Source organism: Lolium perenne, chromosome 3, assembly GCF_019359855.2.
Source record: "Lolium perenne isolate Kyuss_39 chromosome 3, Kyuss_2.0, whole genome shotgun sequence".
NCBI lineage: Eukaryota > Viridiplantae > Streptophyta > Magnoliopsida > Poales > Poaceae > Lolium > Lolium perenne.
Window position 1 is genome coordinate 215,748,903 of NC_067246.2, and position 72,089 is coordinate 215,820,991.

General features: G+C 45.1%; 1 protein-coding gene across 2 annotated transcripts; it reads left to right on the forward strand.

Annotated features, from left to right (window-relative positions):
- Nucleotides 1–9,749: 9,749 nt before the first annotated feature.
- Nucleotides 9,750–24,895, forward strand: LOC127343336 (uncharacterized). 2 transcript variants are annotated; one of them, XR_007877174.2, is made up of 15 exons: nt 9,750–9,911; nt 9,998–10,142; nt 10,254–10,369; nt 10,893–10,980; nt 11,137–11,279; nt 12,391–12,528; nt 12,802–12,912; nt 14,560–14,659; nt 15,365–15,505; nt 21,035–21,072; nt 21,168–21,257; nt 21,459–21,545; nt 22,623–22,772; nt 23,258–23,624; nt 23,828–24,895. XR_007877174.2 is itself a non-coding variant. In XM_051369452.2 (14 exons), the coding sequence occupies exons 1-14, from the start codon at nt 9,843–9,845 to the stop codon at nt 23,354–23,356; spliced, it is 1,515 nt and encodes a 504-aa protein (XP_051225412.1). In that variant the 5' UTR covers nt 9,750–9,842; the 3' UTR covers nt 23,357–24,895. The 2 variants fall into 2 exon arrangements, 1 of the variants encoding a protein (XP_051225412.1); XM_051369452.2 differs by having other exon boundaries at nt 23,258–24,895.
- Nucleotides 24,896–72,089: the final 47,194 nt, after the last annotated feature.

Genomic DNA, 72,089 nt, shown 5'->3' on the forward strand with positions numbered 1-72,089 from the left:
ACGCAGCGATCAACTGAGGAGATTTGAGATCTAGGATCCCTTGGCGGTGCAAAACCTACAATCGTGTTGGTTGCTAAGGCTGCCAAGATTTGATCGATCTGATAGAAAGGAAAACGAATCACGGCTTATATGCATTGGCGACAGAGTAGTTGTTGAGATTTAAGTGGATCTGTGGCTGTTCTAATTTTGTTTTGGAGCCGTGGCTGTTTGTAGACGTGCGTGAGAAGAAAAACAAAATAATCTTTGGCCGTTGTTTTGGTTTCATTATGTCTAAGCTAATCTACACCATTGGTTGTTTGTTGTTTTAATAATATAATAGATTTTATACTGAACCATGGGGTTAGATTGCGACCAATTGAACTTAAAATCCCGCACAACAGACATAGGCAATTTTGCATATTGGCATGGTTCTCCGTCAACAAAATCATTCAACCCTGCACGAGAAATTAGATTCTGAACATCTCCCAAGATTTCTGCACTTCTCATGAAATCTGTGCACGGGTAGTAAGAGGGGTATACTCCCTCTTCGCGGTTCACTCTCATGACTTGTTGCACCTCCAATTCTTGTTGGTTTAGTTGATGTCTATTCCACTCCATTTTCTGAAATTTTCAACAAACATTATAAAATTTGATTTGGTGACATATAATTGAGGGGAACTACCATAGGAACTTGCTAGAGTACTAATCATGCATCAAAACTAGTTTATACAACTTAGAACAAGCATGCAAGCTCACTAAACATGTTACCTACAGCAGCAAAATATTCAAGATATACTCAACCAAACAAAATTCTACTTGGATAATCGGAGGAGTCACATACCGGAGAGCAAATGTGCCAAATTTCAGACAGAAATCTGGGCTGAGCAAAGAGATCGAGAAATCTTGAGCTCTTGAGCAGAAACACGAGTGAGAGAAAGCTGGTGTTGATTTTTTCGGGAGAGAGAAGAGTGTGGGAGGAAGAGATGCTAAAGTGGGGCTAGGGGGAGCCCACACACCAGGGTGGCGCGCCCCCCTTCCAGGCCGCGCCGGCCTGTGGGGTGCCACCCTGGGGTGCCCCACTAGTCATCCCCAGGTGCTCCCAGATGCATTTTCGAAAAATAGGACCAACGGTATAATTTTTGTGAATTTTTTAAAACTTTGAAAAACGCACATTTCTGGGTATTAAGTTTATTATTACTGGCCAAGAAATTTTTTGAAATCTCTAATTAACTAATGAACTTTGCAAAACAAAAGTGCTACAGCAAGTAGAACAAGTGGAGGAAGAAAGAAATGTTGTTTACCTCCTCTATGCATATAAAAAGTATTTGTTAACAAGGTTGATCAAGTCTTGCCACCAAATAAATTTTACATAGCATAAGAAGAAATAAACCTCAAATCAATCATGTTACCTTGAATTATATTGATATGGATCCAATCATAAGATTTTGATAACCTTCTTTAGGCTCATATATAGGATAATCAATTGTTCCAACTTTGATAGTTCTCACATTAGAAATGGTATTAACTCCACATACTTTATCAATCCTCTTGGGGAAATAGACGGTATGCTCCTTGTCATCAACATTGAAAGTAATATTTCCTTTATTGCAATCAATAACAGCCCCTGCGGTGTTAAGAAAAGGTCTCCCAAGAATAATAGACATATTATCATCTTCAGGCATTTCCAACACAACAAAATCAGTTAATATCAAGCAGTTATTAGTAACTTGAACAGGAACATCCTCACATATACCAACAGGAATAGCAGTAGATTTATCAGCCATTTGCAAAGATATATCAGTAGGTATTAACTTATCTAGATAAAGTCTCTTATAAAGAGAAAAAGGCATAACACTAACACCGGCTCCCAAATCACATAGAGCAGTTCTAACATAATTATTCTTAATAGAACAAGGAATAGTAGGTATACCTGGGTCGCCCAACTTCTTTGGAACTTTGCCATTGAAAGAGTAATTAGCAAGCATAGTGGAAATCTCCTCATTAGGGATTTTCCTTTTGTTAGTGACAATATCTTTCATATACTTTGAATAAGGAGGCAATTTAATAGCATCAGTCAAAGGGATTTGCAAGAATAAAGGTTTCATCCAATCACAAAATTTATTATAGTGTTCTTCTTCCTTTGATTTTAGTTTCTTAGCAGGAAAAGGCATTTGCTTTTGCACCCAAGGTTCCCTTTCATTACCATGTTTCTTAGCAACAAAATCTTCTTTAGTATACTTTTTATTTTTAGCATGCTTTTCAGGTTCATCTTCAACCTCTTCTTTATCAGAAGCATCATTCTTATCCTTATCATTATCATTATCATGTTCATTACCACTTTCAGTTTCAGCGTCAGAAATAGAAATACTATTAGGATCATTAACAGGTTCAGAGGATTCTACAACATTTTTATGTTTCTTCTTCTTTTTCTTAGAAGGAGCACTAGGTTCAATTCGTTGAGAATCTTGTTCAACTCTTTTGGGATGCCCTTCAGGATATAGAGGATCCTGGGTAGAGACACCGCCTCTAGTTGTTACTTCATAAGCATGTTTCTCTTTAGAATTATTTTTTAACAAGTCATTTTGCACTTTAGTGAGTTGATCAATTTGAGTTTGAACCATTTGAAAATGTTTAACAAGCATCTTAACATCATTGGAGGTTCTCTCCACAATATCATGCAAATTGCTAATAGCTTGAGAATTTTCCATTAGATGATTCTCTACTCTCATATTAAAATTTTCTTGCTTAACAACATAATTATCAAACTCATCTAAGCATTGAGCAGGAGGTTTAGAATACGGAATATCTTCCCTAGTAAAGCGTTGAAGGGAGTTTACCTCAATCATGGATGATGTGGGAATTATCTCACATATATCTTCTATGGGAGGTAGATTCTTCACATCTTCGGATTTAATACCTTTCTCCTTGAGAGACTTCTTGGCTTCCCTCATATCTTCATCATTCAATTTAATTAAACCCCTCTTCTTCAATATTGGCGTTGGAGTTGGTTCAGATGTAGTCCAATCATCATGATTCCGGCCTATTTTAGCCAATAATTCTTCAGCTTCATCTGGAGTTCTTTTCCTGAAAACACAACCATCACAACTATCCAAACATGCTCTAGACTCAACGGTTAGTCCACTATAGAATATATCAAGTAAATCATGCTTTTCCAAATCATGTCTAGGTCGAGCTCTGATAAGAGAGCAAAATCTTGCCCATGCTTCAGGCAATTTCTCTCCATCTTCCTGGTCAAAGCTATAAATTTTCTGTAAAGCAGCATGTTGAGCACTAGCGGGAAAGTATTTCCGAAAGAAAACATCAAGCAAATCACCTGGACTTTTAATAGAACCAGGAGGCAAATTATTATACCAAGTTTTAGCATCATCCTTTAATGAGAAAGGAAAAAATTTAGCAACGAAATAAGTACGCATCTTGACATCATCAGAAAACAAGCTACTCATAGAAGAAAGTTCATTCATGTGTTCTACAACACTTTCTTTTTCAGTACCACAAAAGGGTGTTTTCTCAACAATAGCTATATGAGATAGATCAAGAGAAAAATCATAATCTTTATCCTTAATGCATATAGGAGATGTGGCAAATTTAGGATCAGGAGATAGCTTATGTCTAACAGTATATTGTGCGAGAAACTTTTTAATTTTTCTTGCATCAGCAGTAGCATTGCATCTATTGATAAAATCATCATTAAGCTCCACATAATCATCATCAGGATCATCACTAGAATAATGAAGTTCAGGTTAATTAACAGGTGTAGCAGCATTAGGAGTTTCAGTATTTTCAATTTGTCTAGACCTAGCAATTGTAGCATCTAGAAAGGATCCCAATGAACCACTATCATCAAGCACAGCAGAAACATTATCAATATTATGAGAGTTTTCAGATTCAGTGAAGTACCGACAAGTGAAGCTTGCGGCGGTGAAACAAGTTGACTTATCACGAGATGGTGAATCAAGAGTAGCAGAGGTACTCAGAGTTGTACCTTTTCTTGTAGTGGATGGTAATATGGCGACTTTAGGATCGCGAGATTTACCCATGATGGAGAATTTGCAGCGAACAATATCAATCCAAGTGAACTTCCAAATAAAGCTATGCTCCCCGGCAACGGCGCCAGAAAACAGTCTTGATGACCCACAAGTATAGGAGATCGCAACAGTCTTCGCGGGAAGTAAAACCCAATTTATTGATTCGACACAAGGGGAGACAAAGAATACTTGAAAGCCTTAACAGCGGAGTTGTCAATTCAGCTGCACCTGGAAACAGACTTGCTCGCAAGAGTTTATCGGTAATAACAGCTTTATAGCGATAGTGAAATAACGACGATGTAACGAGAGACGGTAGTAGTAATTATAGTAAACAGCAGGATTAAAATACTGTAGGCACAGGGATGGATGACGGGCGTTGCATGGATGAGAGAAACTCATGTAACAATCAAAGCAGGGCATTTGCAGATAATAATAAAACGGTGTCCAAGTACAAAGAAATCCATATGCATGTGTTCCATATATAGTCGTACGTGCTCGCAATGAGAAACTTGCACAACATCTTTTGTCCTACCAGCCGGTGGCAGCCGGGCCTCTAGGGAATCTACTGGATATTAAGGTACTCCTTTTAATAGAGTACCGGAGCAAAGCATTAACACTCCATGAACACATGTGATCCTCACATCACTGCTATCCCCTCCGGTTGTCCCGATTTCTGTCACTTCGGGGCCTTTGGTTCCGGACAGCGACATGTGTATACAACTTGCAGGTAAGATCATAAAACAATGCATATCATGATGAAATAATAACATGTTCAGATCTGAGATCATGGCACTCGGGCCCTAGTGACAAGCATTAAGCATAACAAGTTGCAACAATATCATCAAAGTACCAATTACGGACACTAGGCACTATGCCCTAACAATCTTATGCTATTACATGACCAATCTCATCCAATCCCTACCATCCCCTTTAGCCTACAGCGAGGGAATTACTCACACATGGATGGGGGAAACATTGCTGGTCGATGGAGAGGCGTCGGTGGTGATGATGGCGATGATCTCCTCCAATTCCCCGTCCCGGCGGAGTGCCAGAACAGTGACTTCTGGCCCCCGAGACGGAGTTTCGCGATGTGGCGGCGTACTGGAGGGTTTCTGGCGACTTCGACTTCTTTTTTGCGATTTTTAGATCGAACCCCTTAAGTAGTCCAGAGGGGGGCGTCGGAGGCCAGCCGAGGGGGCCACACACTAGGGCGGCGCGCCCCCCCTGGGCCGCGCCAGCTTGGTGTGTGGGGCCCTCGGGCCTCCACCTGGCTTGCCCTTCTAGCTCCCTGAGTCTTCTGGTAAAATAGGCCCATTGATATAAATTCCGAGGATTTTCCCGAAAGTTGAATTTCTGCACAAAAACAAGACACCAGAGCAATTCTGCTGAAAACAACGTTAGTCCGTGTTAGTTGTATCCAAAATACACAAATTAGAGGCAAAACAATAGCAAAAGTGTTCGGGAAAGTAGATACGTTTTGGACGTATCAATGATGGCGATGATCTCCTCCAATTCCCCGTCCCGGCGGAGTGCCAGAACGGAGTTTCTGGTCCCGAGACGGAGTTTCGCGATGGTGGCGGCGTTCTGGATGGTTTCTGGCGACTTCGACTTCCCGTCTCGCGTTTTTAGATCGAAACCCTTAAATAGTCCAGAGGGGGGCGTCAGAGGCTGGCCGAGGCGGCCTCACAGTAGGGCGGCGTGCCCCCCCTCCAGGCCGCGCCGGCCTAGTGTGTGGGGGCCCTGGGCCTCCCCCAGGCCTGCCCTTCTGGCTCCGTGAATCTTCTGGAACAATAAGCCCGTCAACATAAATTCCGGGGATTTTCCTGAAAGTTGAATTTCTGCACAAAAACAAGACACCAGAGAAATTCTGCTGAAAACAGCGTTAGTCCGTGTTAGTTGTATCTAAAATACACAAATTAGAGGCAAAACAATAGCAAAAGTGTTCGGGAAAGTAGATACGTTTTGGACGTATCAGGTACGACGCCCGGTTGTCGCCGGGGTGGATCCGGTCTGGGGCCCGGTCTGACCGGCCCTGGGACCCGGTTGGTCGGCCTCTGGGTCGGCTGGGCCTCTTCCTCCTGCCTCTTCTTCCTCTTCCTTCTTCCTCTTCTTTCCTTCATCTTCTTCTCTCTTCCTTGCACCATGGGAGTTCCTTCTCTCTTGGTCCTTGTCGATGTCGGCACCTATAGACACCATGATGATAGGCATGAGGTAGCATACCATTCAAGTTGGTGTTGAGGTCGACCATAGAGAGGAAGGAGTTCACCTTGACATATATGGCGGGGGTTTGTGTTGTTAGTCCACTTGGGGAACTCCTTGGCCACGGTGTAGCGTCGACGATAGGCGGGGCTACATCAGTTAATAGTGTGACATAAACCTCACGCTAGCTTGGACGATAACATAGAGAACGTGATCGCATGTGCCAATGATTTAATCAAAACCTCCTTACCCGTAAAGCAAGAATAAGTTCCAATCACCCTTGGGCATGTTTCCTTATCCAATATTTGAGATGCTTAAAAGAACCATTCTTGGATCTGCCAACATTAGAAGGCATGTCAACATATTTCTTATTCAATGTTCGCTAGGGAAATGTAGTATAATCTTCAGATGTCGTCTTTGTAACTTGTGGAAAACCCTTTCTGAAGAGAATAGACGACTCGCCAATATTAATTCGCTGACCTGAAGCATTAGAGTATGTCAGCAACAAATTAGAAACTTACTAGCTCCATCTATAGCTTTATGTCGGCAACTTATTGAGACGCACAAGACTCCATCACTTGGAACCTCACTTCAAATGGGGAGTACACGACGACATCTGCTTACAAGGTGGAATTCTTGTGAGCCACATTAACAAATATGAACAAGATGGTGTGGAAGGTTTGGGCCCTCCAAAGATCAAGTTCTTCGCTTGGTTGGCCATCCGCAATAGAATTTGGACGACGAATCATCCTGGGAGAAGGGGTTGGGACAATTGTAGGCTTTGCCCGCTTTGCATGCAAAGTCAAGAGACGACGTCACATCTTTTCTCTCAATGCCTCTACCAAGAGGCTTTGGGATATGGTTAAGAGTTGGCTTGGGATTCCCTCCGTCCGCACTCATGAGTGGGCGGGTGATGCGTCCCTTAGGGAGTGGTGGAAGATAATGTTGTGCAATGCAATGGAGAACCGAAAAGCCATGTCTTTCATAACCATGCTTGTCACTTGGACAATATGGAAGGAGCGTAATGCAAGAGTTTTCAACAATACGTCCACGCCCCCAATCATCTTACTTCAAATCATTAAGGACGAAGCTAAAATTTGAAGCCCCGCGGGTGCAAAGCATTTGAGTTTTGTAATAACGGGAGAGTAATCAGTTTGGAACTTTTGTTTTTCTTTCTTACTTTGTCTTGTCAAGACTCTCCTACTTATTTAATGAATGGAGGCAAATCTTTTACCCCCTTTCAAAGAAAAAAAAACAATCAAAGAAGCATGCTATCATCAACAAAATGGAGGTGGTTCACTTAGGGTCAGTTTGGTTGCAGACCAAAAGAGGGATAGAATGGGATGGTTCTAATTTTGCATGCATTTGGTTGTAAATTAGGAGGGATGGTACCATCCACCTAACGCAATATACCCTAAAGATGCCGAATCAAGTGATACTCCAAATTGACCGGACCTCCTCATCCACGTTTTTCTAATTCGTGGACCGCTTCCTAATCTCTTTTCCTGGCACTAATCCTGAACACCCATCAGAGCTCACCGCCAATGCGCATCCTCATCTCTCAGAGCCGCCCCGTCGATGCCGCCGGCGTGGGAAGGCCGCCGGCGAGGCCAGCCACCTCGTGCGTCGTGGCAGCGTGGGGATGCCGCCGGCGAGGCCAGCCACCTCGTGCATCGTGGCGGTGTGGGGAGGCATGCACTTGATGTCGCCCATGTCGATCCATCCCATCCACCAAATCTGATCCATTCCATCCCATATATGTTTGTCCATCAACCAAACAAACCCTTATGGTGCTGGACCATCTCGCTGTACAAAACGCGGAACACCACTTCGGTGATTCGCGAGTCAGCAAACGGTGGAGCAGCTCAAAATTACACAAATATGCCACCGCCGAGTGAAACACGGTTCGTCCTTTTCTCCCTCGCTCTCTATTTTCTCATCCCCGACTTCCAATCGACCACGTCGCCCCCGAGAACCCCATGCCACCGCCACCGACTGGCCGACCGCCACGAGCCTCTCCTCTAGCCACCGTCCTCACGCGTGTTCTAGCCACCACCAGCCTGACATCTTCCAGTTGCATATTCGTACGACGGCAACACCCCTGTACCGACGACGAACGACTCTGCTTCCACTCTTGCCAAGCTGCACTAGTGGCGACCGTTGCCGACAGCCTCCTCGACCCAGCCCTCAAGCAGCTGCAGCTGCAGCCGGAATCCCCCATCCCCGACCAGCCAACGAAAAAAAAAGCGACCAGGCGGCCTAAGGGCATGAGCAATGGAGGCAGCTATCCAACTAGGTATGGATAAAACTTTTGACATATGCATACCAATGTTATGGTTCCATTAATATGTCTTTCTCTCAAAAGCTGATTTGGTTATTCTCTTTCTCTCACACATTTTCACTCAGTTTTCACTTTATGGCTGAAGAGGCTACCTCCTGATAAAGAGGTTGCCTCCTTATCCGAATCTAATTTGGATCACCCAAACCAAGATAAAGCTACGAGGCAACACGCCATGCCCTAACTAGGCCACATGACCGGCCACGCTGTAATATGGCATGCCACCCAGGCAAATCCTATATGCCAAGAAGTGAGCCTAGCTCATTCGGTTAGGGAAGTGGATGTACAACCCAGCCACCCAGGTTCAAGTCCCCACAGACGCAGAATTGGGTTCTTATTATAAAAAAAATACACTGTAGGGGCTTCCCCTACCGTATTCCTTTCAAAAAAAAATCCTATATGCCGACCAGGTCGGTGGCTACCGCGCGCCGCACACCCCCGCGCGCGCGGTATGGGCCGGCCTGGTCGGCCCAGTTCGTGTTATTTTCTGTTTTCTGTTTTATTTATGTTTTCTGTTTCTTTTTTTCTGTTTTTTTCTTTTTCGTTTTTTCTTTTCTTAAGATTTAATTTTTTAAATTTAAATATATTTAAATGTAAAATTTTCTATCTCAAATATTCGAAAAGAATTCAAATTCGAAAATTGTTCAAGTATAAAAATTGTTTAAATACGAAAATTGTTCAAGTACAAAAATTGTTCAAATTCAAAAATTGTTCAAGTATAAAAATTGTTCAAATGCGAAAATTGTTCAAGTAAAAAAATTGTTCAAATTCGAAAATTGTTCAAGTATAAAAATTGTTCAAATACAAAAAAATTAAATATAAATTTTTTTCAAATTCAAAATTGTTCAAATTCGAATTTTTTTTCAAGTTTGAAAATTTCTTCAGAAATTGTTTTTATATAAAAAATAATAAATTTTGAAAATTTGTTCCATTTAAAATTAGTTTGCAATTTAAAATTTGTTCCAATTTAAAAATAGTTCAAATCTAAAAAATAAAAAAGCTGTTTAGATTTGAAACCGCGGTCATGGGCCGGGCCCAACAACGACCGGGGGTGTGCGGTTGGTCGTTTCCCACCGAGCAGGTCGGTGTAAAGCACCCCTGCCACCCAAGCAGGCCGGCCCATCTAAAACGAGCTGCAGCCCTGCCGAAAAAGGAGGAGCCAGCCAGCCAGCCCAACGTTTTCCACTCCTGACGCGTCGGCCCTGGAGTTCTGGCTATTGCCGAACACGCCCTAAACCCAAAATCTCCGGCACACCAAATCCTCCTCACCGCCGGCGACCATGGTGCCGCAGCACGGCATCCTCCTCGCCGTAAACCTCATCTCCGACCACTTCGGCCCCCTCGTAGCTGTAAGTCCCCCGATCCACCTCCTGCCCTCCCGCTCTTTTCCTGCGTGTGATGCCCTAACTCCTGCTGCCTGATCCCCCTCTCGCAGAAGGTGTGCGAATGCCTCCTCCGCCACGGAGCGCTGCCGCTGCCGGAGATCGTGCGCCGCGTCAGGCTCCCGCGAGGGCAGGTGAAGAACACGCTCCTCATCCTCATCCAGCACAACTGCGTCCAGGCCTTCTCGTCCCCCAAAGGCAAGCCCAAGCCCGGATGCAAATCCCTTTTATTATAATGATGATCTGTGATTCGACGCCTCTGCCTGCCTGCTAGTCCGTGACTGTGACCCATTTTTTGTCTTGTTGTAGTGGCTGGCCGTAAGGACGAGCCGCCGGTGACGCTCTACCTGGCCATTTTTGATAATGTCCTGCATCGGCTGCGCTTCTCAAAGTTCCTCGCTGTCGTCCGTGCCGACATCCCAGAGGTCCTTACCTGCATTTTATTTTTGGTTCACGCTCTGCTACACTTTCATGTTAAAATTCGGGATTGATCCATTAATGAGTTATAATAATTATCTGAATGCTAAAATCAATGTGGACTGTGGTTTTTTTTTCCCCACCGATGAACTGTGCCTTGTGATTCTCTTAGCTAGATGCATCTTGACCTTGGTGAATGTTTGGTTGCCTTGTACCTAGCCTCTTATTTGGGCTTGTAAATAACTCTCTACCTTTTCAATCTATTGAAATGCAAGCTTTGCGTTATCTCAAAATAAAGTATGCCTGTAATTATTGGTTTGTGATAGACTGATAGCTGATGACAGCAATTGACAAACAATATACCTGGTCTGAACTTACATTCTACTAGTTCTGGTGCTGTTTTTGCTCCAAAATGTGGCCTAGGGTCATTGAACAGAAAAAAGTAAAGTTCATCTTAACTTCATGACTCTGTTTATTCAGTACTCAAAGCTATTTTTTCGCAGTTTATGACTATTCATATGTATCTTGCAGTCAGAAGATCTTATTGAGGGATTGCTTCAGAATGGTAGGCTGACATTTGACCAACTTGTGGAACGCACCATCTCTAAAGTGCAAGATGGTACGTCTTTTTCATTTATCGAACTTGTTATGGGATCATCCCCTGTTCTTTTTTTATGACAGTGTTCTCATTCCTTCTCTTCTGTAATCTTTAATATTTGCCGGTGATCGTGACTGCTAATGCTTTCCCTGATAATGGGTCATTACCATGTTTCAGGCACCATCGGAAGGGAAGAAATACGTTTGAACTTCAACAAACTTGTGTATGCACGTTATGTGGAACGTTGCCCAAAACCTGAACCTTTTTTCAATCCACTCGGAGATGAGGAACAAACATCTGCGAGGAAAAAAGTTACAAAAGTATGTAAAATGATCCCTGTTATGGACATTCCTGGTCATTTCATAAGTCTGCTCTCTAGTTATTTACTGTTTCCCCTGATAATGCATGCAGACATTGTTAGATGTTAACTGGACTGGTTACTTTATTACTTTGGCCTTTGTAATTATGCAACTTTGCAAAGGGCAAACTTACTAGCTCGATGGTTAAGGAGTTTCAAATCTCTCTTTGCCAGGCTGCTGATTAATAACATCTTACACTTTATCTCATACAAAACCAATTTTCTACCCGGGGTGGTAGCTACCCAGATTAACGTCCGTTAGCCTAGTATACTATAGCACACGGCCTCTTTTTCTGACCTAACCCCGACTCGTGCTGCATGATCTACCGGAGCTTCATTTTTTTTTCTCTTTTGTTCTTCTGAACTGTCTACTTGAGCTCCGACTGGCCGCCGCTCCTGGGCTCCTGCGCGCTGCCCGCTGACCCCGCCCCGAGCTTGTGCGCCAGCCGCCGGGGCCGGTTGGCCCCCGCCACCACTCCAGTTCTTTACCCAGGATACTGCCATGTAAATGGATGTAGCTCCGTGCTGTGGAGGTCGGGGCCCCATCGATGGGGAAGATGGCGAGATGCCGGTAGGGGAGAAGCAGGTGCGGCGCGGGCCGTGGGAGAAACAGGGGCGGTGTGGTTGGGGAGGAGCATCGGAAGGCCCCCCCCCCGCGTGCCCTCTGGTTTTTGTTTGCTCCTTTCTTGCGTCCGGGAGTACCCGTGGGAATTTAATTTTTTTCTTGGTGGGTACAAACATTGTTGGGTGGGCTGTTACTATGGGTCAGATGGGGAGAAAAGAAGATGGTGACGGTGTTAGTTAGAAAACTTCAGTACACGGCTGATCCAATGGTGTGAAATGCCGTATTGGGATCATTCAATGGTTGGATAGAGGGGTGCGTAGCTAGCCAGGTGGGTAGGCCAGTATTTCCCTTACCTCATGTAAGTCGTAACCTATATACTGACTAGGTGAAAACTACTTTACTAGTACCAAAATTTTGATCCTTTGATGTTTTACTGTCCTTTCTTCTTTTGATATGTCCTGTGTATGATTTACGGTTACATGGCCTGACAAAATTGTCTTTGATACAGACTGTTGAGGAGGCTCTTTCACTTGAGAAGAAAGTTATCAATACTGCAACCCTTTCTGACCCAGAGAGATTTTCTGAGATCCCCTACAGCATGGAAGATTGCACCGAAGATCCTCCAAAACCCGTTTCTGGTGCTAAGGTGTAGTACTCATTTTCCTTATTGCCATCACCACTTTATGCAGTGATTTCATGCTTTTACGGAAGAAATTGGCATTTGTTGTTTTTGGCCATCCTGTTGTTGAACCAGAAGAGACAAAGTGGCATATGTAGATTGTTTGTTAGTGGCGAATGCTTTGTCTGAAAGTATATAGCAACTGGCAAATGAGTTAGCGATATGAAATGCACTATTATCGTCATGTAATTCTTTATTGTGAGGAATTCGTCATGTAATTCTCTGTCATTATTTCATCAGCGGAAACACGGAGCCTTTGAGATAGATGAAGAGCTGAACTCAACAATTCCAGAAAATGAAGTACTTTGGCGGGCAAATTTTGAGAAATTTATATTCTGTCTAAAGAAGAAGGTATTTCTTTGATTAATGGATTTTCATAGGAATTATGGAGGATTCAAATATTCATGAATTTTCCTGTGGGCTGTTTGATTTGTCTTAGAATTTTTTCCATCTACTTGAACCTCTTTAAAAGAATTGTTTTCGGTGCAATCAACAAACTCTAGTGCAAAGAAAATCCTGCAGAATTCAAATAGGCATTACATTGTCATTACATTGCAGTTATACGCTTATCCTTCTTCTACATATTTGGAATCCTGTAAATCAAAGATGGATAATTGGATAGCATATTTGTGTAGACATACATCTTTATCTTTTCTGTCTGCAGCAGTGTTTCTATATTTCTTCCTTCTTGTTTGCATTGGGGCTTCAAAAAGTAGAGTACCAAGCAAGCCAATCTATTCTACAAAATTCAATAAATGTCTATTTTTTTCAAGGTTTTTTCCTAAGTCAATTTTTCTTAAGTTTGACCAACTTAGTGGAAAGTTGTGGCAATATCTATGACATGAAATTAGTATATTATGAAACTACGTTCCAGCATGCATGTAGTGACATTAATATGGTGGTGTAAATATTGCTAATTTTTCTATGATGTTGGTCAAACTTAACAAAGTTTGAGTTAGGACAAACCTAAAAGTGCACTTATTTGTGGATGGAGGGAGTAGGAGCTTCTGTAGTGTATTGTATCAGCGTTGCTACATAGCCATGCTACCTTTGAGAAAACCAATCAAACTTTTCTTCCCACTGTGTTGAGCCGGTTTTGCTTTTGAGTGGGTTCCAAACCATGCACAGTAAACGGAAATGAGAAATTAGACCCCGTTCACCTCTACCCACAGTCCCTACCCAAGCATTTATCTCTCTTTCTCTCAACATAGCACCGACGGTGGGATATCTCCTGGAACCAACCAGACCAGCAGCAATAGAAGCACAAGTCCAGCTGGGGAGCTTTGAGGCCGATGGCAGAAAAGTGGTGGGTTGCGCATGAGCAGCATCTTTGTTCAGTTTGGCAATGACCTTGACCACAGGGAGATCTTGCAGATGACCTTGAGGAGCTCCTTCGCATGTGGAAGATGCCAAGCGGCGTATGGTATGGAAGAGTCTGAGCTGATCCTCAGAGGGGACAAGCCGAAGTGGCAGTTGGCAGCTAGCGTTTTTTTTTTTCAGTGAGCCATGAGCTTATTTCTTGTGCCGTGGTCAACTGAAACTTACGGGTTAGATGTTAGGTTTTCTTTCGGCTTGACGTGATAGTTCCATTGTATACGATGGACAATAGCTTCTCTGTCATCTATTTAACTGCTTTTAATGCACGTCAGAGATGCCCTCAGGGTTTCCTACCATGTGCTGGACATTGTTGTTGCACTTGCATACATCTTTCGTGCCAAGCAAGTTTTGTTGAAGGAGAAACTGTCCACGTAGAGAATACCGGAACAGGAGTAGAGAATGTGCAGTTCTCATTTGTATTACTCCCTCCGATTCATATTACTTGATGCTAATATAGATGTATCTAGACACATTTTAGTTGTAGATACATCCATTTTAGCATCATGTAATATAGATCGGAGGGAGTAATTTTTATTTGCTTTTGCATGAATGGTGCAGCTGGAGGACCATGCGATTCGACTTTGCTAATGCCCACTTCTTATTTTCCTTTTTGTATTGCAGTTTTGTGCGGACCGAAAGAAGTCAAAGCTGAAGGTTGGCACACATATTATCTGGGAGTCGTTTTTTGAGGCCAACTTAACTGACAACGATACCAACTCTGGTAGCACCCAATATCAGTAGCCCGTATCCTTTGAATAGTACTCCTAGATCCAGAAACAGTGCAATTTTATTTATGGCTTTAACTCATACTTTCTTACAAACGTAACTATTTTTAACTTAAATTTCTGTTTGGAATTCCATCGGTTCTGTTCTTGCCTCTTGGGTGTGAGTATTAAGCAGAAAGCGCTAGTTTCTGTTTTAGCTATTTGTTTTAAATTTATAGCTTCAGCATGGTCTTGAGTTGGCCAGATTAGGGAGAATGACACCTACTAAGTTTAGTCCTGCACTAGCATATGCTTATTGTTGAAGTTCCTCTGTTTTGTGATTTGTGCAAGTTTTCTACTCTATTTACTTTGAAGGAAAAACACTACGTAAGATTCATAATAGAATAAAACAAACCTAGTATACGTGTTTCAGTTAGTTGCATACACATATTCTGCAGAATCCGAGCCAGCACAATATGCCTCCCTAGGTACCAGGGCAAGTAACCAACTTGCTGAAGTACCAATGTACCATGACAACACCTCACTGAAGTTACATGGTTTCCATTTCATTAATTGTTGTCCATGTTTTTATTGATATCGGTGCAAAAAAAATCACTATATTTGTTTCAAAATATGTAAATTAGATAGGGGGAAACACCATCCCCGTGAGCACTTGTGAAGTATTTCTCCAACAAATATAACAGTGTATTCCCTTTTTTCAGCGACATCATCAATAAATGGTATTTTGGAGAAGCTAGGACAAAAGGAAGGAGGTGCAGCAATGACACTCGATCAGATAACACAAGTTCTGGAGGAGTTACAGTGTACTACTTCCACTGATGATCCGGAAGCATTTACTTTTGGTAAGATTTGTTTTAAATGTTCTGTTTTTTTTTTCTGTGCACAATTCCTATGCATGAAAGTTCTGTTGACAAAGTGCTTGGCATAGAGTCAGTTCTAGCTCACAGATATGATCGGCATTATATGGTTGTAAGTCAACCTTGCCACTAGGTGATTGTTACCAGAAGAAATTGGTTCTAGCCCGCTCCGTTTCCTGTATTGAAATGTGTTACTCCCTCCGATTCTGTAGGCTTTTGGGGAAATTGTGGATGGGTTGGTCACTTGGACCTCCACACCCTCTCATATATATAGCTCAACTTAGGCTTACATGTTAACTCATACACTAGAATAGTCTAGACACTACTACTATACTAACACTCCCTAGAATACTCTAGACTTTGCTAATAAACTAACTTAGATTCTAGCACAATACTGGAATATTCTAGACTTTCCTAGGAGACTACTACTAATCTCCAATTCCCCTAGAGCATTCTAGACTCTACTAGAGTACTATTACACTAATCTTAGATTCCAACACCCCCCCTCAAGATGGGCGATGGATATCTATCATTCTCATCTTGTTACATGCCAACAAACATTCCTTACTACCTAATCCTTTGGTTAGACAATCTGCTATTTGTTCTCTAGAGGTTACATGGCTTAACTTCAAGGTTCCTTCGTCAAGCCGTTCTTTAATGAAGAATCGATCTATTTCCACATGCTTTGTTCGGTCATGCTGAACGGGATCGTTAGCAATGTTTATTGCTGACTTGTTGTCGCACCAAAGATTCAATGGCCCTCTCCGCAGTAGCTTCAATTCTGATAGGAGGCCTTTCATCCATAACATCTCACACAAACACACCGCCTTTGCTCTATACTGCTTCTGATTGATCTTGAGACCACATGCTGCTTCTTGCTCCTCCAAGATACCAAGTTTCCTCCTACGAAGACACAAAAGCCTGATGTTGACCTTCTGTCATCAAGGCAACTTGCCCAATCAACGTCACAATATCCCTCCACACTCAAGTGCCCATTGGCCTTGAACCATAGACCTTTTCCAGGACTTCCTTTCAGATAGCGTAAAATTCTATAAGCTGCCTCTAGATGTCCACTTCTTGGGTCATGCATGTAGCGGCTCACCACATTCACGGCATAAGATATATCAGGTCTCGTATGGCATAAATAGATAAGTCGACCAACAAGCCGTTGGTAGCGCTCTCTATTAACTGGATCTCCTGACTGAGCACATAGCTGGTGATTTTCTCAATAGGAGTTGAAGCAGGCCGACACCCAAGCATACCATTCTCATTGAGTAGATCCAACACATATTTCCGTTGAGAGATAACTATTCCTTTAGGAGATCTCGCAATCTCAATACCCAAGAAATACTTGAGTTGTCCTAGATCCTTAACCTCAAATTCTCTGCTCAATCTCATCTTCAGTCGGCTTATTTCATCATTATCGTCTCCAGTGATAACAATGTCATCCACATAAACTGCAAGGATGGTAATACGACGCCCTAAATGCCTATAGAACACGGTATGATCCCTATTACATTGCTTGTAACCCATATTGCGCATGGCTCTCCGGAACCTATCAAACCATGCCCTTGGTGACTGCTTGAGACCATACAAAGACTTCTTCAATCTGCACACCTTTCCCTGGGTGTTGGAGTTACTAAAGCCAGGTGGAATGTCCATATAAACTTCTTCCCGGAGATCTCCATGCAAGAAAGCATTCTTGACATCCAGCTGATACAAGGGCCAACCAAAGTTAGCAGCACAAGAAATAAGAGTTCTTATAGTACTCATCTTTGCAACAGGCGCAAAGGTCTCGTCATAGTCAATCCCATATGTTTGACTGTAACCCCTTGCCACCAACCTTGCCTTGTATCGTTCTATTTTCCCTTTTGGGGATTGCTTCACGGAATACACCCATTTGCAAGTAACTGGACGTTTTCCAGCTGGAAGAGTAACAAGATCCCATGTATTGTTCTTCTCAAGAGCTTTCATTTCCTCGAACATGGCCTCGTACCACTTTGGGTCTTGTTTTGCTTCTTTCCAATCTCTTGGGATCACCACAGATTGCAATGATGCGATGAAGGCCCTGTAGTTCGTAGATAGAGATGCATATGATACATAATTAGCAATGTCATGCTCCTCATGGTACCAATTTGGAGGTTTTCTAGCTGCAGCTCGGGTTCCTTTTCTTAAGGCAATGGGCAAGTCCATTGAATCCCTCGTAATAGATGGACCTGCGTCATCAGACAATTCATCAGTTTCAACATCTGTTGGAGCATGTTGCTCCCCACTGCACTGTGTGTCACTTGTCGTGGGAGCTTTGTTGTTGCACATGTTGCTCCCCTGCACTTGTGTGTCACTTGTCGTGGGAACTTTGTTGTTCTGCTTTGCTCATGCTACGATTTTCTCCGTGTATACACTTTCAAGTTCTCTTCCTCGTTTGGCTTTCTCCATCTCTCTTCACTTGTAGCTTGTCTCCTTGTAGACACCCTTAGATTTTCTTCCTCATTTGGCTTTGTCCATCTCTCTTCACTCGTAGGAGATGAAATTGAACCAACAACAACTCTGGATGGTTCATGTTCCTTTGTCCTCAAAAGTTCACTCTCCCCCTCTCGACTAGCTTCGATTGTGCTAGGAGAGTCAAAGTCAAACAACGAGCTGAGGTCTGTCTTCTCTCCATAGAACGGCTCAGACTCTCTAAATGTCATATCCATGCTAACAAATGTTCTCCGCTCACTAGGGCTCCAACACTTGTAGCCCTTTTGTCCAGATGGGTATCCAATGAAGATGCACTTCACAGCACGAGGATCCAATTTTCCCACCGAAGGTCTATGGTCTCTAACAAAGCAAGTACACCCAAACACCTTTGGCGGAACGATGAACTCATTTTGGCCATAGATCATTTCATATGGAGTCTTCATCCCAAGCACTCTTGAGGGCATCCGGTTGATGAGATAAGTAGCCGGTCATAACCGCTTCACTCCACAAGAATTTGGGCACATTCATGGTAAACATAAGTGATCGAGCCACCTCCAAGCGGATGACGATTCTTCCTTTCAGCTACTCCATTCTGTGGAGAAGTATCAGGACATGAAGTTTGACGAAGTATTCCTTTTTGGGAAAGAAAATTGCCAAATTCATTGTTCACATACTCCGTCCCATTATCTGTCCTGATAATTTGAATACTAGCGTTGAAGCGATTTTGGACATATGCATAGAAGTCCTTGAAGCATGTAAGCACCTCACTTTTATGTTTCAGAAGATATATCCAAGTCATTCGGGAGTAGCAATCAATGAAGGTGACAAAATACTTCATCCCGCTAACAGAGACCACCGGGGAAGTCCATACATCTGAGTGAAGCCGTACAATGGGCAACGTGCTCCGCAGTCCCCGACGCACCTATGATGTCCTGGTGTGTTTTCCAAACTCACATGCATCACACACAAGTTTTTCTTTGTCCACCTTCTTCATTTCTTCAGGGAATATCTTACTCATAGTATCAAAGGACATATGGCCCAATCGACAATGTTGGAGTATCAACCTTGCCTCATCATCATTGGTAACAAGCGTGAGAGCGAGCTGGCAACGCTTCATCGGTTTCCCTTCTATCCAAGTACCACAATCCCTTATGTCTCACACCTATCCCAAGCCTCCTTCCAGTCTTCCTCTCTTCAATTATACAATTATATCGATCGGCAATTATTCGACAATCAATATCATCAACCAAAGAGCTCATAGACACCAAACTCACCGGAAACGATGGAGCATATAATACCGAAGACAATGTAATGGACGGAGTGCATTTCACTGTGCCGACCCCTTTCACAGGTTGATAAGTTCCATCGGCTGTTTGGATTGTCTCTTTATGCATGGGTGGATGTGGAGTATATGATGCAAACTCACTCCACTTACCCGTGACATGTGCTGATGCTCCCGAATCCAGAATCCAATTTGAACAAGTTCCATTTAATGCGAGGCTGACTTGAGATTGCTTCTGTTTGTGCAAGATTCACACAATTTCCTAGGATAGTTGTTTTTCCACTTTGTTTTGGAATTTCTGCACTCTCCCTTGATTGTCTCAACTTCTCAATCTCCTTGAGCAATTGAGTCATTTTCTCAAGTAGCTTCTCAATTGTTTGATTCTCCCCCATTGATCAATATTGCTGAAAATCACCAACAAACCAGCTTATGTGCTTCTTCTCTTCTCTGCTATATTTGACCTACTCTTGAAGATCTCTCGACCCCTCTGGATCTTTCTTCTGGCTGCACACGCAGCTTAGGTCTCTCCTCTGTCCTCTACTCGCACACGCAGAAATCAGCACCTTTGCTTCTCCCTCTTCACTGCAAGCCACAAGCAGCTGCACCTCACCCAGCTGCTCCCTTCACCACCACTCTGAACGCTGCAGACGGTTGGCTCCGCACCTCTGCAGCAGCTCACATCAACACTTCTACCTGGGCAGCACTCCACTCCTCTGCCCGTCTGTTGTATTTCCCCTGGATTTTGCGGAACTCCACCTCACTCCACCGAATCACCACAGGCAGCCCATAGCACACACCATCACTGCCTCTAGCTCTGATACCATGTAGGCTTTTGGGGAAATTGTGGATGGGTTGGTCACTTGGACCTCCACACCCTCTCATATATATAGCTCAACTTAGGCTTACATGTTAACTCATACACTAGAATAGTCTAGACACTACTACTATACTAACACTCCCTAGAATACTCTAGACTTTGCTAATAAACTAACTTAGATTCTAGCACACTACTGGAATATTCTAGACTTTCCTAGGAGACTACTACTAATCTCCAATTCCCCTAGAGCATTCTAGACTCTACTAGAGTACTATTACACTAATCTTAGATTCCAACAGATTCATATTAATTGACTTCAATATGGATGTATCTAGAACTAAAATGTGTCTAGATACATCCATATTGAAGTCAATTAATATGAACCGGAGGGAGTAGCTTAATTTATCAGTTACTATGTTTTAGCTTTGTAGATACGATCATGTGAACCAGTCCACACTTCCCAGACAAGGAGACAAGTTGATTGGTCTATACATGAAAGTAATCCTAGTTAATTATGACATCTTGTAATGCTTTCATAATTAATTTGAGCCTGATTGCTGTTAGTTTGCTGATACTGGCGTCTGGCCCGCTATTTTGTGAAAGTATGCTCCATACATGATGTAATCACCTCCTAGGAGGCTTGTACCCTTCTTCTGTTCAATGAAAACAAACGCGAAGTCTTTGCATTTTCTTGAAAAATAATACAATATTCAGACAAAGTGTGAAAAAGGGATTTAAAAACCTACTGGAAATCATGCTGTAGAAACCTAATTACCAGTCTTATTCTATTAAACACTTCATACAAATTTAGTATGCCAGCCTTGAGTGAACGTTATAAGTTCTTTTTTTGTAAGATTCATAAACACTTGCTGTTCAAATTTAGTATGTTAGCCTTGAGTGAATATCATAAGTTCTTTTTGTAAGATTCTCATGACAGTGCTACTATATTTTGTAGATTTGCGCCAAATGGTTGAAGCATGTAAAAACGAGGAGGTACAGGGTTGCATTACTGTTTAATACTATATATGTGTTAAAAGGCACTTCTCTATCCATCTAACATGTACATGTCTTTTATGCGTGCATTATAGATTGAGTCACTTGTGAAAAAAACTTATGGGCAAGAAGCTTTTACAATCTTTAGGCTGTTGGCACAAGGTCGTCCAGTTGAGACAGATCAGGTAAGTATTCGTGTACATTGAGGAAATTATATATCTATGCACTGTCATTGTTCACAAACTATTTGTGCTAAGAAAGCTTTTATGGTGCATTAATTTTAGTTATGTGCTGACATCGTCCTGTTTTATGATTGTTTACTGGATGACATAGTTTCCTGCAGCAAATTGCAGTGCACAACACTAAGTTTGACAGCATATGTGCAGATTATCGACACAACAATTCTGGACAAGCAGATTGTTCATTCAACTTTGTACAGATTATGGAAGGATGACTACATAGATACAGCAGAGGTCTGTCTCATAATTCCATCAGAAAAATAGCATATCTTGTTTGGACAGCATAGAGGGTGGTAAACCCCCTTGATTTAGATGTTCATTCGTTTATCCAAAAGATAACTTTTACTACTCTGACAATTACTATTTTATTTTATCAGGCAGACTGCCCCTGTTACCCTTTTCAAATGCATTATGATATATTGTGTTACTTTCAGCATAAATGTGCATACATTTATATGCACTTTGCAACTTAAGAATGTTATTTGTGATTCAACACAGCTTGAAACTAAGCACAAACTTGATCAGAATAGTTGATACAAGAGTGTCATAAAGTCTGCTTGACCCATTAAGCCTTTAAACACAAAGAATATTCAGTTATATGTTCCAGAGGAATTGCTAGTTCTTTCGTAAATGTTGCTCGAACATATTAACCCACACTGTTTAAGGTTGGGATTGCAGTAACTTGTAATACCAGAACAGCATAGAACTTACTGCAACCATAAGCTTTACTAGCTTAATTTTCCATTAGAATACTTGGGATCGCCGGTGTTATGCTACCAGTGACAATTGGGCTAATAATTATCTGGAGAACCAACTATCCATAAACAATATATGTGAAAGTGACTGCCACAGTAGAGAATGGCTGGAAACAGGAAGTTGGATGCGTCTGCTACTAGTATTTTTGTGCTTCTATTTTACTCTAAATGAATGTTGCATAAGATGCTAAACACATGAAATGTTTTCAAGTTACACAGAATGGCATTTTTGCTCCAAACATGTTGCCATGCCAAAGTTACTGTCAAAACTTAGTTCTGCGATAATAGTACTGAATGGAGAGACAATTTTTGTACCAACTTTTAAGTTTCAGCTGCTTTCCTGGACCAACAGTTCCAGAACAATAAGTCTGCTACCTCAGTATCCCAAGCTAATGTATGCCCATGGATTAAAGCTATGAGAACAGTTCCTAAACTGTTATACTTGTTTAGTAAATTACAGGAATATTGATGTACATTACTACATTTTCAGTTCATAGGACTACAAAGTAAACCTAGTTTTGTGCTTCTGTTCACAATAATTCCCTTATCTTTACAGAAAGTTGGTTCCACACCAGGAACAGGGTACGCGCAGTTTTTTGTATGGAGAGCGAAAAATACATTTCGTGAAAAGTACATCGATAATCTCTATCATGCTGCTTTGAACTTGCGCTTGATGGTGAACCGCATGGCTGAACTTCTACTCGAGGTTATCTTCTGATCATCCTTCACCATTGCAGTTTTTTAACTGTAAGCTGAGATTGCCCAAACTGAAGATTGTTTTTTTGTTTTACATACTTGACTTCATGATCCATGTCATGGTCGCTGTATGCCCCATACGTGGATCATAGTTCATGCATCATTGTATAATGCATTTTAATATTGTATCATATGTGTAATTCAGTGTGCAAGTTCATCCCAAGTGCAGACCACAAAGATAAGCAACCACGTAATTTAGTTGGAAGTCAATAATTTCCTTTGCTGCCATATAAAAAAACCTTCCTAAGAAACAACTGGTAAGTTAATAAATGGAGCAAGCCATTGGCTATTGATGTAGAGTCGGATACCGTGCCATGTTATTAGATGAACTCTTGCCATGCTGAGATTAGCTTGTTTGCTTGAAGCATGTTTTACTTGCGTTGACTGATATGTGCAACCTCACCTCATGAATTGCTTAAATGTCATGTATTGCAGGGTTCGATGGATGAAACAAAGGTGAAGAACAGAAAGAACGTTTTGATCCTAATGCTGGCTAGACACGATGACTCTCTCATGCTGTTCCATGGGTTTTGAAACCCTTTTGGAAACACTGGACCTGGTGTTGGGAGCCAAGTAAGAATCCTACCGATTCACTTGGTTCTTTGGTGTGTGGGCTATATATACAATCTATAATCATACACAATAGGTGCTCTAGAATTCTCGTGCGTTACAAGTAAGAAGTGAACTTTTGCTTATTCTGCTGGATGCATATTTTGATCAAGTCAGTGTGCCACATAGTGTGCTGCATCTAACCATTTTCGTCAGGACTTGGCTGAGACGAGGTTCCTCCTGCACGTTTTTGGTAATGACAGTAAATTCGATTTCTTTGTTTGACGCATGTGTCAGTTTTTTATTTTAATCATGCTCAGTTTAAGACCCCAGATGTGCACATCCCATCTCTCTCGACCTTGACGCACTTGAGTACTGGGATCTTTGTAATATCCAACGTGCGTTAGGGGAAAATGCATTTGGACCTTACCTTTTGTTTTCCACTCGTTATCATAGATGTCAGGTTATCCAATCGTCAGGAAGGCGGAACACTTGCTGGCTAAATGCCACTCCTACCGGCAGGTCGCGGATGATTGGAACGGATAATCGCAATAATTTGCAGCAAGTTGCCGATGCTGCGCCACCCGGAACGGCCACCATGGAACACCCAGAAGGGAGGTTGCAGACGCGTCGTCACGCACGTATGACCATGGACTTGTGCAAGCCGTACCGAGTGCGCCACCGTATCTCACCCATGTGCACACATGCTTGAAGGAGCCTACAGCTAATATGGCTAATGCAATTCTCCGGCGGAGGTCAACTGCGGCAGTTAGCTGGAGACAAATAATCTAACGAACGAAATCCACAATAATAACCCGCTGATTGGGCCTCGTTCCCCGGGGAATGTTCGACGGCGTACCAACCTCCACCGGCAACAGTGTGATCGGGAGGAAAGGCTGTATGCAACTGATCCGCGTACTGCGTACAGAACTACAGATAGATAAATTGTACTTGTGTATGATTGCGTCCACCCATTGTACGTACGTACGTATCTACACGAAGAGGTGGAAGGTACCGCTGACGGTGGTAGCGTGTAGCTTATGCTCACAATGCACGCGTCTCCATTTCCAGGGAGTCGTCGTATTTGTGTAGTCCAGCTGGTGACAATATCGCATGCTGTTTGCTAGTGGCTTTTTTTTTTTTTTTTTTTTTTTTTTTTTTTTTTGAACACGGAGCGCCCCAGAGGGGCTAGAACCTTCATAAATAACGACGATGCAGGTACAAGTTATTACAAAGAATCCCAGGAAAGTAGGAAATTACATATGGATCCCTAGTATTTGTAAGAAGGACCTTGCTAAAAAATAAGAAAAAGCAATCGAGTCCTCCTTCTTCATCGCGGAGCAACGAGCTCGGCACGCTGCTGCCATGGACATCGACGGGGACATCACCACTTGTCTTTGTCCCGGCACAGCCCTCAGCGACCGAACTCGCAAGGGGCCTCACGGAGGAGGTTGAAATAACGCCGGAGATGCACACCAGCTTGAAAGGCCTTCTCATGGCCAAAGATTTCTGCAACCCATGGAGGATTGCCGAAAAGATGCTCCTGGATGTGGTTCTTGAACTCCGATGCCACTCCAGATCGCCAGCAGCTGCCTCATCGCCCTCCCTTGTCACCACCTTGGAGCTTGAGGAGGAATCGAAAGAAGTAGCTAGGGGGCAAACCAAAGCAGCAGAGGTATTCCAGCTTCGCATCCGAGAAACCGACTCGCCATCAAACCCTAGGCACCTGCCACAGGCCAGGGGAGGCAAGCGTAGAAGGTGGTGATGCTGGAGTACCTCAGAACCGGATTTATTTGGGCAGGGTCCGATTCCCACCTTCCCTAGACTCCACCTTGGAGCAGAGGGAGAGGCAGAACTCCAACACGCCGACGAAGCATCCGGAGATTCGCCGGTGTACCTGCCTTGGCATGCCTTATTAATGGAGATGCTCGCTTCTCCGTTCACCACATGCGCCGCCGGAAGTGACCCCAGCGCCACAGCAGCAGAACAAAGCTTCGAGATACCCTGGCCATGGCCGCCAAAGACCAGGGAACTACTCCAAAACGCCACAAGGGACCAAACTACATATAGACAAATCCTAGATCTACAGCTGGTGCATCTCCATCGGCCACTCCAAGCAGCGAACTGCAAGGAGCGCCTCCGGATCTGCCCAGGGAGGTGGAAGAAGGAGGCAGGCAAGGAAAGGGGAGAAAGAGAGAAGGAAAGGGGAGAAAGCTAGTGGCTTGAGAAAGCTCCAAGGGGCCCTGCCTCTCTTCTGTCGATTATATCTTTTTTCGAGCGTGAGCCAAAGCTTCCCGATTTGGCATTGCGTAAAGTGTGGAGACGCATAGACCTGTTTCACTGCTCCTTTTTTTTTTTTCCAAACGACCATTCATGGCCGGATTTCATTACCTAGAGATAACGAAACATCGAAGCACGCCCAGGCGTGAAAAAAGAAAAAACAGCAAACCACACAGTTTACAGTCGCGCCGCCTATTGCTAACGACACACAGCACAAATATTACAAGTTTCTGACCTAGGGCACCAAACCACCACCACAAAACGCGAGATAAAGAAGCAGGAACTAAGATTAGTCTTGTCCTCCTAGATTCATAGTATCGATGCCATCGTCCACGCTTGTATCCCTGATCCGTAGAGGAGATTGCATCCGTCGAGCACCATCTTGAGAGCCCGCAGCCTGGGAGGTGGTGGCGCTAGCAAAACGTAGCAAACCATAAGCACCCGCTCGCAGATCATCGGCATCCTTCTCTCCATGCAAACCTGCCCAATATTTCATAAAAACAGTGGAATAGCTGATTAGTTCCGCAGGACTACTGATCAGCTTATGTTCAAAGCAGGCACGATTCCGAAGTTTCCAAATGGCCCAGCAGATAGCAGCTAACCCCGCAATCTGCGTGTTTCTGCTTGCAGGCAAGAATTTTGGAAGCCACCAAAAAAATTGTGTGAAGGATCCAGGTCTAGAAGGGGCACCAATTAACTTCCCCACAGCACTCCACACAAATTTCGCAGCAGGACAGGAGAAAAAGAGGTGAGAAATGGATTCATCACAGGCACAGAATTGACAAGTGGCTCCTCCCTGCCAATTTATCTTCAGCAGATTGTCTTTTGTAGCAATGACATTGTGCCAGATCATCCATAGCCAAATTTTGATTTTCAGCGGAATTCTACTCTTCCAGAGATGTTTAAAGGATCTATCCAGGTCTGCACCACACATGTGCTTGTAAACAGAATTAACAGAAAAATTACCACTTTTTGTCAATTTCCAGACAGCTCTATCTTGTTCATCTGAAAAAATGGTTTGAGACATGATTTGATGTATACCATGAATTTGCCAGGCAAGGTCAGGAGTCATCCACCTTCTGAAAGTAAAACGCCAGTTCAATGCAGTTGCCTCTGCCACAAATACCTCCTGCTCATTGCAGATATCATAGATATCTGGGAATCTTTCCTTTAATGGTATCTGATCACACCAAGAGTCACACCAAGAGTCACACCAGAAGCTTGTATCTCTTCCATTCCCCACATTCATCCTTCTGCCAGTTAGGTATATATGTTTGACCTGTAACATATCAGTCCAAAGAGGAGAATCTCCAGGCCTTTTTTTTGTATAAAAACACCACCATGTGTCATATACTTTGTTTTCATAATTTTTTTTGCCAAGGGCCTGAGCCATTCTCCAACTTCCACCACCATTTACACATCAGGCTAACATTGAACTTGTGGAGATTTTTATACCCAAACCTCCTTTTTTCTTGGGTTTACAGATCCATTTCCATTTCACAAAATGATATTTCTTCTTTTCTGCACTGCCAGCCCAAAAGAAAGATCTTATTGGTTTGTCCATCTGTTCAATTCTAGTTTTGTGGAGCAATCTTATAGACATCTGGTAGACAACAATGCTTGAGAGGCATGCATCAATCTTAACCACTCTCCCACCAATAGACATTGTACTTCCCATCCAGCCACCCATTTTTTTCTTTGTTTTCTCCCCCAGGAAGCTCATCTCAGCAACAGAAGGTCTCCTGGCACTCACAGGTGTGCCTAAGTATTTTATAGGCCAACACCCTTGCTGACAGTTAAACAAGGAAGCAAAATCATGTGCTTTTACTTCATCCTCTAGGATCATCATAACCTCACTTTTTTCAAAGTTAATCTTCAGGCCAGACATTGATTCAAAAATATACAAGATAAGTTTCAGATTCACAGCCTGTTCCTCACTGTCCTGGATGAGGAGGATAGTGTCATCAGCATATTGAAGGATAGCTATACCATTTTCCACCAAGTTACTTGCTAATCCTGTGATGAGGCCATTTTGTTGTGCCAGAAGAACCATTTTAGACAAACTGTTTGCAGCCATGTTGAACAGAAAAGGAGCAAAAAGATCACCTTGTCTCACACCTTTATGACTAGAGAAATAAGGACCAATTTTATCATTAACTTTCACACTCAAAGTACCATTGGTTACCACATTCTTTATCCACACCATCCAGTTTTCACTAAAACCTTTCTGGGAACAGCAGACAAACAGAAATTCCCAGTTAACTTTGGCATAGGCTTTTTCAAAGTCAATCTTCAAAACTATGCCCTGCTGTTTTCTGAATTTACTCTCCCTCAGAACCTCTTGCAGCAACATTACTCCATCAGTGATGTATCTCCCTTTAATGAAAGTTGTTTGACATTGAGCTAACAACTTCTCCATGACTGGAACAGCCCTGACAGTTAAAGTTTTGGTGAAGATCTTAAAAAGAACTTGTAGCAGGCAAATAAGTCTGAATTTTTGTATTCTATCAGCCTCCACCCCTTTTGGAATCAAAGTAATGATGCCATAATTGATTCTGGCCAGGTCAATCTTAACTCCGTGGAAGTTGTAGGACGTAATGTGACCTCACAGTCACATTGTGCACCGTTTCGCGTTTTTGGGCTGCGTTTGGTTACAAGCTGTTTCCCGCATACGCATACGGTTATCACGTCCGCTTCATGGTGACCATCCCAAAACGATCAACATTGCACCTAAGGTGTTACCTAAGGTATTCGACATAATAGCATTTCAGGCAAAGCAACATAAATATAGTTTTAGCGGTGGATTAGGTTGTTGCACCACGAGTCCATGAACAACTGATCGTGATGCAACATAAGTTCATCAACCGAGGGGCTAGTACATACCTCCTTGTCATACCTAGCTACCACAAAAAATATACAGATTTAGCATTAGTTTTCATCAAACCTAGCTACTTCCAAAATATACATCATTGTCATCGACACCACAACGAGCACCACAAAGAACCCACTACTCGGGCTCCTTAAGGGTAGTACTTCTTCAGGAAGACAGTAAACCAGGAGAATCTGCACTTAGCTCATCGCAAGGTACCTGGTGGCCCGTGACTTGTGCTCCATGAGGTGGGTAAAAGCACGATGTATCGCAGGGGGAGAGATGGGTGCTTGTAGAACACGCCTGATCATCTTCATCTGGGCATAGTTCGCGATGGGCTGGTTGATGAGATCACCGTCCCTCGGGTGAGTCCGCAAACAAGAAGATAGTTAGTTCTTGTCATACCTTATGATTGACTGCATGACTGAAAAATTAGGTGCATTGATCGAACCTTGATGTGGGCAAAGTAGGCATCATCGTCCATCATAATTAATGTGGTCTCTTCCACCCATCGCACACCCTTAAGACATTTGACCATGCTCACATGAACCAAACGTGCTCTCCAGTGCCTACGATGGTTGTAGATCTGCTTCGGTGCAACTACATGGCCACAGTATGTGAGAACAGACTCTCCAACATCCTTCAAGTACTTCGTCTTGAATCCAAGGTCCACCCAACCCCTTTCTTGGTGATGTCACACACCATGTTTGGAAGGAACGTGGATAGAGCCGGTGGCCATGTCATGGTGTTCTTCTTCGTCAGCGGGTAGCACTTGTCAGGCAGCGGCAACAGAGTGGCACCGCCGCCTCCGCCTGTAGCACTGCCATCCTAGACAGATCTGGCGAGTTTTCCATCTCCTACAGCACAAATAAAAGCGAAAACACCAGAGCACAGATTAAAAAGCTCTTAGAACATATCATGCATCAAACACCTACCAAGCATGCATATTTACGAGTTGTTACAAACATAACATGCATCAAACACCTGACAGGCAAGCATACTAACAAGGTCTTACAACATAGCTCGTATCAAACACCTTGCATACAAGAACAATAACAAGCACTTACAACATAACACACATCAAACACCTTGCTGGCGAGAAAACTATTAACAATCTTGTTTGCCTGTTGGCATGTATATAAGTCCAAAGCTGGTACAAAGAGACCACATACACGTTGTAGAAGCAATTGTCGTACCAACTATTGCACTTATATGTGGCCTAGTCAGCAATGAAGATCACACTTCGCAACGAACACATGCAGAAGGCATTGATCTATCACTACTAGACGCTTCATGAACAAACTACAGATCTACCATGAACTAACAACCTCCAGATCTAATCAGGGAAAACAAATCTAAGCTAGCGTTCTATGTTACTCACGTCGATCTGACAGTCCGAGGAGGCGGAGGAAATGGACATGCCGGCAAGGAAGAGGAGGATGACTTGCTGCGACGTGGCTACACCGAACAGAGAAGATGGAGTCGCTTACCTGCTTCTCGGTGAGCAGATGCCCTGGACGGAGAGCTTGAAAGGTGGAAATGGTGGCGGGGGATTTTCCGGTGAGGCGCGGCAGTGTAAATAGGGGCGGAGATCGAGATCCCGCCAGCCGCTGCTGCTTGCTCTCGGGCCGTTCGTGCGCGAGGGCAGCTACCTACGGTGGCGGCCACGCCTGGCTGTCGAAGACGGTGGGCGGGGATGGCGCGGCCCATCGATTTCCCTTCGCGTGGGGGGGGGGGGGGGTACTTTTGGGTGGCGCATGTGGAGTCATGGCGGCGGGTGGTGGCGCTCGCGGGCGCGCGGCATCGAGGCGTAGAGGAGGCAGAGGCGGCGTGCGCGGCGGTGTGCCGGCTGCAGTGCGGTCCTAACGCAGACGCCTTCCTCCGATCCATCCTTGCGTGGGACGATATGGGGCCATCCTTTGTGCTTGATCTAGGCTTGAAGGGGTTGGCCCGCTCCTTCCGTTCGCCGGAAGCCGGCCGGCAGTGAGGGGGATGCTAGTCCGGTCGAATAAAGGTGGTTGTCCTAGGGTTTCAATTCGCATTAAGATGATGATCCGCTGGTTGCGCGTCTTCACGATGGCTGGATTGTCGTGTTCCTAAAGGCTCCGCCGGCGAACTCCAAAAGGTCGACATGGTTGGAGATTGCCGGATTGGGTGGGATTCGGTCGTGCGCACCCGTGTTTTTGTCTGGCCGTTTGGTTTTAGAGGGAGCGCTTCAAAGCTTTGCTTGCCGTTAATATTATGGAGCATGTTTTCGTGTTGTGGTGCTGGCGGAGAATGACATGGAAGTCGAGATCTCAGGACTAGCTATGGTGGTTCGAGTCTGAGTGGTGATGAGGAATTGGCTTGGTGATTCGTGACTTGAAGCAGCGGTATGCAAGTGGGGGCGACTATACAAGAAAAGTTCAAAGTCTTACCTCTTAGGGTGAAAATTCAAGGTTTGACCTTAATTGGTTGTGCCTGAAAATGTGTTAAAAACATTATTTTAAGAGTGAAGATTTTCTTCATGGTGAAAACCTAAGATCTATGATTGGGCAATGAAGGTGCTTGTGCACTGTTTCTTTCTTGAAAGCGTCGCTTTTAGAAAAGATGAATTTCTAGTTCTATCTTGGTCGTGTTAGCGTCGTTGTTTCAAGGAATAGGTTGGAACTTTTTTTTTGTAATTTTTCTTTCTTTTTCGAGTTGTGTGCATAGTAATGCTGCTAGGATAATGCGTTGTTAGAGGCTGGGTGTAATTGGTATCTCTGCGATCTTAATATATACTTTTGTCGAAAAAATAGGGACCGTGATTCGGCAAGAGGTGAGCGAATTTCTCACAGGATTCCCTTGTACATGCGCAAGCTCCCGCCATCTCTCGCTCGCACGAGCTTAGGGCAAACTTTCCCCGCGAGCACGAGAAGAGTTTGACTCGCTAGGAACATCCGAATCGAGCTTACCTTCTCGTACAAACTCTACGGTGCTTTAAGCATGGAGATCCAAACTACCGATTCTTGCATGAACGGCACCGGGAAACCACTTCATGAGCAACCAAACTGACCCACCTATGCTGGGCATGTAGGCTGGGAGCCGGTGAATTAGCACGCAACTGCAAAAGCCCTGTCGAGCAGCTCCATCGAGATTTCTGAAGCTGAATTCGCAGTGTACAGCGGAGTTTTATGTGGCTTGAAGGGAAGGCTCCATTGCCGCGGCTGGGCGGTGGCCATCGACTCCCATGCCTGCTGCAACAACCCATTACGAGTCTTGCAACGCAAGCAATGAAGCAATCCGTCTAGCTAGTGAGAAAGATGGGTTTTGACATTTCAGACCACCTTCAGCAAGAGACTACCAAAAGAATACCCTTCGCATTCTCACCGGCGACGGTAGGATTATTTCTACTCCTATAATATGAAGTCTCGCTGTGCATGATAAGACTAGTGACTACCTACCGTGCAGTGAGATCCGGAATACGCGTGTGACATACTGACCAGACATCCTCCTCCTGTAATGTAACATCTACGACTCTCAACCTACGGATCGACTAGAAAAATTCAGGCCACGGAAGAATCCCTATGATTGGGCAGGTGATGAGCATAAACACTTGCCCCAGTCACCGCGACCTTGGACCCTGCAGATCATAGTTCGCACTTCGTAGCCAGATCAATTTTAAATTCCTGTACTGCCTGCTAATCCAATCCAAGCACATGTGGCGGTGTAACCCTCTGCCCCTGCGATACTGTATTCAGATGGATGGTGAGCTGGAGCCCATGGCGCCAATGGAGAAGCACCATGTGCCGCCGCAGCGGCAGAATAATCTCCGCCTGGGCATGTGGCTTTGCTTCCCCGTCTGTCCATCCGTCCATGAGCATTGAGCAGTAGTCGCGGACAAATTTGAAGCCTGTGGAGGTAGTCGCTTTTGGGAACTTGCTGCCAATCAATACAGGGTCGTCTCCGATCGGGCAATGCTTCAGCTATGCGCGACGTGCAACGGCCGACGTCCTGTGTCTATGTGTGTGATCCGCGCAGCGTGAGCCGCGAGAACGACAGAAGAGATGGGACATGCGTGTCTCCTGCTCTGATCGAGCGTTGGACAAACTACACGATTTTGAGGGAATCGGAAGACGGAGAAACCGAGATGTGGTTGTATGGTTAGAAGGACAGCGGTACCTTCAATTTATCATGGATATAACCTTAGTTTTGATGTTTTGTTGTCTTATAAAAAGACGGAATATGATCGGCCTCTCAGCTTAGTGCTCATAAAGATTTCACATGCGTGCATGCATTCATAGGATGATGCATATACTACCTCTGTCCATAAATAGATGTCAAAAGTTTGTCTAAATTTGAATGAATCTAGTCACGATTTAGTGTATAGATACATCCGAATTTGAATAAATCTTTGGCATCTATTTATGGACGGAGGGAGTACTTTTTTTATGAACGTTTATACTGTATTTCACAAAAAATAAAAATCGGTAAACCCTCGTCAGCGCCGATTTGCTTGGCCTGGGGAGTTGGATGGTGCCACATGATAATGACTTAGGTCGGCCCTTTCGTTATCAATCGAACACAGACGAACATTCAGCATCGTGTTTCGACTTCTTCTGCCTCTCCCTCTCTATCACCATGCTCCGACCGGGCCGACAGATGATTCTGCTCGCGTGTTGCGCTCTAGGTGGCTTCCTGATTTTTCGAGGGACATCAAATCCATCGTCGCGAATTAATCTAGACTAGATATTTCTTTGGGCCAATGGTGCACGTCGGTCGCTTTCGTTATGATCCGAGCCGTATGTGGAATTGTGGATGCTATCTCAGCAGGCTCCCCTCGAGGATAACCATAGTGTATAATTAGGGGATCAGATGCTAGTGTGGAAAGTTCATCGAGCACACATCCTCGGTGATCCAACATGATCTCTGCCTCTGCATCTGCCTTGCATGTAATTGGCCTGGTTTTGTGGTACAACAGGTGCCAAATACACATGCAACAAAACATGCTTCCATGTAATTGGACGCCAATCTGTCAAGTTCAACAACGTAGGATTTGGGTGTCCACTGTCCAAGGTCAAACTGCACTAATATATGATCCCTAAACTTCACATCAACTTGTTAACTCATGGAGTCAACTAGTCTAAAGAAGGATATATATCCAATTATAACGATATATCACATCCTGCCATCCTAATCCTAAGTAAAGAGATGAGACATAATCAGCTACGAGCCAATATTGATCTTGTTGCTAGCCTATTTTGTAAGGATTCAGCATGTGACAACTTTACTAGTAACTATATTGGGCGACGACAAAAAAGTATCGAAACATGTATATGTGGAGTATAGTTTTAATGATCTTGTCGAGACAATGTCGACAGTTAAGGTGTATAAGAAATCAACTCAAAAGTTGGAAGATAAAACCTGTTCATGTGTCAAACTTACAAAGATTCTAGATAACTTCATTGGATCTTTTACTTTACTAGTCATGCATGATAAATCAGTAAATCATGGCTCTGGAATGCTACAACCCTATACCATCTGTGTTATTTTTGTTCTATTTTTTAATTAATATGTTAGTTAATACTACCTCAATTTCAATGAAAAAGGCTTATATTTTCTAAAAATTCAAACTATATTACATTTTTTTCTAAAAAATAGTTAAATTTTATTTAGCTTGACTTTTTTAAAAATAAATAAGCCTTATAGAGTACTACGTCCGTTCGGGATTATAAGGCCGGCATGTATATCTAGGTCATCAATTTGACCCAACATAATATGAATTGTACAAAACCAAATTGTATTATTAAAAAGTAGAACATCTAAATTTTCTAATGATATTTTTTTAAAAAAAATTCCTGTATTTCGTTGGTTAAATTTACGATATAGGGATACGCGTCGGCCTTATAATCCTGAACCTAGGGAGTATAACAGAGGGAGGTTGACGTGTGCACAGTTAGTGTAGTTTTATTTTTTTCAAATGGTATTAGTGTAGTTTATCGGTACCATGCACCACCGAAACGGATGGAGGGTGACCCTTTCTTATAAGAGCATCTCTAGCAGATACGGCAAACCCTAAACCCCAAATCCACGTATCCAGGACACCTCAACACGGATTTGGGTACGAAAAACATGAGCGCAGTTCAGATACGGCATATAAAACTGTAAATTTAAATAAAAATGCGCGCAAGATGAAAGATCAATTTGTTCGGACAGTTCATGCGTACATTGATCCTAAATTTAACTACATTACATCAAAAGGAACTCGAATTTCCTAAATTCGAGTTGAAATCCACCACCACGGGTCTACATTACAGCAAAATCGGCTCCGGGATACTCACCGGAGCCCTGTACCGTGGCGGCGCGTCAGAGCGGCCTCACTCCGTGTCGCTGCCGAGGTCGACGAAGATGCAGCCCTGCTCCTCGTAGATGTTCTTCCATTCGTCGGCCTTGTCCGTGTTGCGCTCGCTGGAACGCTCGACGAGGCCGACCACGGTGGCGAGGTCGCGCTCCTCGACGAAGTTGCCGGGGGCGAACCCCATGTGTCCGAGCTGCGGGAGGAGGCGCTGCAGCTCCTCATCGTCGAGGAAATCGTCGGGGGCGAATTGTGGGAGGCGCGGCAGCTCCGGCTCCGCGTCGACCTCCATCTTCATCACCAACGCCGTCGACGGGCGCTGGCGGGAGCTCGACCCCATCGACGAAAACGACGCGGAAGGGGAGGAGGCGCGGCCGCGGCGGTAGCGCTCTGACTCGCGCTTGGCGATGGCGGGCGGCGTGGCGACGCCGTAGTTGCGGTAGCGGTAGCTACCGTGGATGCGTGCCGCGTCGGAGCGGAGCTTCTCCGCCTCCGTCTTCTCGCCGACAGGCGGAGGGTGGAGCTCCCATCGTGCTCGGTGGAGCGTTCGCCACGTCATATCTGGCTGCCCCCACGCCCTGCCACCATCGTCGCCGGCGGGAGGTGGGGTCGCTCGATCTACACGCCGCCGCGTCGATTGCTCGCCGGAGGAACATCGATTTGACGTCGGCGGGAGGCGGAGAGGCAGAGGAACGGGGGTTTGGCCCACATCCGCCTCGCCGACCGATATATATATGCAGATTTTTTGGCGATTTGGGCTGCGGCCTGGATCCTTTTTCCAGGCTAGACCCGATGCGGGGTCTTATCTAGCCCAAAAAAACGGCTGAAACATCCATATCGGCCGCCGTCGCATTTCTAGACCGATACGGGGATCTACTAGAGATGCTCTAAGACTTTGGCAGTTTGTTGGACGTTGGGGCTCGATGTGCATGTCGGCGCGAGGCGCTCATACTGTCGCCGAGCGCGCTGCCGCTATTAGCGGCGGGCATTACGGACCGGCGCCAGTTAACCCAAGCACCCCATCATATACAGGCCAAGTTCCAGTGGTGGCCTAGGTGGTGGCGGCGCGGCTGTACAGCGCACAGGCTGCGGCATCGCGCTTTGCAGCGGCTGCAAGATTCCAAAACCAATCAAGATAGCTACCATCTATAGTGGTGTCCTGCTCGCTAAAGCTGCAGGGCTGGAACTCCGCCGTTCAGCGCATTCATCTTGACCAATGCACGATCAAGAGGAACCTATCCTGATCCTCCTGTGTTGTACAAGACCCTCTCCATATCATCATGAACACATCTACTTGTAGAGTGGAGTCCTATCTAGCAATAAGTTGTCCAACAAAAACAAGACCTAATTAAATTGTCCATCAAACTATGCATTAGTGCTCAAATTTTAGCTCCAACCACCTGAGATGGGAATAACAACATGTTCCCTATTGCCTTTGTTGTTGTACCTAAAGAGGACACATCAAATCGGTGTTGGTTCTTGACTCAACTGAAGTACAACTAGGTGTCATCGAGTCATTGACGACACATGATGTAATCTGGCATTTCTTATTTAAGTCAACTAGTTTTCGTTGATGACTCGATGGCAACTAAATGTTGTAATCCGTAACAAGATTATTAAATTTAATGTCACTTGCAGAATTTCTGTACAGGGCCTTCTTAAAGCAGTCAATCAAGTGTTTCCTCATGGTACTAAAATATATTGTTTAATGCACATATATGCAAATTTTTAAACAACTGGGTTTAGGGGAAGATCTTAAGCAATGTATGGATGCAGGCAACCAACTATGCTAAATGTAGATCACATTATGAGGTTTCCATGTAAACTTTGAAGGCAGAGAGTGAAGATGCTTGGAAGTGGCTAAGTCAAATCCGTACACAAACAGGGGTTAGACATGCATTTGACACCAACTGCAAAACTAACTTGGTTGTTAACAACCATAGTGAGGTATTTAATAGATACGTCATGGATCTAAGGAAGAAACCGGTAAGAACCATGCTTGAAGCTATACAAAACAAGTTAATGACTAGGAATCATGAGAGGATGGTTGTGGAGAAACTACTAGGTGGGATATCACTCCTCACATCACTGGGAAGCTTGAACTAGCAAAAAAGTACTCCAGAGCATGCACACCAAGGATAGTAGACACTAATTTATGGCAAGTGACAAATGTAAAATGTGCCGAACACATTTTGTGGATTGGTGGTCAGAACCTATGGTTGTAAGACATGAATTGTCACATGGCTGCCTTGCAATCATGCATCCAATGCTATTATCAAGGCCAAGAAAAAAACCTGAGACTATGTCAGCCATTTCGTCGAAAACTCAATGTATGTTGAAGCTTACAAGCCTATGATTTATCGAGTGCCTAGGCAACATGATTGGAGAAATACCAACACTAGTGTCACGGTACCTCCTTTCTTCAAGATCAAAAAGGCAAAACACAAGAGAATATCAGAAGAATGGTGAGATGACAAAGCCTAAAGATACTTCAAGAATGGAAACAATAACTTGCTCAAGTTCTAAACTTCAGGGCCATAAATACACAAGCTGCACAAAAAAGTTGAGGCTAGATTCACTTATTAGAAAGCACAAACATGTGATTAGTCCCTCGTCATATCCTGCATACTTTGTCCACTAATTAATTTACCATCACCTGCATTCTTTAGTGTCAATAACAAACCAGCAGTGGTGAAGTAATGTAGCAGCTGCTGCAACATAAGCTCCACATACAGGTGTTGCACCAACGACTGGAAGGAAAACTACTACAGCTCTAGGTGTTCCACTAACATATGCAAGAAATGCATTTGCTGCCCCAAAAACAACTTCAAAACCAGATGATGAAGTAGAATATAATAGAGGCTACAAGAGAACCGGGACATGGGGTTATTTCAACTGTGGTTATGTTGAAGGAGATGATGGTGCCTCATCTTGGTTTCATGTAATTATGTAGTTGTGTGATTCCAGAAGTTGCTGGATGTCTTGTGTAACATCCTAGGTTTTAGGAAAAACGTGGGGCAGGATTAGAAAAGGTTGTGCACTTCATCGCAAAACAAGTAAATTTTTAGCGCCTAAATGCGTAAAACCTAGGGGGTCGATTGAAAGGATCGTATGCCGCACCTAGAGGGGGGGGGGGGTGAATAGGTGCTAACCAATTTTTTAGTTCTTTTTCAATTTAGGCTTGACACAAAGGTAAATTCTCTAGATATGCAACTAAGTGAATTTACCTATATGACAAGGCAATCAACTAAGCAAGATATAGCTAAGCAATATAAGAGATAGAATAGGATAGAGGTAACCGAGAGTGGAGCACGCGAAGACACGGAGATGATTCCCGTAGTTCCCTTCCTTAGCAAGAAGGTACGTCTACGTTTGGAGGAGTGTGGTTGCTACGAAAGCCAAACCAACAGCCACGAAGGCTTCACTCAGATCTCCGGTGAGCAACGTCACGAAGGCCTAGCCCACTTCCACTAAGGGATTTACTCGAGGCGGAAACCGGGCCTTTACAAGGTTCTTGGGGCACACATCCACAACTGAATTGGAGGCTCCCAAATCTGTAACAATACAACAATCAACAACAACACATCAACACAAATCAACTAGGAAACCAAATAGGAAGACTAGCATGAGATCCCTCAAACAAGAGAGGGGGAAATGAGAAACGCTTCGGTGAGGATGTAGATCGGTGTCTTCTCCTTCGAATCTCCAAAGATCAAGAGCTTTGGTTGGGGGAGGAAGGAGATCTTGCAAATCTTGTGTTTCTTGAGGTGGCTCTAATGGAGGTGAGGCTTGGCAGATTTCTTGTGCAATGATTGAGCGAGCATCCAAGGTAGAAGAAGGGGGTATTTATACCCCCCAGAAATCCAGCCGTTGCAGCTTCCGGGGGCCCGGATATTCCGGCCTAAGTAAGGGCCGGATAATCCGCCCCCCCCCCCCCTCGGATAATCCGGCCTCAGGGACAAAACCAGGACAATGTCCGGCCAAATGTCCGGCCCCTATCCAGACTTGCTTTTCTTCAGGTCCTTAGCCAAAATCGAGGGGGCCGGATATTTCCGAAATGTCCGGCCCGGATATTCCGGCCTTGGGACAAAACCGGGACAATATCCGGGTAAATGTCCGGCCCCTATCCAGAGCCACAAAACCTCAAATCCTTAGCCGAAAACTGGGGGCCGGATATTTCCAAAATATCCGGCCCGGATTATCCGGCCTGATGCACTTTTTGCTGCTTCTTTTTGACAGAACTGACCACATCCAACACACATAAAAATGTATCTATATAATCCCTGTACCACTTAAACAAACATTAGTGTATCACATACATTGACATCAAACACACAAAACATAATATGAGAGATGTTCTTTCAATCTCCCCATTTTTGGTGTTTGATGACAATATACGGATTTGCAAGAGAATCACTATAGAGACAAGCATGGTGGCAAAACATAGAGGCACTCCCCCTACATGTGTGCATATAAGTAATTTGCATTTGAATACAAATACACAACACATAGGAGCGAGGTGCCTCAACACAAGAGGTATCCAACATGAGCTCTAACAAGAGACATAGACAAATATGAAGTTGAGATAGGATGCGAGAAATCATACCCATGTGTAGATATATAATACAGAGATATAGCATCACACATAATATAATAGCCTTGATCTCAACAAATAGAAATCCGAAAACCATAACAATGTCTCACACCACATAGTTCAAATAGTTTTAAACGGAACACAAGCAAACCAAATAGTTCAAATAAGAGGGAACACAAGCAATAGAAGAATGATAAACGCATATGCTTGTGCCCAAACCATGCAAATCCCCAAGAGTCCTAATAGAACACTTCTCCCCCTTTGGCATCGAGACGCCAAAAAGGGGACAAGCGCGATGCTACACGCCCCATGGGGATCACTCGGAGGCATCTTCATCATCGGACTGGTACGCCGCTTCTTCATCTTCATCTTCAGTATCAGGGGCATCCGGAGAACGGGGAGTGAGGTTGGACCTTTGAAGGAAATCATCAAGATCACTCCACGGAACCTGTGTAGAATGCCACCCACTATAACCTGAGTGAGCTGGAGGCTGAGGCGGGGGTCCTTGCTCACCACTGAGCTTGTGCAGAATAACCGCCTGAGTATGCTTAATCTCAGAACGCTCTCGGCTGGCCGCATAGTTCTCCTTATGGATCTCAATGTTCATGCAAAGGATGTGACGCTGAAACCAACTAAGCCTGCTCACTTGTTTCCTCATAGCCGGGACGTCAGGATGGCGAGCAGGAGCAAAACCACTTGAACGAGCATCACCCATGAAAGAGTCAGGTGCAGGTGCAGCAGAAGAGACTGGCTTAAGCCTGTAAGCCTTCTTGACATTGTGCTTCATCAAAGGGTACCCGCTCAGGTCTTCACCATCCAAAGCCACAGAGTTGTTGATGAGAAGCTGGATGTAGGGTGCATAAGGTATGGTGGTCCGGGAGACCATGGCATCATGGATCTCATGGAAGATGAAGTCCATGACATCAATAGTGTAGTTCCGTTCCTCATTAACATCACGAGCACACCTAAAGCTGAGGTGCATAAGATCCACAAGAGTTCCCCGGAGAGCATCATTATTACCACCACTTGGACAAATGGTGGCCCGAAAGAACCGGAGCAACTGACTATAGATGGGAAGCAGCCCCTTGGTAGAACCAACTGTTCCCGCTGAGGTATAGAGATCAAACAGTGCACTCTTATCTGTCTTCTGTGGTCCATGAAGGCGACGACCACTTCCTGCAGGAACTCCAAGAATACCAGCAAATCGACGCAGAGTGGCACTACAGTGAGTGGAGCCAGTCATCCATTCCATAGTGTGGTCCTCATCTTTCTTGATTGCCAAAGTGGCAAAGAATTGCTTCACCAACTCTGGGCTATAGTCACATTGAATCTTCATGATATCCTTCAAGCCCATCCTGCCAGCTACCCAGATTGCATCTTCAAAGTGATTGTTGACTGCCATAAGGTCCACATCGATAGCTTGCATGGGTCTCAGATTCTTCATGGGCTCATAGATGTCCTTGTAGATGAACTCCTGCTCCATGCACCAGTATCTCCTGCCCTCTATCTCTTCATCCCTTAGGAGGTCTTCATACCAGTTCTTCATGCGGATAGCGGAATAAGAGATAGGGTCCATGGTCTTGTAGTTTTCCCTCACTTCCTTGTTCTTCCGCCTTGAAGCGACGGACTTGCGAGGTGCATTGGGTGCAAACTCGTCACTTGATCGATCATGCCTAGGGCGTCTCCGACCACCCCGAGAAGCACCACCTGTGAGAAGCAAAGGCGGATAGCAAAGAGAAGATAATGCTCATAAGTCATGTATGATATAGTAATGTACTATAGAAACATACTATAAGTCGGTACAAGTCTAGACATGATAGATTGAAACGAAACTGCAACGGCGATGAAGCTCCAGGCCGGATAATCCGGTGTCCCCTGGGGGCGGATAATCCGGCCAGGCCGGATAATCCGGTGTGCGCGGGGGCCGGATAATCCGGCCCTGCGAATCTTGCAGTTCTTTCAATCAAAAACTTGTCTAACACCAGATCGGCCTCATAGCATGCAAGAGGAGTATAGTACACATGATTTGGAACAACTAGACACCATCTCCACCAAGAAAATAGCACATACAAATCACAACACCTAGGGTTAGAGATTATGAGTCATACCCACATCCATTGTGGAAGCCGCTTGGAGGAGAAGGTAGCTAGGGAGGAGAGGCACCCGATCCACCCAAAAACTCCGAGAGGGAGCGGACGGGGCGTCTCCGGCGAGGAGGAGGAGCTCCGGCGGCTTGAGGAGGAAGAGGAGGGCGCGTGGGGTGAACTGATTGTTGTGGCAACTGTTCTCCCCGTGGCCTCTCTTAACCCTCCCACAAATCGCCCAGGCCGGATAATCCGGCCCAAAGTAAGGGTGGATAATCCGGCCTGGCCGGATATTCCAGGGTACCAGGGGGCCGGATATTCCGGTTTTCTGGAAAATTCCAGAACACCGGAAATCCTGCCTATCTTTAGTTGGTTATTTGCGTGAACTCATATGTGATCCAATAATGTATCACGTCACATATAAGATGCATATTTACCAATAAGATGGGGCAACCTAGATCATCCGACCGAGAAGCCTCAAACTCCAAGTTTTTACCAAACATGACAAATGAGCAAGATGGAAGTGGCTTATAGGAGAGAGTAGGCTTAGGTTTAGAAGGTACAAACTGTTAATGGTACATGATCACTCAAGTTTGCAAGATATGAGCAAATAAGGCCAAACTAGAGTGATTTCCCATAAGAACAAGGAGTTGTCAAATGAAAGGCGATAAGATCCATATAACTCCAACTCTTCACAAAGAAGAGTGTGGTGGCCTAGGCCACCATATATGAGTGTTGTGGCATGGCACCGCGAAGATATATCTTGGGCCCAAGCCACTACTCATCATTGAAGCTCACATATCAACATATGATATGAAGAGAATGATTTCTTAATGTTGGCATTGTGGAGGGAGGGATAGCTCAATAATTTAAACCGCACTCCCCCTATTTCCATGCCCACATCTAAACCAAATAAAGTTTTGAGACGAAGGTGTGTTTGCAAGATGGTCAAGCTATACTCCTTGAATCAATGATATTTAGCTCATTCCTCAAATAAGTGAACCTTGCTTCATCAAGAGGCTTCGTGAATATATCGGCAAGTTGATCTTTGGTAGGAACATAGATAAGCTCAATATCACCACAGGCAACATGATCCCTAATGAAATGATTCCGGATCTCAATATGCTTCGTTCTTGAATGTTGCACCGGATTATAGGCAATCTTGATGGCACTTTCATTGTCACATAATAGAGGCACTTTGTCACAAATGACACCGTATTCCTTTAAAGTTTGCCTCATCCATAACAATTGAGTGCATCCACTTGCGGCGGCAACATATTCGGCTTCGGCGGTGGAGAGAGATATACAATTTTGCTTCTTAGAAGATCAACACACCAAGGACCTACCAAGAAATTGGCAAGCCCCGGAGGTTGATTTCCTATCATCCTTGTCTCCCGCCCAATCCGCATCGGTGTATCCATTGAGAATAAAGCTTGAGCCTTTGGGGTACCAAATACCATATCTTGGGGTATCAACCAAACGAATGAAGCCTGGTGATCAGGGGGTACGTGAGCACGCCCTAGCTGCTCAACACGTGTCTAACGGCGTTAGGTTACCCATGAGTGATAACACAGCTGGTGGTCCTTATAAAAAAAAGCTGCATGTACTGACGCGATGCTGGGCAGCTGATGGCAAGTAACGAGTCAGCCTTTTGCATTCAATAATTAACTTTTTCATTAGATCAACTACTAGTTGGAGGTCACATGTATATAGATTTCCATCCAAGAAAACTCCCATCAAATTCAGACAAGGTCATCTCGCACTTTTCATCAAAATACAATAAATAAAAATACTCCAGCAACAATTACTTAAAACCAGCGATTAAAATGCAGGAGTAGTAAAAGCACACGCACGAGGATAACAAAAAAAATTCAGACTGTCAATATACAGCGGTGCCGTTGTTTTCAGAGGAAAAGCTGATGAGATTGTACACAACAGCTGCATGTATAATCTGGATTTGCATTGCATAAATTACATATTGAAGTGGCAAGCACTGAAATACAGCCATAATTTTCAGAATTTGCATCTGCTCCTCTAGCCTATCAAATACAGTGCACTGGTTGTATTGTGCTAGTACCAGCCGTGGCCACGATTGCTGAATGCAATGCTGCTTGTATTCAGAGCTTCAACAGGACCGCAGGGCGTCTTGCAAGATTTGGAACAACCGCTGAGCAGAGCACATACTACCAACAGCAGATGAGATAAGAGATATAGGGAGAGGGAGGGAGCGAGGTGAGGGAAGCTTGCGCGCACCGTTCTTGGCTGGCAGTGTCCTAACTCTGGGCCAGGTAAAGCAACATGGACGCAGGTGGACGCGCGCCAGGTACGATCCTGGCCAGCCAAGCCATGGACGCAGGTGGTCTTCCGCGGGAGGGCCGGCCAGCCAAAAATATGGTCATTAGCCAGCGGCGCCAGCGGCAACACCTTCGACCTCCGGCTAGCCCCCCCCAGCAGCCAGCGCCAGCACCTCTGACGAACGTCCCCGCCGCGAACCGGTCCGACCGGAACTCGCTCACGCCAAAGCCCCAGAGCGCCTCTTCGTGGATGCGGGAGCAGGCCGAATCGGATGCCAAAGCACCTCTTCCTGCGGGAGCAAACCAAATTGGAAGCTGGAGGAGGCCAAATCGGAGTGGACAGGAGCGGCTCGCCCGGGATTCCACGGGTTCCCCGCAGCAGACGGGGCAGAAGGCGGCGACGGCTGTCCATCTGGATGTGCCGGTAGAAGTTCACGATGAAGAGCTCCGCGCGGCGGTCGATGTCGTCGTCCCCCGCCGGCAAGGACCCGCTGCCCGAGGTAGACGATGATGAGGCGGACCTCGAGTAGGCCGCACTGCTGGTGCGTGACACGGTGGTCGCCCTGAGGCTGGCCGTCCTAGATGGCCCGGCGGTGGAGGAGGGCGACGAGGCCATCGCCGTGGTGCCCCCGCAGGGCGGCCGTAAAGGTCAAGGACGGCGCCCCTTACCGTGGCTCCCGCGCCGGCGCCGGAGGAAACCATGGACAGGCAGCCCGTTCCAACCATGGCGCGCGGGCGGCGGAGGGCTCAAGGCGGGGCATTGGCGACCTCCCCACCCTAGGCGGCGGTAGCCTCGGCGCTAGCCCGCCAGCAGCGGCCTCCCCAGGCGCGTTCCCGACGGCGGCGGTGGCCGGCGCATGCCCGGCGGCAGGCGCACCTGCTTGTACTGGCCCGCGTGAGCTCACCGTCCACGTCCGCGACCAGCTTCTTTGCCCGGCGTCACACCGCCCGTCGCCGCCGCTCTGCAGGCGCGCATGCGTCCTGCTGCTCTGCTGCTGCGCGGTCCACGACCAACGGACAGGCAACCCCTTCCAACCACCGGCGCGCGCGGAGGGCTCGAGGCGGGGCCGTGCGGATCCCGCGTCGGGGGAGCCCCGCTCGCTGGAGGGAGCAGAAGTCAGCGAGATTGGGGATGGATGAGGACGGATGTGCGGCGGTGTCTAGATGGGATGGTTCATGTGGTTTTTTATGTTTAGATCGCACAGCATTCTGACGTTTCACACATGCAGAAAAGTAAATTTTCACGCCCGTTTGATCGCCGTTAGCATTTACTCGCGGAGAACGAATCTAAAAGCAAATCCAACGGTGTCTAGGGGGTGCTCACGTACCCACCTGAACACCAAATCCACTCTCATCAACCAAATATCGAAAGATTCTTTTGAGAGCTATCATGTGGCTCTCCTTAGGAGAAGCTTGATACGTTGCACACACACCAACACTCAACACTATGTCCGGTCTAGATGCACAAAGGTAAAGCAAGGATCCAATCATGGAGCGATATACCTTTTGATCCACCTCTTTACCATTGGGATCAAGTGCAAGATGACATTTAGTAACCATAGGAGTGGCAACACCTTTCATCTCGGTCATCTTGAACCTCTTGAGCATGTCTTGGAGATATTTTGCTTGGTTGATGAAGGTTCCTTCTCTCAATTGCTTGATCTCAAAACCAAGGAAGAACTTCATCTCTCCCATCATAGACATCTCAAACCTATCGGTCATAAGCTTTGAGAATTCATCATTGAAAGCTTTGTTAGTAGAGCCAAAGATAATATCATCAACATATAATTGGCAAACGAAAAGCTCCCCATTGACCCTCTTAGTAAAAAGAGTGGGATCGATTAGCCCAACATCAAACCCACGGTCTACCAATAATTCTTTAAGGTGCTCATACCAAGCTCTAGGAGCTTGTTTGAGACCATAAAGAGCTTTATCAAGCTTGTAGACATGGTTAGGGAAGTTGAGATCCTCGAACCCCGGGGGTTGCTTAACATAAACCTCTTCATGCAAAGGACCATTAAGAAATGCACTTTTCACATCCATTTGTTGTAACTTAAAGTTATGATGCGATGCATAAGCAAGAAGGATACGGATGGACTCAAGGCGAGCCACGGGAGCGTAGGTTTCTCCAAAGTCAATTCCCTCAACTTGAGAGAACCCTTGAGCCACCAATCTTGCCTTGTTCCTCACAACATTTCCAAACTCGTCTTGCTTGTTATTGAATATCCATTTAGTGCCAATAACATTGCGGCACCCCTTTGGCTTCTCTACTAAAGTCCACACTTTGTTGCGCTTGAAGTTGTTGAGTTCTTCGTGCATAGCTTCCAACCAATCCGAATCTTCAAGGGCTTCAAATACTTTCTTGGGTTCCACTAAGAAGATATAAGCATGACGGTTGCTAAAGTTAGCCAATTGCCTTCTTGTGGAAACCTTTGCCCTTACATCACCAAGAACCTTATCATGAGTGTGTCCACGAAGCTCAAAGTTCCTATCTCTTCTCGCTAGACGATGGGCCTCGATCTCCTCCTTGGTTCTTCTTGGCCTTGGAGGTATCACTTGATCAACTTGATCTTTTGGGTCCCCGTCTTGACCTTCAACTTGAGCAACTTCAATTTCTTGAGAGTGCTCAACCTCATGTGCTTGATCTTGGACATTATTTGGTGCGGAGCAAATATCCAATGGATACTCGTCGGAGCCATCATGAATTCTTGGTTGATCTTGACCTTGATCTTGTCCTTGATCTTGTCCTTGATCTTGCACACAAGAGGGAGGGTTTTGTTCTTGTTCTTGGGTTGGTGCATCATTTGCTTCACTTGATGGGGTTTGTTGATGTTGAGAAGATGAGGGCTCCACCGTGGTAGAGCATAGTCCTTCCCGAGACGCCACACCGTGTCCCTCAACGGGGCGGAAAAATCCCACACCCATTCTTACTATGGCATCTTGAGGTATTTCATCACCTGCACATACATCAACTTGCCCCACTTGGGAGCCATCATTTTCTTCGAAACTCACACTTCAAGATTCGATGATAATCCCGGAGGCTATATCAAAGATTCTATAAGTGTGAGACTCGGCACCGTAACCAACAAATATACCCTCCAAAGCTTTAGGAGAAAATTTAGATAAACGAACCCCTTTGATTTTGTAGAAACACTTACACCCGAACACCTTGAAGTATGAGATATTAGGCTTGTTCCCGGTGAGTATTTCATATGGAGTCTTGTTCAAGCCCTTGCGGAGATAGAGCCGGTTAGAGGAGTGACAAGCGGTGGAGATGGCTTCGGCCCAAAAGTTATAGCGGGATTTATACTCCGCCATCATAGACCTTGCCATATCCATATGAGTCCGGTTCTTCCTCTCCGCAACACCATTTTGTTGAGGGGTGTAAGCAGCGGAATATTGATGTCGAATCCCCTCATCACTAAGAAAATCATTGAGTGTGTAGTTCTTGAACTCGGAGCCGTTGTCACTTCTTATTGCCATAATGAGGAGGTTGTGTTGGCATTGCACCTCGGTAGCAAAGTCAATGAATATTTGTTGAGTCTCATCTTTCGTCTTGAGAAAGTAGACCCAAGTGTATCTTGAGTAGTCATCAACAATCACCAAGCAATGTTTCTTCGCACCAAGACTTGCATGAGTAACGGGACCAAAGAGATCCACGTGAAGGAGCTCCAAGATCCTCTTGGAAGAGATAATGGTCTTGCTTGGATGCGGAGAGTCATGCATTTTGCCTTCAACACAAGCCCTACAAACACGATCTTTGGCAAAAGACACATTTTCCATTAGTCCCACAATATGGTTCCCCTTGTGAAGACTTTGCAAAGTTCTCATGTTGACATGGGCTAGACGGCGATGCCACAACCAACCCACGCCCGCCTTTCCGAATAGGCACATCGCACTTGTCGTGGTGGTCCCCGAAAAGTCCACCACATACAAGTTGTGTTCGCGATACCCAACGAATGCGACTTTTAGAGTCTTGCTCCACAAGAGGACCACAATATCATTATCAATAAAGACGGCGAAACCCATCTTGCCAAGGGCGGAAACGGAAAGCAAATTGTAACCAAGGGTTTTGACAAGCATGACATCCACAAGAGTAATGTTGTGCAACCACAACCTTGCCAAAACCCAATACCTCGGATGTAGAATTATCGCCAAAGGAGACGGTGATATGATTTATGTTGGGTCTCAACTCCTTGACGAGATTCTTGCCGCCGGTCATATGACTTGTACATCCACTATCAAGTACCCATTTTGACCCTCCGGCGGCATAGTCCTACATGAGATCGATTCTTGGATTTAGGTACCCATTTTTCAATGGGTCCTCTTTTGTTAGCAACAAGGGTCTTTGGGACCCAAATAGACCAAGCAACATAACCATCATATGGACCAACATATTTAGCATAAACATCACCATAATAATCTTTAAAAAGAACATAGTGAGGGTTATCTATTCCCGCACCATCATCATTAATGGTTTTGCCCTTTCGGGTTTCACCATTAGCTTTCTCATGTGCGGGCTTGGCCTTTTTCTTGTTTGCCTTTTTAGTCTTGGTATTATAACCAAGTCTCTCCTTCCCATTGTTTGACCTTTGCTTACTCAAAAGATCATCCAAGGAAAGTTTACTTTGGGGAGAGGAGGCCTTAGCAAGTTCATCCTTCAACCTAGCATTTTCCTCAATAATATTTGCATGATCACATGAAGGAGTAGAGGTACTAGGTATGTCATATGAAGCAAGCCTAATTTGAAGTTGCTCATAAGACTCGGAGAGGAGAGAGTATTCACTCTTCAAGGCTTTGTGAGCCTTGTCTAGTTCATCTAGATTCTTCACAAGTTTCTCATGATCAACACCAAATTTGGCCTTTTCCTTTATAAGCACTTTAGTCTTAGCTCTAGCAAGATCTCTAGCTTTAGTGAGCTTGTTAAGTTTATCTTGAGGTTCTTCAAGATTTTCTAGCCTCTCTTCAAGAGATGCTATAGTTTCTTGACATTCCTCAAGAGCATTTTTAAGAGCATGTATTTCTAGAGAGTCTTCTCTCTATATTTGGCATTTTTTCTCAAGAGTATCATTTAGTTGAGCTATACGTACCATGAGACTTGAAACATGCTTCTTAGTGTTACCTTGTAGGTTACTAATGAAATCATCAAACTCTAGCATTTCTTGTTTCACTTTTAGACTAGCGGGGTCAACCGCTAGATCATTAGAAATGTTAGGCGTAGAGGGGTTAGGAGATGATACCTCGGAAGATTTAGCCATGAGGCAACTTTCTTCCTCCACATGAATGACCTCATTGGGAGATTCACTTGTTGATGAAGAGTTAGTAGAGAGGGAGGCAAGGGCAACCAATTCATTTGAGGTTGCATCTTCTTCATCATCAACATTTTCATCTCCGGAGGTATACTCTTCTTGAGTTGATAGCACAATAGATGTGTCCAAGGTGGACCTTGCCATGAAGCAATGTGCATTCTTGCGTTGAGGGTTCTCATTGGGTGAATCAAAGAGATAGGAAGAGGGGATGTTGGTGGTGACAATGGCGGCCACTTCTCTTGAGCTTTCCTCTTCATCATCACTAGCACTTTCAATCTCATCGGAAGAGTATTCTTCTTTAGTCACTAGCACAATCCTTGAGGGCCTTTTGCCCTTCTTGTTCTTGTTATAGAATTTCTTGTTGGGGGGCTTTGAATACTTGCCCTTTGAGTCTTTTCTCTTGTCCTTGGGGATGAGCCTTCCACCATGATTCTCCCTATTCTCATAGGGATATTCGGCAATGAAATGGCTCTTGTCATTGCAATTGTAGCAAGATCTTGTTCTTGGGGCCGAGCTTGAGGGACCCCTTGAGTCGTTTCTCTTGATGTTGTCTTCCTTGGCCTTGTAAGAATCAATCCAAAAGGTGTTTGCATGGAAGGCCATGTGGTCATGGTAGTGGTGTTCCAAGTCTTCCGGATAGGTCATGCTCCAAGATGCCCTATAAGATTCTTGAGGAATCACTTCTTCCACGGAGTTGACCACCAAGGCAAGGTTGGACCCTTTTGTCATCCCAATGGCACGATTGCGAGAATCATGAGAGTTTTGCTCAAGCACTTTGAGAGCTTGCATCTCGTGCACGGCTTGTTGAGAGGTGAGAGAGGCATAGCATTCTCTCTGAGCAAGAGTCTTGACATCAATAGGCTCAAACGGCATCATGCACTCAATGTACTTCTCCTTGATCCAAGAGTCATCAATGTGAGTGGCACCAATATTCCGGAAGGAGCCGGCAACGGTGAGAAGTCTTCCATACATGTCTTCATGATCTTCATCCGGTAGCCTCATGAATCCTTCGGCTTTATTCCGAAGAGCATTATACTTGTTCCTTCTTGTGCTCTCACTTCCAATGCAACTCGCGGCCAAACCATCCCAAGCATCCTTGGCGGTGGTGAAATGCCGAACACGAGACAACTCCTTTGTCCCCACACTAGTTTGAATCATGTGCAAGGCGGTGTTGTTGAGTTGACTATCAACCGCTTCTCTTCTAGTCAACTTGTCGGGGTTGTAAGGCTTGAAGCCTTCCACGATGATTCTCCAAAGTTCATTGGAGGCACTGCGAACATGAGAGCTAAACTCAAATTGCCAAGTATCGTAATCATTAACGGAAAACTTAGGTGGGTCGCCTCGAATGTTTATATGAGGGTGAGGAACCGGTATATCGAGAGATAGAAAAGGTGGAGCCACTCGATTGTAGCTCTCACCTCCACTAGTTCCTCTAGGAGATGCAATAGTAGATTTGTTAGTGTTTATGTTATCACCATCCACGGGTGTGGTAGAGGAGGGTAATACCGAAGTATCATCCTCTTCTAACGCATCCGTGACATTAACCTCTTTGGTGGAAGCCACGGGACGGGGCGGAGTCAAAAGCTCAGAAATCATCTTTCTCATGCTTTCCATTTGAGCATCCATGGATGACCTCAACGAATTGATATCATCCATGGTGACCATCTTAGCCTCCCCTTCCGTAGGTCCATCGTCCGGCATACTCTTAGGCGGTTAAGCCCGAAATAAGAGCCGAGGCTCTGATACCAATTGAAAGGATCGTATGCCGCACCTAGAGGGGGGGTGAATAGGTGCTAACCAATTTTTTAGTTCTTTTTCAATTTAGGCTTGACACAAAGGTAAATTCTCTAGATATGCAACTAAGTGAATTTACCTATATGACAAGGCAATCAACTAGGCAAGATATAGCTAAGCAATATAAGAGATAGAATAGGATAGAGGTAACCGAGAGTGGAGCACGCGAAGACACGGAGATGATTCCCATAGTTCCCTTCCTTTGCAAGAAGGTACGTCTACGTTTGGAGGAGTGTGGTTGCTACGAAAGCCAAACCAACAGCCACGAAGGCTTCACTCGGATCTCCGGTGAGCAACGCCACGAAGGCCTAGCCCACTTCCACTAAGGGATTTCCTCGAGGCGGAAACCGGGCCTTTACAAGGTTCTTGGGGCACACATCCACAACTGAATTGGAGGCTCCCAAATCTGTAACAATACAACAATCAACAACAACACATCAACACAAATCAACTAGGGAACCAAATAGGAACACTAGCATGAGATCCCTCAAACAAGAGAGGGAGAAATGAGAAACGCTTCGGTGAGGATGTAGATCGGTGTCTTCTCCTTCGAATCTCCAAATATCAAGAGCTTTGGTTGGGGGAGGAAGGAGATCTTGCAAATCTTGTGTTTCTTGAGGTGGCTCTAATGGAGGTGAGCATTGGCAGATTTCTTGTGCAATGATTGAGCGAGCATCCAAGGTAGAAGAAGGGGGGTATTTATACCCCCCAGAAATCCAGCCATTGCAGCTTCCGGGGGGGCGGATATTCCGGCCTAAGTAAGGGCCGGATAATCCGCCCCACCCCCCCCCCCCCCCGGATAATCAGGCCTCAGGGACAAAACCAGGACAATGTTCGGCCAAATGTCCGGCCCCTATCCAGACTTGCTTTTCTTTAGGTCCTTAGCCAAAATCAAGGGGGCCGGATATTTCCGAAATGTCCGGCCCAGATATTCCGGCCTTGGGACAAAACCGGGACAATATCCGGGTAAATGTCCGGCCCCTATCCAGAGCCACAAAACCTCAAATCCTTAGCCGAAAACTGGGGGCCGGATATTTCCAAAATATCCGGCCAGGATTATCCTGCCTGATGCACTTTTTGCTGCTTCTTTTTGACAGAACTGACCACATCCAACACACATAAAAATGTATCTATATAATCCCTGTACCACTTAAACAAACATTAGTGTATCACATACATTGACATCAAACACACAAAACATAATATGAGAGATGTTCTTTCATCGATGTCCCTCTCTCTCTCCTTGTGAATTAAGGTGTAGTTGTGGCGAGAGTGCAATAGATTTTGACATGACCTCTTTGTAATTAGGGTTTTGAAGGGAAAGAATATTGAATTAGGAATTCAAATCATCACTTCGAATTCAAAATGGAAGTACATTTAGGCGTTCCGGGCTCCGCAGCAGTGGTATGCATGTGGGGGCGGCAGCACAGGTGAAGTTCAAAGTCTTACATCTCAAGGTGAAAACTCAAGATCTTGCCTTAACTTGTTGTGTTTGGCAATGACCTTGTTGGAGACATTGTTTTGGGAGTGGGGATTATCTTCAGAGTGAAAACCTAAGACATTTGGTCGGGCTACGACAGCGCTGGTGCAATGTTCCCTTCTTGGAGGCGTCGCTTTTGGAGAGTCTGTATTTTTCAGGTGTTATCACGGTGGTGGTTGTATTGTTGTTGCTAGGTCTGGAAGGCTATAGCGGGACTTTTATTTTTTAGTTTTCTTTACTCTTTTTTGGTTGTGTGCATCCGTACTGCCACTAGGATGGGGCGTTGTTGCAGAGTCTAGGTATAATTGGTATCTTTTGATATTTATATATTCCCTTTACCAAAAAAAATCAACAACTTGTGTCTTTGCAACATACATTGATATGCTGGGTCATGCATCTTGCTCATATATCTGTGTTGTAATGGACATGTATAATTTATTCCTTACCACAGTTGGTTGGTGGCTCTATTGGGTGATGCATGTTGTGTTGTAATGGACATGTAGTAGTTCATCCCTTACATAATTGTGTTCTTCTTTTGGTGATAGTATTGTTGCAAATGCAGTGGTGAAGTAGCAATACAACTCATGCCTTTGAGTGAATTTTCTGTGCAAAATGTGTGCAAATTCTTGTGGTTAATTTTCTATTTAAATTGTGTGATTTTCTGCGCAATTTCTTCTTCATTTGTAATTGCACTAATCTGTGGCGTATAGAAAATAATTGCACAAACATTCTAAGTTGTTCAGGCTGATAACAATTATAATTGTTAAAACGAGATACATTGTTCACGATTGATACAAATTAGGAATGAAACCACCTACCAGGACACTCACTAAACCCACCTACGAGAACACCCACAAGAAACACAACAACACAAAGTGCATAAAAAATATAATTTTCCTTTTGGATTTGGTCTTTCCTAATTTTTTTAGCTTGACGTTTGCTTCATCGGTCTTGTCTTTTTTTGAAACACAATATATTACTATAATAAGCAAGTAGGCCCGCCTCATTAAAAACCTTCCAGCCCCCTTCGGTCTTGTCCTTACACTCACTAATTATGCCAGCTACTTGAAGCTCTATTTGCATCATTGCATCCGCAGCTTTTTTCCTTCTCCTTCAATGCCTCCCTCAACTTCTCTTCATTTTTCTTCTCTAATTTTCATCTCTCCAACATGGACCAAAGCTTCAAAAGAGCGTTCTTCAAAGTTGCAGGCCACTCACCATCAACAAACTTAACATATCCACTATTCTTGTCTTCCTACACATACAGATTAAGATAAATATGCATCCAAATACAATTGGGGAATGCACACCTTGGTCAAAATACTCACAACACCACAAGCCAAACACTTTCTACCAAGGTATGTCCTTCGGACCATTCGATAGACCCGACGACAACGAAAACAAGCTTTGTCCTCCTCCTCGTGCTTGCCAGAGTAATCATGGTCATAAACGGAGGCGCTAACCCTAGACTCGCCTCTTGTTCGAGGCATAAGGAGACGCTGACAACGCTAGAATGGCTGCTCCAAAAGACCATGGCAGCGGCGAGAGAAGAGTTGATCCGACTGGTTGGAACCTGACCCTGTCTTAACCGGCATGGTCTAACGGCTCGGCATCGTCCGTTTGTCCACGTCACCTCCGACGGTAGGCCCTTTGTTGTTAACACGATGTGAGAATGCTACCAGCGCTATCTGTTGTCACTCCCTCCATGCTTGGTAGATTTTAGAAAAAATAATACCAAAACCGGCACGAACTTATTAATCTAGCTCCAACTGTGATAGCTATATGTTATTTGCTCCATTTGGCAAGTGGCATACGAATGTTTGGACGCGTGTGGCGAGAGACGGTAGCGTCCACTTATTATTGCGTGGCCGCACTGCAAATACAGCCCGGAGTAGCGAACGGGGGTTTGGCCCACATCCGCCTCGCCGACCGATATATATATGCAGATTTTTTGGCGATTTGGGCTGCGGCCTGGATCCTTTTTCCAGGCTAGACCCGATGCGGGGTCTTATCTAGCCCAAAAAAACGGCTGAAACATCCATATCGGCCGCCGTCGCATTTCTAGACCGATACGGGGATCTACTAGAGATGCTCTAAGACTTTGGCAGTTTGTTGGACGTTGGGGCTCGATGTGCATGTCGGCGCGAGGCGCTCATACTGCCGCCGAGCGCGCTGCCGCTATTAGCGGCGGGCATTACGGACCGGCGCCAGTTAACCCAAGCACCCCATCATATACAGGCCAAGTTCCAGTGGTGGCCTAGGTGGTGGCGGCGCGGCTGTACAACGCACAGGCTGCGGCATCGCGCTTTGCAGCGGCTGCAAGATTCCAAAACCAATCAAGATAGCTACCATCTATAGTGGTGTCCTGCTCGCTAAAGCTGCAGGGCTGGAACTCCGCCGTTCAGCGCATTCATCTTGACCAATGCACGATCAAGAGGAACCTATCCTGATCCTCCTCTGTTGTACAAGACCCTCTCCATATCATCATGAACACATCTACTTGTAGAGTGGAGTCCTATCTAGCAATAAGTTGTCCAACAAAAACAAGACCTAATTAAATTGTCCATCAAACTATGCATTAGTGCTCAAATTTTAGCTCCAACCACCTGAGATGGGAATAACAACATGTTCCCTATTGCCTTTGTTGTTGTACCTAAAGAGGACACATCAAATCGGTGTTGGTTCTTGACTCAACTGAAGTACAACTAGGTGTCATCGAGTCATTGACGACACATGATGTAATCTGGCATTTCTTATTTAAGTCAACTAGTTTTCGTTGATGACTCGATGGCAACTAAATGTTGTAATCCGTAACAAGATTATTAAATTTAATGTCACTTGCAGAATTTCTGTACAGGGCCTTCTTAAAGCAGTCAATCAAGTGTTTCCTCATGGTACTAAAATATATTGTTTAATGCACATATATGCAAATTTTTAAACAACTGGGTTTAGGGGAAGATCTTAAGCAATGTATGGATGCAGGCAACCAACTATGCTAAATGTAGATCACATTATGAGGTTTCCATGTAAACTTTGAAGGCAGAGAGTGAAGATGCTTGGAAGTGGCTAAGTCAAATCCGTACACAAACAGGGGTTAGACATGCATTTGACACCAACTGCAAAACTAACTTGGTTGTTAACAACCATAGTGAGGTATTTAATAGATACGTCATGGATCTAAGGAAGAAACCGGTAAGAACCATGCTTGAAGCTATACAAAACAAGTTAATGACTAGGAATCATGAGAGGATGGTTGTGGAGAAACTACTAGGTGGGATATCACTCCTCACATCACTGGGAAGCTTGAACTAGCAAAAAAGTACTCCAGAGCATGCACACCAAGGATAGTAGACACTAATTTATGGCAAGTGACAAATGTAAAATGTGCCGAACACATTTTGTGGATTGGTGGTCAGAACCTATGGTTGTAAGACATGAATTGTCACATGGCTGCCTTGCAATCATGCATCCAATGCTATTATCAAGGCCAAGAAAAAAACCTGAGACTATGTCATCCATTTCGTCGAAAACTCAATGTATGTTGAAGCTTACAAGCCTATGATTTATCGAGTGCCTAGGCAACATGATTGGAGAAATACCAACACTAGTGTCACGGTACCTCCTTTCTTCAAGATCAAAAAGGCAAAACACAAGAGAATATCAGAAGAATGGTGAGATGACAAAGCCTAAAGATACTTCAAGAATGGAAACAATAACTTGCTCAAGTTCTAAACTTCAGGGCCATAAATACACAAGCTGCACAAAAAAGTTGAGGCTAGATTCACTTATTAGAAAGCACAAACATGTGATTAGTCCCTCGTCATATCCTGCATACTTTGTCCACTAATTAATTTACCATCACCTGCATTCTTTAGTGTCAATAACAAACCAGCAGTGGTGAAGATAATGTAGCATTTCTTTGCAACATAAGCTCCACATACAGGTGTTGCACCAACGACTGGAAGGAAAACTACTACAGCTCTAGGTGTTCCACTAACATATGCAAGAAATGCATTTGCTGCCCCAAAAACAACTTCAAAACCAGATGATGAAGTAGAATATAATAGAGGCTACAAGAGAACCGGGACATGGGGTTATTTCAACTGTGGTTATGTTGAAGGAGATGATGGTGCCTCATCTTGGTTTCATGTAATTATGTAGTTGTGTGATTCCAGAAGTTGCTGGATGTCTTGTGTAACATCCTAGGTTTTAGGAAAAACGTGGGGCAGGATTAGAAAAGGTTGTGCACTTCATCGCAAAACAAGTAAATTTTTAGCGCCTAAATGCGTAAAACCTAGGGGGTCGATTGAAAGGATCGTATGCCGCACCTAGAGGGGGGGGGGGGTGAATAGGTGCTAACCAATTTTTTAGTTCTTTTTCAATTTAGGCTTGACACAAAGGTAAATTCTCTAGATATGCAACTAAGTGAATTTACCTATATGACAAGGCAATCAACTAAGCAAGATATAGCTAAGCAATATAAGAGATAGAATAGGATAGAGGTAACCGAGAGTGGAGCACGCGAAGACACGGAGATGATTCCCGTAGTTCCCTTCCTTAGCAAGAAGGTACGTCTACGTTTGGAGGAGTGTGGTTGCTACGAAAGCCAAACCAACAGCCACGAAGGCTTCACTCAGATCTCCGGTGAGCAACGTCACGAAGGCCTAGCCCACTTCCACTAAGGGATTTACTCGAGGCGGAAACCGGGCCTTTACAAGGTTCTTGGGGCACACATCCACAACTGAATTGGAGGCTCCCAAATCTGTAACAATACAACAATCAACAACAACACATCAACACAAATCAACTAGGAAACCAAATAGGAAGACTAGCATGAGATCCCTCAAACAAGAGAGGGGGAAATGAGAAACGCTTCGGTGAGGATGTAGATCGGTGTCTTCTCCTTCGAATCTCCAAAGATCAAGAGCTTTGGTTGGGGGAGGAAGGAGATCTTGCAAATCTTGTGTTTCTTGAGGTGGCTCTAATGGAGGTGAGGCTTGGCAGATTTCTTGTGCAATGATTGAGCGAGCATCCAAGGTAGAAGAAGGGGGTATTTATACCCCCCAGAAATCCAGCCGTTGCAGCTTCCGGGGGGCCGGATATTCCGGCCTAAGTAAGGGCCGGATAATCCGCCCCCCCCCCCCTCGGATAATCCAGCCTCAGGGACAAAACCAGGACAATGTCCGGCCAAATGTCCGGCCCCTATCCAGACTTGCTTTTCTTCAGGTCCTTAGCCAAAATCGAGGGGGCCGGATATTTCCGAAATGTCCGGCCCGGATATTCCGGCCTTGGGACAAAACCGGGACAATATCCGGGTAAATGTCCGGCCCCTATCCAGAGCCACAAAACCTCAAATCCTTAGCCGAAAACTGGGGGCCGGATATTTCCAAAATATCCGGCCCGGATTATCCGGCCTGATGCACTTTTTGCTGCTTCTTTTTGACAGAACTGACCACATCCAACACACATAAAAATGTATCTATATAATCCATGTACCACTTAAACAAACATTAGTGTATCACATACATTGACATCAAACACACAAAACATAATATGAGAGATGTTCTTTCAATCTCCCCATTTTTGGTGTTTGATGACAATATACGGATTTGCAAGAGAATCACTATAGAGACAAGCATGGTGGCAAAACATAGAGGCACTCCCCCTACATGTGTGCATATAAGTAATTTGCATTTGAATACAAATACACAACACATAGGAGCGAGGTGCCTCAACACAAGAGGTATCCAACATGGGCTCTAACAAGAGACATAGACAAATATGAAGTTGAGATAGGATGCGAGAAATCATACCCATGTGTAGATATATAATACAGAGATATAGCATCACACATAATATAATAGCCTTGATCTCAACAAATAGAAATCCGAAAACCATAACAATGTCTCACACCACATAGTTCAAATAGTTTTAAACGGAACACAAGCAAACCAAATAGTTCAAATAAGAGGGAACACAAGCAATAGAAGAATGATAAACGCATATGCTTGTGCCCAAACCATGCAAATCCCCGAGAGTCCTAATAGAACACTTCTCCCCCTTTGGCATCGAGACGCCAAAAAGGGGACAAGCGCGATGCTACACGCCCCATGGGGATCACTCGGAGGCATCTTCATCATCGGACTGGTACGCCGCTTCTTCATCTTCATCTTCAGTATCAGGGGCATCCGGAGAACGGGGAGTGAGGTTGGACCTTTGAAGGAAATCATCAAGATCACTCCACGGAACCTGTGTAGAATGCCACCCACTATAACCTGAGTGAGCTGGAGGCTGAGGCGGGGGTCCTTGCTCACCACTGAGCTTGTGCAGAATAACCGCCTGAGTATGCTTAATCTCAGAACGCTCTCGGCTGGCCGCATAGTTCTCCTTATGGATCTCAATGTTCATGCAAAGGATGTGACGCTGAAACCAACTAAGCCTACTCACTTGTTTCCTCATAGCCGGGACGTCAGGATGGCCAGCAGGAGCAAAACCACTTGAACGAGCATCACCCATGAAAGAGTCAGGTGCAGGTGCAGCAGAAGAGACTGGCTTAAGCCTGTAAGCCTTCTTGACATTGTGCTTCATCAAAGGGTACCCGCTCAGGTCTTCACCATCCAAAGCCACAGAGTTGTTGATGAGAAGCTGGATGTAGGGTGCATAAGGTATGGTGGTCCGGGAGACCATGGCATCATGGATCTCATGGAAGATGAAGTCCATGACATCAATAGTGTAGTTCCGTTCCTCATTAACATCACGAGCACACCTAAAGCTGAGGTGCATAAGATCCACAAGAGTTCCCCGGAGAGCATCATTATTACCACCACTTGGACAAATGGTGGCCCGAAAGAACCGGAGCAACTGACTATAGATGGGAAGCAGCCCCTTGGTAGAACCAACTGTTCCCGCTGAGGTATAGAGATCAAATAGTGCACTCTTATCTGTCTTCTGTGGTCCATGAAGGCGACGACCACTTCCTGCAGGAACTCCAAGAATACCAGCAAATCGACGCAGAGTGGCACTACAGTGAGTGGAGCCAGTCATCCATTCCATAGTGTGGTCCTCATCTTTCTTGATTGCCAAAGTGGCAAAGAATTGCTTCACCAACTCTGGGCTATAGTCACATTGAATCTTCATGATATCCTTCAAGCCCATCCTGCCAGCTACCCAGATTGCATCTTCAAAGTGATTGTTGACTGCCATAAGGTCCACATCGATAGCTTGCATGGGTCTCAGATTCTTCATGGGCTCATAGATGTCCTTGTAGATGAACTCCTGCTCCATGCACCAGTATCTCCTGCCCTCTATCTCTTCATCCCTTAGGAGGTCTTCATACCAGTTCTTCATGCGGATAGCGGAATAAGAGATAGGGTCCATGGTCTTGTAGTTTTCCCTCACTTCCTTGTTCTTCCGCCTTGAAGCGACGGACTTGCGAGGTGCATTGGGTGCAAACTCGTCACTTGATCGATCATGCCTAGGGCGTCTCCGACCACCCCGAGAAGCACCACCTGTGAGAAGCAAAGGCGGATAGCAAAGAGAAGATAATGCTCATAAGTCATGTATGATATAGTAATGTACTATAGAAACATACTATAAGTCGGTACAAGTCTAGACATGATAGATTGAAACGAAACTGCAACGGCGATGAAGCTCCAGGCCGGATAATCCGGTGTCCCCTGGGGGCGGATAATCCGGCCAGGCCGGATAATCCGGTGTGCGCGGGGGCCGGATAATCCGGCCCTGCGAATCTTGCAGTTCTTTCAATCAAAAACTTGTCTAACACCAGATCGGCCTCATAGCATGCAAGAGGAGTATAGTACACATGATTTGGAACAACTAGACACCATCTCCACCAAGAAAATAGCACATACAAATCACAACACCTAGGGTTAGAGATTATGAGTCATACCCACATCCATTGTGGAAGCCGCTTGGAGGAGAAGGTAGCTAGGGAGGAGAGGCACCCGATCCACCCAAAAACTCCGAGAGGGAGCGGACGGGGCGTCTCCGGCGAGGAGGAGGAGCTCCGGCGGCTTGAGGAGGAAGAGGAGGGCGCGTGGGGTGAACTGATTGTTGTGGCAACTGTTCTCCCCGTGGCCTCTCTTAACCCTCCCACAAATCGCCCAGGCCGGATAATCCGGCCCAAAGTAAGGGTGGATAATCCGGCCTGGCCGGATATTCCGGGGTACCAGGGGGCCGGATATTCCGGTTTTCTGGAAAATTCCAGAACACCGGAAATCCTGCCTATCTTTAGTTGGTTATTTGCGTGAACTCATATGTGATCCAATAATGTATCACGTCACATATAAGATGCATATTTACCAATAAGATGGGGCAACCTAGATCATCCGACCGAGAAGCCTCAAACTCCAAGTTTTTACCAAACATGACAAATGAGCAAGATGGAAGTGGCTTATAGGAGAGAGTAGGCTTAGGTTTAGAAGGTACAAACTGTTAATGGTACATGATCACTCAAGTTTGCAAGATATGAGCAAATAAGGCCAAACTAGAGTGATTTCCCATAAGAACAAGGAGTTGTCAAATGAAAGGCGATAAGATCCATATAACTCCAACTCTTCACAAAGAAGAGTGTGGTGGCCTAGGCCACCATATATGAGTGTTGTGGCATGGCACCGCGAAGATATATCTTGGGCCCAAGCCACTACTCATCATTGAAGCTCACATATCAACATATGATATAAAGAGAATGATTTCTTAATGTTGGCATTGTGGAGGGAGGGATAGCTCAATAATTTAAACCGCACTCCCCCTATTTCCATGCCCACATCTAAATCAAATAAAATTTTGAGACGAAGGTGTGTTTGCAAGATGGTCAAGCTATACTCCTTGAATCAATGATATTTAGCTCATTCCTCAAATAAGTGAACCTTGCTTCATCAAGAGGCTTCGTGAATATATCGGCAAGTTGATCTTTGGTAGGAACATAGATAAGCTCAATATCACCACAGGCAACATGATCCCTAATGAAATGATTCCGGATCTCAATATGCTTCGTTCTTGAATGTTGCACCGGATTATAGGCAATCTTGATGGCACTTTCATTGTCACATAATAGAGGCACTTTGTCACAAATGACACCGTATTCCTTTAAAGTTTGCCTCATCCATAACAATTGAGTGCATCCACTTGCGGCGGCAACATATTCGGCTTCGGCGGTGGAGAGAGATATACAATTTTGCTTCTTAGAAGACCAACACACCAAGGACCTACCAAGAAATTGGCAAGCCCCGGAGGTTGATTTCCTATCATCCTTGTCTCCCGCCCAATCCGCATCGGTGTATCCATTGAGAATAAAGCTTGAGCCTTTGGGGTACCAAATACCATATCTTGGGGTATCAACCAAACGAATGAAGCCTGGTGATCAGGGGGTACGTGAGCACGCCCTAGCTGCTCAACACGTGTCTAACGGCGTTAGGTTACCCATGAGTGATAACACAGCTGGTGGTCCTTATAAAAAAAAGCTGCATGTACTGACACGATGCTGGGCAGCTGATGGCAAGTAACGAGTCAGCCTTTTGCATTCAATAATTAACTTTTTCATTAGATCAACTACTAGTTGGAGGTCACTTGTATATAGATTTCCATCCAAGAAAACTCCCATCAAATTCAGACAAGGTCATCTCGCACTTTTCATCAAAATACAATAAATAAAAATACTCCAGCAACAATTACTTAAAACCAGCGATTAAAATGCAGGAGTAGTAAAAGCACACGCACGAGGATAACAAAAAAAATTCAGACTGTCAATATACAGCGGTGCCGTTGTTTTCAGAGGAAAAGCTGATGAGATTGTACACAACAGCTGCATGTATAATCTGGATTTGCATTGCATAAATTACATATTGAAGTGGCAAGCACTGAAATACAGCCATAATTTTCAGAATTTGCATCTGCTCCTCTAGCCTATCAAATACAGTGCACTGGTTGTATTGTGCTAGTACCAGCCGTGGCCACGATTGCTGAATGCAATGCTGCTTGTATTCAGAGCTTCAACAGGACCGCAGGGCGTCTTGCAAGATTTGGAACAACCGCTGAGCAGAGCACATACTACCAACAGCAGATGAGATAAGAGATATAGGGAGAGGGAGGGAGCGAGGTGAGGGAAGCTTGCGCGCACCGTTCTTGGCTGGCAGTGTCCTAACTCTGGGCCAGGTAAAGCAACATGGACGCAGGTGGATGCGCGCCAGGTACGATCCTGGCCAGCCAAGCCATGGACGCAGGTGGTCTTCCGCGGGAGGGCCGGCCAGCCAAAAATATGGTCATTAGCCAGCGGCGCCAGCGGCAACACCTTCGACCTCCGGCTAGCCCCCCCGGCAAAGAGGCGCCGGCACCTCGACGAACGTCCCCGCCGCGAACCGGTCCGACCGGAACTCGCTCACGCCAAAGCCCCAGAGCGCCTCTTCGTGGATGCGGGAGCAGGCCGAATCGGATGCCAAAGCACCTCTTCCTGCGGGAGCAAACCAAATTGGAAGCTGGAGGAGGCCAAATCGGAGTGGACAGGAGCGGCTCGCCCGGGATTCCACGGGTTCCCCGCAGCAGACGGGGCAGAAGGCGGCGACGGCTGTCCATCTGGATGTGCCGGTAGAAGTTCACGATGAAGAGCTCCGCGCGGCGGTCGATGTCGTCATCCCCCGCCGGCAAGGACCCGCTGCCCGAGGTAGACGATGATGAGGCGGACCTCGAGTAGGCCGCACCGCCGGTGCGTGACACGGTGGTCGCCACGAGGCTGGCCGTCCTAGATGGCCCGGCGGTGGAGGAGGGCGACGAGGCCATCGCCGTGGTGCCCCGCAGGCGGCCGTAAAGGTCAAGGACGGCGCCCCTTACCGTGGCTCCGCGCCGGCGCCGGAGGAAACCACGGACAGGCAGCCCGTTCCAACCATGGCGCGCGGGCGGCGGAGGGCTCAAGGCGGGGCATTGGCGACCTCCCCACCCTGGCGGCGGTAGCCTCGGCGCTAGCCCGCCGGCAGCGGCCTCCCGAGCGCGTTCCCGACGGCGGCGGTGGCCCGGCGCATGCCGGCGGCAGGCGCACACTGCTTGTACCGGCCCGCGTGAGCTCACCGTCCACGTCCGCGGCCAGCTTCTTTGCCGGCGTCACACCGCCGTCGCCGCCGCTCTGCGCAGCGCGCATGCGTCCTGCTGCTCTCGTCGCTGCGCGGTCCACGACCAACGGACAGGCAACCCCTTCCAACCACCGGCGCGCGGAGGGCTCGAGGCGGGGCCGTGCGGATCCCGCGTCGGGGGAGCCCCGCTCGCTGGAGGGAGCAGAAGTCAGCGAGATTGGGGATGGATGAGGACGGATGTGCGGCGGTGTCTAGATGGGATGGTTCATGTGGTTTTTTATGTTTAGATCGCACAGCATTCTGACGTTTCACACATGCAGAAAAGTAAATTTTCACGCCCGTTTGATCGCCGTTAGCATTTACTCGCGGAGAACGAATCTAAAAGCAAATCCAACGGTGTCTAGGGGGTGCTCACGTACCCACCTGAACACCAAATCCACTCTCATCAACCAAATATCGAAAGATTCTTTTGAGAGCTATCATGTGGCTCTCCTTAGGAGAAGCTTGATACGTTGCACACACACCAACACTCAACACTATGTCCAGTCTAGATGCACAAAGGTAAAGCAAGGATCCAATCATGGAGCGATATACCTTTTGATCCACCTCTTTACCATTGGGATCAAGTGCAAGATGACATTTAGTAACCATAGGAGTGGCAACACCTTTCATCTCGGTCATCTTGAACCTCTTGAGCATGTCTTGGAGATATTTTGCTTGGTTGATGAAGGTTCCTTCTCTCAATTGCTTGATCTCAAAACCAAGGAAGAACTTCATCTCTCCCATCATAGACATCTCAAACCTATCGGTCATAAGCTTTGAGAATTCATCATTGCAAGCTTTGTTAGTAGAGCCAAAGATAATATCATCAACATATAATTGGCAAACGAAAAGCTCCCCATTGACCCTCTTAGTAAAAAGAGTGGGATCGATTAGCCCAACATCAAACCCACGGTCTACCAATAATTCTTTAAGGTGCTCATACCAAGCTCTAGGGAAGTTGAGATCCTCGAACCCCGGGGGTTGCTTAACATAAACCTCTTCATGCAAAGGACCATTAAGAAATGCACTTTTCACATCCATTTGTTGTAACTTAAAGTTATGATGCGATGCATAAGCAAGAAGGATACGGATGGACTCAAGGCGAGCCACGGGAGCGTAGGTTTCTCCAAAGTCAATTCCCTCAACTTGAGAGAACCCTTGAGCCACCAATCTTGCCTTGTTCCTCACAACATTTCCAAACTCGTCTTGCTTGTTATTGAATATCCATTTAGTGCCAATAACATTGCGGCACCCCTTTGGCTTCTCTACTAAAGTCCACACTTTGTTGCGCTTGAAGTTGTTGAGTTCTTCGTGCATAGCTTCCAACCAATCCGAATCTTCAAGGGCTTCAAATACTTTCTTGGGTTCCACTAAGGAGATATAAGCATGACGGTTGCTAAAGTTAGCCAATTGCCTTCTTGTGGAAACCTTTGCCCTTACATCACCAAGAACCTTATCATGAGTGTGTCCACGAAGCTCAAAGTTCCTATCTCTTCTCGCTAGACGACGGGCCTCGATCTCCTCCTTGGTTCTTCTTGGCCTTGGAGGTATCACTTGATCAACTTGATCTTTTGGGTCCCCGTCTTGACCTTCAACTTGAGCAACTTCAATTTCTTGAGAGTGCTCAACCTCATGTGCTTGATCTTGGACATCATTTGGTGCGGAGCAAATATCCAATGGATACTCGTCGGAGCCATCATGAATTCTTGGTTGATCTTGACCTTGATCTTGTCCTTGATCTTGTCCTTGATCTTGCACACAAGAGGGAGGGTTTTGTTCTTGTTCTTGGGTTGGTGCATCATTTGCTTCACTTGATGGGGTTTGTTGATGTTGAGAAGATGAGGGCTCCACCGTGGTAGAGCATAGTCCTTCCCGAGACGCCACACCGTGTCCCTCAACGGGGCGGAAAAATCCCACACCCATTCTTACTATGGCATCTTGAGGTATTTCATCACCTGCACATACATCAACTTGCCCCACTTGGGAGCCATCATTTTCTTCGAAACTCACACTTCAAGATTCGATGATAATCCCGGAGGCTATATCAAAGATTCTATAAGTGTGAGACTCGGCACCGTAACCAACAAATATACCCTCCAAAGCTTTAGGAGAAAATTTAGATAAACGAACCCCTTTGATTTTGTAGAAACACTTACACCCGAACACCTTGAAGTATGAGATATTAGGCTTGTTCCCGGTGAGTATTTCATATGGAGTCTTGTTCAAGCCCTTGCGGAGATAGAGCCGGTTAGAGGAGTGACAAGCGGTGGAGATGGCTTCGGCCCAAAAGTTATAGCGGGATTTATACTCCGCCATCATAGACCTTGCCATATCCATATGAGTCCGGTTCTTCCTCTCCGCAACACCATTTTGTTGAGGGGTGTAAGCAGCGGAATATTGATGTCGAATCCCCTCATCACTAAGAAAATCATTGAGTGTGTAGTTCTTGAACTCGGAGCCGTTGTCACTTCTTATTGCCATAATGAGGAGGTTGTGTTGGCATTGCACCTCGGTAGCAAAGTCAATGAATATTTGTTGAGTCTCATCTTTCGTCTTGAGAAAGTAGACCCAAGTGTATCTTGAGTAGTCATCAACAATCACCAAGCAATGTTTCTTCGCACCAAGACTTGCATGAGTAACGGGACCAAAGAGATCCACGTGAAGGAGCTCCAAGATCCTCTTGGAAGAGATAATGGTCTTGCTTGGATGCGGAGAGTCATGCATTTTGCCTTCAACACAAGCCCTACAAACACGATCTTTGGCAAAAGATACATTTTCCATTAGTCCCACAATATGGTTCCCCTTGTGAAGACTTTGCAAAGTTCTCATGTTGACATGGGCTAGACGGCGATGCCACAACCAACCCACGTCCGCCTTTCCGAATAGGCACATCGCACTTGTCGTGGTGGTCCCCGAAAAGTCCACCACATACAAGTTGTGTTCGCGATACCCAACGAATGCGACTTTTAGAGTCTTGCTCCACAAGAGGACCACAATATCATTATCAATAAAGACGGCGAAACCCATCTTGCCAAGGGCGGAAACGGAAAGCAAATTGTAACCAAGGGTTTTGACAAGCATGACATCCACAAGAGTAATGTTGTGCAACCACAACCTTGCCAAAACCCAATACCTCGGATGTAGAATTATCGCCAAAGGAGACGGTGATATGATTTATGTTGGGCCTCAACTCCTTGACGAGATTCTTGCCGCCGGTCATATGACTTGTACATCCACTATCAAGTACCCATTTTGACCCTCCGGCGGCATAGTCCTACATGAGATCAATTCTTGGATTTAGGTACCCATTTTTCAATGGGTCCTCTTTTGTTAGCAACAAGGGTCTTTGGGACCCAAATAGACCAAGCAACATAACCATCATATGGACCAACATATTTAGCATAAACATCACCATAATAATCTTTAAAAAGAACATAGTGAGGGTTATCTATTCCCGCACCATCATCATTAATGGTTTTGCCCTTTCGGGTTTCACCATTAGCTTTCTCATGTGCGGGCTTGGCCTTTTTCTTGTTTGCCTTTTTAGTCTTGGTATTATAACCAAGTCTCTCCTTCCCATTGTTTGACCTTTGCTTACTCAAAAGATCATCCAAGGAAAGTTTACTTTGGGGAGAGGAGGCCTTAGCAAGTTCATCCTTCAACCTAGCATTTTCCTCAATAATATTTGCATGATCACATGAAGGAGTAGAGGTACTAGGTATGTCATATGAAGCAAGCCTAATTTGAAGTTGCTCATAAGACTCGGAGAGGAGAGAGTATTCACTCTTCAAGGCATTGTGAGCCTTGTCTAGTTCATCTAGATCCTTCACAAGTTTCTCATGATCAACACCAAATTTGGCCTTTTCCTTTATAAGCACTTTAGTCTTAGCTCTAGCAAGATCTCTAGCTTTAGTGAGCTTGTTAAGTTTATCTTGAGGTTCTTCAAGATTTTCTAGCCTCTCTTCAAGAGATGCTATAGTTTCTTGACATTCCTCAAGAGCATTTTTAAGAGCATGTATTTCTAGAGAGTCTTCTCTCTATATTTGGCATTTTTTCTCAAGAGTATCATTTAGTTGAGCTATACGTACCATGAGACTTGAAACATGCTTCTTAGTGTTACCTTGTAGGTTACTAATGAAATCATCAAACTCTAGCATTTCTTGTTTCACTTTTAGACTAGCGGGGTCAACCGCTAGATCATTAGAAATGTTAGGCGTAGAGGGGTTAGGAGATGATACCTCGGAAGATTTAGCCATGAGGCAACTTTCTTCCTCCACATGAATGACCTCATTGGGAGATTCACTTGTTGATGAAGAGTTAGTAGAGAGGGAGGCAAGGGCAACCAATTCATTTGAGGTTGCATCTTCTTCATCATCAACATTTTCATCTCCGGAGGTATACTCTTCTTGAGTTGATAGCACAATAGATGTGTCCAAGGTGGACCTTGCCATGAAGCAATGTGCATTCTTGCGTTGAGGGTTCTCATTGGGTGAATCAAAGAGATAGGAAGAGGGGATGTTGGTGGTGACAATGGCAGCCACTTCTCTTGAGCTTTCCTCTTCATCATCACTAGCACTTTCAATCTCATCGGAAGAGTATTCTTCTTTAGTCACTAGCACAATCCTTGAGGGCCTTTTGCCCTTCTTGTTCTTGTTATAGAATTTCTTGTTGGGGGGCTTTGAATACTTGCCCTTTGAGTCTTTTCTCTTGTCCTTGGGGATGAGCCTTCCACCATGATTCTCCCTATTCTCATAGGGATATTCGGCAATGAAATGGCTCTTGTCATTGCAATTGTAGCAAGATCTTGTTCTTGGGGCCGAGCTTGAGGGACCCCTTGAGTCGTTTCTCTTGATGTTGTCTTCCTTGGCCTTGTAAGGATCAATCCAAAAGGTGTTTGCATGGAAGGCCATGTGGTCATGGTAGTGGTGTTCCAAGTCTTCCGGATAGGTCATGCTCCAAGATGCCCTATAAGATTCTTGAGGAATCACTTCTTCCACGGAGTTGACCACCAAGGCAAGGTTGGACCCTTTTGTCATCCCAATGGCACGATTGCGAGAATCATGAGAGTTTTGCTCAAGCACTTTGAGAGCTTGCATCTCGTGCACGGCTTGTTGAGAGGTGAGAGAGGCATAGCATTCTCTACCGACAAGAGTCTTGACATCAATAGGCTCAAACGGCATCATGCACTCAATGTACTTCTCCTTGATCCAAGAGTCATCAATGTGAGTGGCACCAATATTCCGGAAGGAGCCGGCAACGGTGAGAAGTCTTCCATACATGTCTTCATGATCTTCATCCGGTAGCCTCATGAATCCTTCGGCTTTATTCCGAAGAGCATTATACTTGTTCCTTCTTGTGCTCTCACTTCCAATGCAACTCGCGGCCAAACCATCCCAAGCATCCTTGGCGGTGGTGAAATGCCGAACACGAGACAACTCCTTTGTCCAAACACTAGTTTGAATCATGTGCAAGGCGGTGTTGTTGAGTTGACTATCAACCGCTTCTCTTCTAGTCAACTTGTCGGGGTTGTAAGGCTTGAAGCCTTCCACGATGATTCTCCAAAGTTCATTGGAGGCACTGCGAACATGAGAGCTAAACTCAAATTGCCAAGTATCGTAATCATTAACGGAAAACTTAGGTGGGTCGCCTCGAATGTTTATATGAGGGTGAGGAACCGGTATATCGGGAGATAGAAAAGGTGGAGCCACTCGATTGTAGCTCTCACCTCCACTAGTTCCTCTAGGAGATGCAATAGTAGATTTGTTAGTGTTTATGTTATCACCATCCACGGGTGTGGTAGAGGAGGGTAATACCGAAGTATCATCCTCTTCTAACGCATCCGTGACATTAACCTCTTTGGTGGAAGCCACGGGACGGGGCGGAGTCAAAAGCTCAGAAATCATCTTTCTCATGCTTTCCATTTGAGCATCCATGGATGACCTCAACGAATTGATATCATCCATGGTGACCATCTTAGCCTCCCCTTCCGTAGGTCCATCGTCCGGCATACTCTTAGGCGGTTAAGCCCGAAATAAGAGCCGAGGCTCTGATACCGATTGAAAGGATCTTATGCCGCACCTAGAGGGGGGGTGAATAGGTGCTAACCAATTTTTTAGTTCTTTTTCAATTTAGGCTTGACACAAAGGTAAATTCTCTAGATATGCAACTAAGTGAATTTACCTATATGACAAGGCAATCAACTAGGCAAGATATAGCTAAGCAATATAAGAGATAGAATAGGATAGAGGTAACCGAGAGTGGAGCACGCGAAGACACGGAGATGATTCCCATAGGTCCCTTCCTTTGCAAGAAGGTACGTCTACGTTTGGAGGAGTGTGGTTGCTACGAAAGCCAAACCAACAGCCACGAAGGCTTCACTCGGATCTCCGGTGAGCAACGCCACGAAGGCCTAGCCCACTTCCACTAAGGGATTTCCTCGAGGCGGAAACCGGGCCTTTACAAGGTTCTTGGGGCACACATCCACAACTGAATTGGAGGCTCCCAAATCTGTAACAATACAACAATCAACAACAACACATCAACACAAATCAACTAGGGAACCAAATAGGAACACTAGCATGAGATCCCTCAAACAAGAGAGGGAGAAATGAGAAACGCTTCGGTGAGGATGTAGATCGGTGTCTTCTCCTTCGAATCTCCAAATATCAAGAGCTTTGGTTGGGGGAGGAAGGAGATCTTGCAAATCTTGTGTTTCTTGAGGTGGCTCTAATGGAGGTGAGCATTGGCAGATTTCTTGTGCAATGATTGAGCGAGCATCCAAGGTAGAAGAAGGGGGGTATTTATACCCCCCAGAAATCCAGCCATTGCAGCTTCCGGGGGGGCGGATATTCCGGCCTAAGTAAGGGCCGGATAATCCGCCCCACCCACCCCCCCCCCCCCCCCCGCGGATAATCAGGCCTCAGGGACAAAACCAGGACAATGTTCGGCCAAATGTCCGGCCCCTATCCAGACTTGCTTTTCTTCAGGTCCTTAGCCAAAATCAAGGGGGTCGGATATTTCCGAAATGTCCGGCCCAGATATTCCGGCCTTGGGACAAAACCGGGACAATATCCGGGTAAATGTCCGGCCCCTATCCAGAGCCACAAAACCTCAAATCCTTAGCCGAAAACTGGGGGCCGGATATTTCCAAAATATCCGGCCAGGATTATCCTGCCTGATGCACTTTTTGCTGCTTCTTTTTGACAGAACTGACCACATCCAACACACATAAAAATGTATCTATATAATCCCTGTACCACTTAAACAAACATTAGTGTATCACATACATTGACATCAAACACACAAAACATAATATGAGAGATGTTCTTTCATCGATGTCCCTCTCTCTCTCCTTGTGAATTAAGGTGTAGTTGTGGCGAGAGTGCAATAGATTTTGACATGACCTCTTTGTAATTAGGGTTTTGAAGGGAAAGAATATTGAATTAGGAATTCAAATCATCACTTCGAATTCAAAATGGAAGTACATTTAGGCGTTCCGGGCTCCGCAGCAGTGGTATGCATGTGGGGGCGGCAGCACAGGTGAAGTTCAAAGTCTTACATCTCAAGGTGAAAACTCAAGATCTTGCCTTAACTTGTTGTGTTTGGCAATGACCTTGTTGGAGACATTGTTTTGGGAGTGGGGATTATCTTCAGAGTGAAAACCTAAGACATTTGGTCGGGCTACGACAGCGCTGGTGCAATGTTCCCTTCTTGGAGGCGTCGCTTTTGGAGAGTCTGTATTTTTCAGGTGTTATCACGGTGGTGGTTGTATTGTTGTTGCTAGGTCTGGAAGGCTATAGCGGGACTTTTATTTTTTAGTTTTCTTTACTCTTTTTTGGTTGTGTGCATCCGTACTGCCACTAGGATGGGGCGTTGTTGCAGAGTCTAGGTATAATTGGTATCTTTTGATATTTATATATTCCCTTTACCAAAAAAAATCAACAACTTGTGTACTGCAACATACATTGATATGCTGGGTCGCTGCATCTTGCTCATATATCTGTGTTGTAATGGACATGTATAATTTATTCCTTACCACAGTTGGTTGGTGGCTCTATTGGGTGATGCATGTTGTGTTGTAATGGACATGTAGTAGTTCATCCCTTACATAATTGTGTTCTTCTTTTGGTGATAGTATTGTTGCAAATGCAGTGGTGAAGTAGCAATACAACTCATGCCTTTGAGTGAATTTTCTGTGCAAAATGTGTGCAAATTCTTGTGGTTAATTTTCTATTTAAATTGTGTGATTTTCCTGCGCAATTTCTTCTTCATTTGTAATTGCACTAATCTGTGGCGTATAGAAAATAATTGCACAAACATTCTAAGTTGTTCAGGCTGATAACAATTATAATTGTTAAAACGAGATACATTGTTCACGATTGATACAAATTAGGAATGAAACCACCTACCAGGACACTCACTAAACCCACCTACGAGAACACCCACAAGAAACACAACAACACAAAGTGCATAAAAAATATAATTTTCCTTTTGGATTTGGTCTTTCCTAATTTTTTTAGCTTGACGTTTGCTTCATCGGTCTTGTCTTTTTTTGAAACACAATATATTACTATAA

Excerpts from the sequence above, each read along its gene's own strand:
- LOC127343336 (XM_051369452.2), top strand. The coding sequence starts at position 9,843 with ATGGTGCCGCAGCACGGCATCCTCCTCGCCGTAAACCTCATCTCCGAC. Across the intron at positions 10,143-10,253 it reads GGCCTTCTCGTCCCCCAAAG|TGGCTGGCCGTAAGGACGAG; the intron begins GCAAGCCCAAGC and ends GTCTTGTTGTAG. Across the intron at positions 22,773-23,257 it reads TGGCTGAACTTCTACTCGAG|GGTTCGATGGATGAAACAAA; the intron begins GTTATCTTCTGA and ends CATGTATTGCAG.